Here is a 60,948-nt window from a genome sequence, read left to right on the forward strand (position 1 = left end):
GTGAAGTATCCGAGGGCTGAGGGTTGCTGGCAATCACAGAAGCTGGGAGAGAGATTTTCACTCAGGGCCCCTAGAAGGAACCCACCTCAAACCACCTTAGCTTTGGGCTTCTAAGCCTCCAGAAGTGTGAAAGAATAAGTGTCCATTGCTTTAAGCCACCCAGTTTGTGATACTTCATTATGGCGACTTCAGGAAAAGAATACAGTGGGCAAGTGTAGAGGAAGGAGGCTATTGCAAAGGTCCAGTCGAAAGAGGATGAGGGCCAGAGGAGCGGTGGTAAAGGTGCAAATGGTGAGAAGCTGTCGGATTCCGGACACATAAGGAAGATATGGCCAACAGAATTTGCTGAAGTATAGGATATGGGTGTGATAAATGTTAGCTATTATTATTATCTGCACAAATGGTTTATCCACATGTAATACATGCTTATGAGCCAGACATGGTGGCTCATGCCAATAATCCCAGCACTTTGGGAGGCTGAGGCGGGCGGATCACCTGAGGTCAGGAGCTCAAGACCACTCTGGCCAACATGGTATAACTCCGTCTCTACTAAAAATATAAAAAATTGGCCATGCATGGTGGCACGTGCTTGTAATCCCAGCTACTCGGGAGGCTGAGGCAGGAGAACCGCTTGAACCTGGGAGGCGGAGGTTGCACTGAGCTGACATCACGCCACTGCACTCCAGCCTTGGTGACAGAGTGAGACCCTGTCTCAGTATATATATATGCTTATAAATGTATATGTTTTCATTGTCCCAAATAGCCCAAGTTTGAAGCTACTAAAACTAGGATCATTTTCCAGGGCAATCAAAAGCAGCCTGTTTTGTTGCACGATCAAAGAAAAAGTCACATTACTGTCTCTGGGCCTCAGTCTCCTACGTGGTGAAATAAGAAGGCTGGGCTCCACCGTCTAACTGTATAATGCTATTAATATCATATGAAGCACTTTGTCGCCTTAGTATTCTTATATCTTCCAGAGGATAGTGTTTTCTGACTTACATATTTGAAAACCTATCTCCAAGTCTGCAGTAGCTTTGAATAACAAAACTCCCTTTCCTCATCGTTGTTGATCCTCTGCCATCTGATACCTCCCGTACAAGGAGTGACCCACCAGATTTAAAAAGATAATTACAGCAAGACCAAAGTACTCCTGGTGCCTTTTATTCATGAATATGGGGGTGGTGTGGAATTGCTTGGTGAGAGTCTGAAACTCTACCTGAAATAAAGGTTTGGAATTCTGGATCTCAAGATTTCTGACTCCATTTTCCAGAAGACACCCTGAATTATCACCGACAGCGAATATATATTTCTATTTTAGGAAAGTAATGAATGTATAAGGCAAGATAATAATAAGAATAGTGAACAATTATATAGGATTTACTCTGTGTCAGGTACCTCTGTAAGGGTCTTAAAAACATGAACTCACTTGATCCTCACAACACTCATGAGTCAAGTACAATTAGCATTCCCATTGTACAAAGGAGGAAAGTAAGGCACAGACCAATTAAGAAATATTCCTTTATTATACTAATAAGGGATCTTACCTTAAGCAAAAATGAATGGGATACTTGGAAAATCATTAAAACAAATAATAGGCCTGGTGTGGTGGCTCACGGCTGTAATCCCAGCACTTTGGGAGGCCCAGGCAGGCAGATCACTTGAGGTCAGTAATTCAACGCTGGCCTGGCCAACATGGCAAAACCCTGTCTCTACTAAAAATACAAAAATGAGCGGGGCATGGTGGTGCAGGCTTGTAATCCCAGCTATTCTGGAGGCTGCGGCAAGAGAATCACTCGAACCCAGCAGGCAGAGGTTGCAGTGAGCTGAGGTTGCACCACTGCACTCCAGCCTAGGTGACAGAGAAGTGAGACTCTGTCTCAAAAAAAAAAAAAATACATGCACATGCATAGCAATTTGGAGAGTCAACATCAAGGGAAGAAGTTTTGTCAGAGTCCCACAAACTCATTCTGAAGGAGTCAGTCAATAATAAAACACACATTGACAAGTTTTATTATATTACTGACTGATGATTTCTGCCTCCAACCCTTGTTGACTTTGGTTCTCTAAAGAGGAAAAAGGGGATTGAGAACTAGGCCTCAGGGCACCTGAATGAAGCTTTGCCAGCTCCCAGACACCTGTTACGTCCAGTTCCCAAGAAGTGTTGAAGCTTTGAAATGTATCCTGGTGTTGTTCCTAAGTCACTCCCTTGCTAGGTCTTTGGTAAATTAGATTGGCACTTTTTAAAAGTTCTTAAACCTCCTTTCACTTGAAATTCCAAAGCCAATATTTCCTTTTACCCTCACGCTTCCTAGAAAATATTAAGAATCACTCTTGCTGCTATTTCAGACACCACAGATCCACAGTTTCAGGTCTCACAGCCTTGGTCAGGTCCATCGTGGTGGTGGAAGGATTAGTACTGGGAAACCAGGCTAATCAAAATCTGAGAAGATAATTTAATGTTTATTTATTTATTTAATTATTTTGAAATGGAATCTCACTCTGTCGCCCAGGCTGGAGTGCAGTGGTGCAATCTTGGCTCAATGCAAGCTCCACCTTCCAGGTTCAAGTGATTCTCATGCCTCAGCCTCCCAAATAGCTGAGATTACAGATGTGTGCCACCAAGCCATGCTAATTTTTTTGTATTTTTATTAGAGATGAGTTTTCACCATGTTGGCCAGGCTGATCTTACACTCCTGATCTCCTCAGGTAATCTGCCCACCTCAGACTCCCACAGTGCTGGGATTATAGGCATGAGCCACTGCGCCTGGCATATTTATTTATTTTTTAAGACACAGTCTGGCTCTGTTGCCCAGGCTAGAGTGCGGTGGCACGATCTGAGCTCACGCCTCCCAGGTTCAAGCAATTCTCCTGCCTCAGCCTCCTTAGTAGCTGAGACTACAGGCATGCGCCACCATGCCAGGCTAATTTTTGCATGTTTAGTAGAGACGGGGTTTCACCATGTTGGTCGGACTGGTCTCGAACTCCTGACCTCAGGTAATCTGCCCGCCTTGGCCTCCCAAAGTGCTGGGATTACAGGCTTGAGCCACCGTGCCCGGCCCTGACCTAACGTCTTTAGAACTTTGGTCAGAAGTCAGCTCTTTGTGCTAATGCTTGAGGGTGTGCGTGGGGATGGAGGGTGGGGTGGAACTCCTGCTCAGTTAGCACCAAATCCTGGCAACCTTCCGGAGCAAACTCTCCAACATGTCATGCTAATAACAGCAGACCTAGGAATTGGCCCAATGCCATGCCCTTTTGACCCCCATGCAGTCACAGTGACCAGGTGGCTTTGTGACTCACCCAGACCCTCTGTAATAATCCCACTGCAGGTGGGGCTGCCTTGCAGTTTCTGGCCCCTTCCCACTCTGACCCAGGTCTCCTCCCAGGAGCTCTTAATTCTTGCCAGGCAGAAGCCGCCGCGGTACCCGCTCCATCCGGCAGGCATGCTCAGTCCTGGGGCCAGGTTTTGACTGCGGGACCGGCAGCACCCGGCCAGCGGTGAGCGCCACGGGTGCGGGTCCCTTTAAATCGGGCTAACCCGTTGCTAGGCGACCGTGCTGCCCGCTCTGGCGCTGCACTGCGGAGACTCAGCCCCGAGCCGGCCCGGCTGGGTCGCTGTGATCAGAGCCTAACTAGGGGCTGCCATGCGCCAGTGGTGGCTCCTTTAAGGAAGAGAATATCTGGTTCTCCAGACCGCACCCACGCTTCCAGGTTTGTCTGCGGACGGGAAAGCCCGGGCTCCCCGGGGCTCGCCCCTCTTCTTCCCGGACGCAGGGGACGAAGGGGCAGGGAGGCTTGGGCAGGTGCCCAAGTGCGCGCCCCGACCCCCAGGGCAGGTTACTTCTTTCCTTGGAGCCCCAGGCCGTGGCTGGAGAGCGTTTGGGAGGGAAAGGACCAGGGTGTGGGAGTGGCAGTGCGGAAAGAGTGGGGTCAGGTCTTCACCTTACTGCCTCCAGGCAGTGACTAAAAGCCATGCCCTGAGTTGAGAGCTACTAAGCAACAGAGGGTAGTGACAGAAGGTTACTCAACAAGGGTTGGAGATGACCTTTTCCAACCAACATTCATTCCCAGTTTACAAAGTTTTACAGGAAAGACTCTTGTGAGATGGGAAAAAAGCCTTTGGCATTCTTCCAAAACTGTTTTCCAAAACTGTTTCTACCTTCTCTGCCTGGAAGAATAATGGAATTTTGCAGGCAGATCTAAATGTATGCAAAGAGATGGTCCGTCCTTCCTTCCTTCCTTCCTTCCTTCCTTCCTTCCTTCCTTCCTTCCTTCCTTCCTTCCTTTTCTCTCTCTTTCTTTTTGATGGATTCTTGCTCTGTTACCAGGCTGGAGTGCAGTGGCATGATCTGAGCTCACGCCTCCCAGGTTCAAGCAATTCTCCTGCCTCAGCCTCCCGAGTAGCTGGGATTACAGGCACGCGCCACCGTGCCCAGTATTTTTTTGTATTTTGAGTAGAGACGGGGTTTCACCATGTTGACCAGGATTGTCTCGATCTCTTGACCTCGTGATCCACCCGTCTCGGCCTCCCAAAGTGCTGGGATTACAGGCTTGAGCCACCGCACCCGGCCCTGACCTAACGTCTTTAGAACTTTGGTCAGAAGTCAGCTCTTTGTGCCAATGCTTGAGGGTGTGCGTGGGGATGGAGGGTGCGGTGGAACTCCTGCTCAGTTAGCACCAAATCCTGGCAACCTTCCGGAGCAAATTCTCCAACATGTCATGCTAATAACAGCAGACCTAGGAATTGGCCCAATGCCATGCCCTCTTGACCCCCCATACAGTCACAGTGACCAGGTGGCTTTGTGACTCACCCAGACCCTCTGTAATAATCCCACTGCGGGTGGGGCTGCCTTGCAGTTTCTGGCCCCTTCCCACTCTGACCCAGGTCTCCTCCCAGGAGCTCTTAATTCTTGCCAGGCAGAAGCCGCCGCGGTACCCGCTCCATCCGGCAGGCATGCTCAGTCCTGGGGCCAGGTTTTGACTGCGGGACCGGCAGCACCCGGCCAGCGGTGAGCGCCACGGGTGCGGGTCCCTTTAAATCGGGCTAACCCGTTGCTAGGCGACCGTGCTGCCCGCTCTGGCGCTGCACTGCGGAGACTCAGCCCCGAGCCGGCCCGGCTGGGTCGCTGTGATCAGAGCCTAACTAGGGGCTGCCATGCGCCAGTGGTGGCTCCTTTAAGGAAGAGAATATCTGGTTCTCCAGACCGCACCCACGCTTCCAGGTTTGTCTGCGGACGGGAAAGCCCGGGCTCCCCGGGGCTCGCCCCTCTTCTTCCCGGACGCAGGGGACGAAGGGGCAGGGAGGCTTGGGCAGGTGCCCAAGTGCGCGCCCCGACCCCCAGGGCAGGTTACTTCTTTCCTTGGAGCCCCAGGCCGTGGCTGGAGAGCGTTTGGGAGGGAAAGGACCAGGGTGTGGGAGTGGCAGTGCGGAAAGAGTGGGGTCAGGTCTTCACCTTACTGCCTCCAGGCAGTGACTAAAAGCCATGCCCTGAGTTGAGAGCTACTAAGCAACAGAGGGTAGTGACAGAAGGTTACTCAACAAGGGTTGGAGATGACCTTTTCCAACCAACATTCATTCCCAGTTTACAAAGTTTTACAGGAAAGACTCTTGTGAGATGGGAAAAAAGCCTTTGGCATTCTTCCAAAACTGTTTTCCAAAACTGTTTCTACCTTCTCTGCCTGGAGGAATAATGGAATTTTGCAGGCAGATCTAAATGTATGCAAAGAGATGGTCCTGAAAATTTGAGACCAAATCCCTCCCCCCTCCCTCCCTCCCTCCTTCCTTCCTTCCTTCCTTCCTTTTCTCTCTCTTTCTTTTTGATGGATTCTTGCTCTGTTGCCAGGCTGGAGTACAGTGGCAGGATCTCAACTCACTTCAACCTCTGCCTTCCACGTTCAAGTGATTCTCCTGCCTCAGCCTCCCGAGTAGCTGGGACTACGGGTGCATACCACCACATCCAGCTAATTTTTGTATTTTTAGTAGTGATGATGTTTCACCATATTGTCCAGGATTGTCTCGATCTCTTGACCTCGTGATCCACCCGCCTTGGCCTCCCAAAGTGCTGGGATTACAGGTGTGAGCCACTGCACCTGGCCCTCTTCCTTTTTTTTTTTTTTTTTTTTTAGGAGACAGAGTGTTGCTATGTTTCCAGGGCTAGAGTACAGTGGCATTATCATAGTTCACTTCAGCCTAAACCTCCTGAGCTCAAGCAATCCTCCCACCTGAGTAGTTAGGACCAGAGGCATACACCATCACACCTATCTAATTTTGTTTTTAATTTTTGTAGACATGTGTCTCACTATGTTGCCCAGGCTGGTTTTGAACTCTTGACCTCAAGGTATCCTTCGACCTCTGCCTCCCAAAGCACTGGGATTACAGACGTGAGCCACCATACCCGTATAAATGGGATAAGGCAACAGAAAAAAAAAAACTATTTGATTTATGTCATCAAATTTCCTTAAAGCCTGTGATTTAAAATATGAATATTTTAGAAAACAATTAAATTTCACGTCCACTTTAATATGATTATAGTGTCTGGGGCCCCACCTCAAAAATGAAACTGAGATGGTTTGTGGATTTCTCCTTTCAGGGTAAACAGTAGTGTATTATTTTCCGGAGCTATTTGAGACTAGATATGCATTCCTCTAAGGTTTTTATGGAACGGGGCACCTACAGGTCCATAGTAAATTATTGTTCTTTGCTTAGCTCTCAACATTTATGTTACATCACGTTATATTATAAATTCATCTTCGGTTTGTTTTATCAGTGGTTCTCAAATTCTTTAGGTGAATACAAACCACTTTCATGGGACAAGAGATCTCTTACACCACAAAAGTGTCCTATTACTTTGCCACTGCAAAAAGAAGTCACTCGAGGAGAAATGTTGATGTTTTCAGTGAGACACTAACTAGAACAATCAGGAGTCCATTATTAATTCATGTCAGACACAAATGAATAGATGCAGTCATGTTGTAGACACATATGCCTTGACAGTGCCGTCCTAAGGATTTCTGGGGGACTGCTGTCATAGAGGACTACTGACATTATTTTTGCCATATGACTGTATTGTTTTCCTGTGTTCTGGATTATTTGCTTCTAAAGAAGCCAGTTTTTCATCCCCATTGGGCCTCCTTCCCCTACCCCTCAGACCGTCGGTATCCAGTGTAGTGTTGGGTAGGCACTTATATTAACAAATGTCCGCAGTTGACTCACTAACAGGCATGCCTACACTTTCAGTAATGGCTTCAGGTTTGGTTTGCCTTATGCTGGAATAAATTACCTAGTCAAGTTTATTGAGAACAAAATGACTGCCAGGCCAGGGTAGAGGAGTGTCATTGCCTGAGAGCATATTCCTTGTTCTTGCCAGAGAATACTAATGCCATACTCATTCTGCATTAAAAAAACAAACAGTGCAATTTGTGAAGAGAAAATGAGATGGGCAGCTTTTACTCTGAGTCTAGGCTTTGCCACATTCTGTGACTCGATTTGGGAACAAGCTCCTAAAAGATATCTTGCCAATGAAAGAGAGAGAGAAAAAAAAGAGAGCAGCTCAGAAGCCCCTTGACCCTGCCCTGTGTAAGCCATGGGAGGGAAATTCCAAAAGGCTTTTCAAACCTTTCTCTTTCTGTTCTTTGAAATGTGACATGCAGTTCTCCTTACCCTCCCCCTTCACTTTTCCTCTCTTCTTTTGTGGCCTTTTTTGTAAAGACACCTAAGCTTTGAAAATAGTGGGTTGTTTTCTTTCAATTTGGGGAATGAAACCTAGCAGATAAATAAAGAAGAATTTTAGAACAAGCGCTGACCTGGGAGACAGAGTCCTCAGTTTTACTACTATGGGCTGTGTGGCCTTGGTCAAGTCATTTAACTTCTGTGGGCCTTAGTCGTTAGTGGACTCTTCCCATTTATGCAGCTGTACAGGGTTCACTGAAAGGCATTTCCTTTCAGACGCCCAGGAAATTATACAGACGCTCAGGGAAGAAATATAGTGTAAATTAAAAATTCTGTGTGCGTGTGTGCATATGTGTATGTGTTTTACCAGGGATTTATGGGATGGCTGGATGTAGAAGTGACTTTTTCAAGGAGCAAAATTATTAACAAAAAGAGTTTTCTATTTTAACCTTTATCCATGCCTAGACCTCCATCTCAGATGTGTCATTCTTGCTATCTCCAGATATAAAGTGGCCACACTTAAATTGTCCCTGTGCTCACCTCCTTCCTAATCAATCCCACCAATGCCCTTCATCCAGAATTAAGTAAGAGGAATAGTAATCTCTCTGCCATTGCTACCTGATCAGAAGCATTTTTATCATCTACAGAATTGTCTGGTAAAAACTGGACTGCTAAAAATGTGACTAGCAATTAACATCACCCTCTTTTGTCCTCTCTCTGTTCCTTTCCTCAATGATTGCTATAATAAGGCCTACTGTTTTGCATTTATATTTCTAGAGAGGAGGGAAACCAAGATAATGGTATTTCCCTTTAAGAACAGATCAGTCAATGATGCTTCCGAATGGCGACTCATAGAATAATAAAAGTCAGAAAGGAGTATTTCAAAAGAAAGAAGATGATATTCCAATGGCCAGTACATATTGTGAATTTCAAGGCTGAGTTTATCACTATGGTCTGAATGACCTCGAGAAAGCCTGGCTTCTGGCTTTTAGACCAATCACTTTAGTACCTTCACTGAACTCCATCTTAGGAATATGCTCACTTTCCCCTTTCCTCAAAGCTAAAGTAGTTGCCAGTAGGGATGTTCCCTGGGGGATGATGAGTTCCTTCCATCTTTTGTGAGGGAAAGGGGAGAGCCATGTTCAGTACCTGTAGGTATCAAGTTTATTCCTTCATTGCTCATAGTAAGGAAAACCTGTGTTATTTAAAATAAACTACTGTTGCTAAAAAGAAAGGGCTGGAGAGATAATACATGAAAAATAGTTATCTCAGGGCCATGATACTATGAAAATTCCTTCTTTTTGTGTGCTTTTCTGTATTCTCCAAAATTGCTATAAATAATCAACGAAAATATTAATTAAGAAATAAACACAACCTTTGCCATTTCTCGTTACCAGCAGAAAATTACATTTGAGTTCATAGGTAAAAGAGATGCTGGCATACTTTGATTTTTCTCCATGATGATAGTACAAATATATTTTGGTAAACTAATATATAACCTGAATAAAGTAACCCTCTCCTTCTCATCCTTTATGGCTGACCTCAGCTGGCAGTCGGTGGCTTCAGGTTCCAGTGGCCCTCCACATGCTGCCTTGGTTCTTCTTTCTCCCTTCTCTCAAAAGTAGTCACTTATCAAATATTTCACTGCTTTGGGAAAGCTGTACTTTAAGTATTCCCTTTGGATAGGGAAGACTCTTTTGGAAACAAAATAATCATCTTCATATTTTTATAAACTTGGGAAGTTGGTTGTGATTTAGTGTGCTAAATTTTCACCTAAAAGTACACTCAGAATCAATATCTTGAGAAAAACGCATTTGGTGGCATTAATATTTTCAGTTGTTGACATTAGGTTCTCCTCATGAAATTGCTGTCAAAACGGATAGAATTCTGTATACTTGGCAGTCTTGCCTAAAAGCAAAGCCCAAGACTGGAATAGCAAGAATTTATAGGTCAAGACAGAAGGGCATTTGGCGGAGTTAGTCATAAGGAAGTCTGCATGGTATACTTTACCAAAAGCAGCTCACATTTCATTAAGCCCTGATGTTTTAGTCACTTTCACGATTCAATTAACAATAGTCCAGTCCAAAAGAACTAGAAAGGCATAAGACACATCGAAAGCACAGGTATTACCAACATTAACCTATTAATTTCAAATCACTTGTATTATTTTAAAGCAGTCTGTTTTTATGTGTACACTTGTTTTCTTATAGAATCACTTTCTCTGTGTACAGTAAGTAGCTAAATATGTCAGTTTACTAGTTCTATTTCATAGGATCAGAGACTTTTAAAGCTAGAAGCATCTGTAGAACTTAGCTCATTTAGCCATTTCCGTTTCTAAATGAGGGAACTGAGGCCCAAGTCATTCAGCGAGTTTGAGAGAGAGCCAGCCCTCAAATGTTTAGATTCTTCACCCAGCATTCTTGTTTCTTTCTACTATACTAGCTACTAGTGTAAATAATGTACCTTGGTTTTAAATTTTGTTTTTCAGATATTGGAAGGATTGCCCAATGAAAATATTAATACAAGAAAACACTGGAAAGAGAAAATATTTACTCCTTTATCTAGTGCACGGGATGTTCTAGAAGGAACTTCTCATTGCGACTCTTCCTCTGAAGAAATGACAAGAGGCAACGGAAACGGAAATGAAGAAATATATCATTTTTCCGGCAGAAACTGTCAAGAAAAAGATAAATTTACTATGAAAGGATACATTTTCCAACTAAATGAAATAGAAAAAAAACCACGTATAGGAGAGAGGAAGGTAAACATTTCAAGGAATGACAGAGTCACAAATTCATCTTCCTACGAATCATCTCAGTTCGATGTGACAACGGAAGAAAGCCATAACAGCACGGAAGATGCAGAGAGCTGCAGGAAGTATGACGTACGATTACTGCGACAATACGTTAAGAATAAGTTTATTGAAAGAATGCATCCAAAACATTGCATGTGTTTTTTGAATGAAGAACTAGAAGAACTCGAAACGAAATGTAGAAAACCAGAAAATAAATTAGAAAATGTTGAAAAAGAATGTTTGTACTCCAAAAAAGAGGTATTCAGAAAACCTGTAAACTTTGAAGAAAGACACCAGTGTGGTTCACAAAGCGACTATGAACTTCAAACTTTAAGAAATGACGGGTCTGAGAAAGCAACAAATGCAAAGAGCTTAACTAAACAGCTCCAGCGAGCCACAGAGCTCATATGTGACTTAAGTAGGGAAAATAGAGATTTGAAAGAAACCCTTAAAAAGTTAAAGCATCAAACCGAGTTTGGATATGTGCTCCTAAAAGAAGAAATGCAATTTAATCGTGAATTAGAAATGGCAAAGATCCATAGACAACTCACCGACCTCAAGTATGAACTGAGAGCTGAGAAGCGCCTACGAGCAATAAATGACAGAGCCTTGGACTTGCTTACAAAACAGCTTGCCTGGATGTCAATATCAAGTATCCATAACCACTTTACTGGGCATTTTTTTTAAAACTTAAAAAAGTCCTTTCATTAGGCAAGTCATTGAGCCAAATCGTACTTTCTTCATGTACTACTTAAAATATATGTAGTAAAATGTAATTTTCATTTTTGGTGAATCACAGTATATACATTCACTCAAAAACACATATTGATTCACCAAATCATTTATGAATACAAATCAACAGCCGTTTTGTGATCTTGTAAGCAATATGTCCTTGGCACGTGAATATTGTTCCATCTGCTCATTGACGTTAACAATAAAAATCTTGTTTATGTGTATAAGCATAACATATGCTTGTGGGTCTTGTAACTGCCTGTTCAAATTCAGTGGGGTTCCAAAAATGTATCTGCTTGCTTTAGGGGTCTAACTTTAATTAGGTAGATACAAACATCTCTGGAAAAAAATGTAGTTTTTTCCCTCCCCCTGCTGTTTTGCCCAGGCTTTCTCCTTTGACCTGGCCACAGTTCCTATAGACTAGAAGACGACTTAGAGACATAGAGCTGTGACCTTTGCTAGGCCTGCTCTTGTCAGCCGTGGCTTTTGTGTTTTCTTATGTTGACCAGTAAGGGGCGTTGTTTACACAGTTCTCCCCAAATTTCGACCAGGGGAAGGTTTGGAAGCTGCCTGCCCAGGTCACATCCCAAGCTGGCGGGGACTGCGGTGCAGTTGGATGTCATCTGGATAAACTTTTAGTGAGCTGGCTTGATTTATACGGTAATCCAGCTCTGTAAGGGGCCCAGGTGATGACAATTTATTTTACACTTACAAATGGAAAAAATGTACTGCCTCAGTCCTTTGGTGGAAGTGATGGGCCAGTTCATTCTTTACCATTTGTTTGTATCAATCATCAAGATACCCTGTAATAGGAGCTCTATTTGCTTGGTGTTTTTAAGCCTAATGAACCAAATGTAATTGCAGACTATAAGGATGGGATACAATTATAAGGATTTAGGTATCTTCCCTGTTGGGAAAATCACCAGACTGGGAGTCAGGACATTTGGCGTCTAATAACGGCTCTGCCAGTAACTAGTTAGTTCACTTTCTCCACCTAAAAGTCCTCATCTATAAAACAAGGCAGCAGATCTATCATCAAGATCCTGTTCAGTTTTAATGTTCTGGGATTTCACCTCAACGATTTTATTTGCAAGTGTAACTCTACCTATAAGGAAGTAAAACTCCTTTGGCATTGGATGCATTCAATTCTAATACTTTGGGGGACCTACTTTGCAGACCCCTTTTGAAAGAAAATATAAGCAAGATCCTTTATATAGTTTGAACATCTCCAAATACTATCAATAATAAATCAGTAGAGATTGTTTCTCTACGTTTCTCTTGTTTCCTTGGTTGGAGAAGGCACTGAATGGAGACTGACTAAGCTGACCTGGAGGCTGAACAAGTCTTGCCTTGCCTGGCAGGATTGGTGTACATTGGAAGATGCTAATCTTTGGAGCTTTCTGACTTAGTCCTGATAAATCTAACCCAGGCACTGTCGGCCTGCCTCAAAAGGGGAGATGACGTTCAGGTTTTTAGTGGTCACTGGCTTCTCACAAATGGTCTAGGTACAAAAGCAAACTAAGAACTCGTTGCCCTATTTTACTCTCTTCTTCATCACCTCCTTATAAAATAATCCCTTTGTACTTGACTCATAAAGACTCTCATTCCCTGAATGCTAATGTGCAGAGCTGCTTACATGTTTAAAAATTTCACAATGTAGCTTGGCACCGTGGTTCACACCTGTAATCCCAGCACTTTGGGAGGCTGAGGCGGGCGGATCACCTGAGGTCGGGAGTTCGAGACCACCCTGACCAACATGGAGAAACCCTGTCTCTACTAAAAATACAGAATTAGCCAGGCGTGGTCATCCATGCCTGTAATCCCAGCTTCTTGGGAGACTGAGGCAGGAGAATTGCTTGAACCCGCGAGGTAGAGGTTGCGGTGAGCTGACATGGCGCCATTGCACACCAACCTGGGCAACAAGAGTGAAACTCCATCTCAAAAAAAAAAAAAAGTTCACAATGTTTTAATTCAGCTACTAGGCTCAATCCTTTCAGTATAATTCTTTTTATGGCGGGGAGGGGGAACAGGGTCTTGCTATGGTGCCAGGCTGGACTCAAACTCCTGGGCTCAAGCAATCCTCCCCAGAAGCTTGGGCTACTGGCATATGCCACCATGTCAGGCTAGTATTATTCTGTTTTTTTCTTTTCTTTTCTTTTTTTGAGACAGAATCTTGCTCTGTCATCCAGGCTGGAGTGTAATAGCACAATCTCAGCTCACTGCAACCTCTGCTTCCTGGGTTTAAGCAATTCTAGTGCCTCAGCCTCCCAAGTAGCTGGGATTACAGGCAGCTATTTTTTTTTTTTGTATTTTTTATTAGAGACGGGGTTTTGCCATGTTGGCCAGGTTGATCTCAAACTCAAGGGATCTATTCACCTCATCTCCCAAAGTGCTGGGATTACAGGCCATGAGCCACCATGCCTGGCATATAACTCTGTTTTCAAAGAGCAACGTTTATTCCAGGAGAATTTCTATGAACTAACCATACATTTAAGGTTTTCAGTGACAATTTGGTTTATCCATGAGTGTGTATGTGTGCTTGGTGGCAGGGAAAGAGCGTGGTGGAAGGAGGTCCAGAGACATTAAATGCAGGGCTTCTACTAGGTGTAGCGCAGAGGGTGGGGTTTGTATTTCTAGGATGAAACTAGAATACAGGTTCTTGGTGAGACAGCCTGAAATACTAAGATCCAGCAAGGCCTGCCCTGTGGAAAGATCCTATGGAAAGCATAGGTCCAGACACTAACCAGGGAGGTAATATACAATCACTAACTTCAGAGGGCCAAGGAGAAAGAGGAGCCAAGATCACAGAGTCAACAGTTAGGAATTAGGAAGGGATTGCATCAAAATAAAAGCAGGGCTGGAATAAACTGGGAGAAAGCTGAGCCATTATTATTCCTCTTCATGGGCAGATGGGAACAGCAGTGGGTTGAACTGGTTTAGGGAACTATAATCAATATATCATCACTTTACTTTCCAGTGTATTAAATGGGAGATCTTGAGGTGTCTTTGTTGTTGTTGTTGTTTTAGAGGTAGGGGCTTGCCTTGTTGCCCAGGCTGGAGTGCAGTAGCTCAGATAGATCACTGCAGCCTCAAACTCCTGGGCTCAAGCAATCCTCCCACCGCAGCCTCCCAAGTAGTTGAAACTACAGGAGCTTGCCTCCATGCCTGGCTAATTTTTTATATTTTTAGAGACAGGGTCTCACTATGTTGTCCAGGCTGGCATCAAACTCCTGGCCTCAAGCAATCCTCTGTCTTAGCCTTCCAAAGGAGTGGGATTACACGCATGAGGAAGCTTGACCTTTGAAAATTTTATCTATTTACTTACTTATTATTTATGTATGTATGTATTTATTTATTTTAACAAGGATGGCACATCAGGCCACTCACTCATCCCTTTAACTAACTTATAGGGTAAAATATGTGAAATCAGCTATGCACACCATTCATCATCAACTTCTAATCCCTTACTTGTTAAGAAGCATGGGCTGTCACAGTTCTCTAGACATATCTGTTCCACCTTGGTTTAATAATTCAGTTCTATAAACATTTGGTGAGCACTTATTGCCACAGTTCATTCCTTTTCAAACACATTTTGAAAAACATTTTGACATTTCCTGAATTTGGGACTCATCTTCAAATTGATGGTATGTCACAGAATAATTGTCAGGGTTTTTTTCTTAGTAATTCATGAAATAATGGTATGTCTTACAATTGGTGGCCTTTTAGATTTGATGAAATAAGGTAAGTACTAGGCTGGGGATATGGGAATAGAAGTGTTTATGAATAAGACAACTGTGTGACCTCAAGGAGCTTACTTATGCAGCTAAATAAAACAATATGATAAGAGCTATACCAGCAATGCTGATCTAAAGTGCTGTGGGAGCATAAAAGAGGATCAATTAATTCTTCCTGTGAGGCTGGGAACGACTTCGTAAAGGAGGCGACATTTGAACTGGACCTTGAGGGATATGAAGGATTTTTTCCAGACAAAGCATGGGAGTAGGAGGCAGGAGCATTTCTGGAATGTGAATATGAAAGGTTTATTTGGCTTCAAAGAGGACTCAGCAGCAATGAATTAGAGCACTGGGATGTTACGTGTGGCTGATTTTTTGTTTGTTTGTTTTTTGAGATGGAGTCTCGTTCTGTTGCCCAGGCTGGAATGCAGTGGCACAATCCCTGCTCACTGCAACCTCCGCCTCCCACCTCCCAGGTTCAAGCGATTTTCCTGCCTCAGCCTCCGGAGTAGCTGGGATTACAGGTGCTGCCACCACGCCCAGCTAATTTTTGTATTTTTACTAGAGATGGGGTTTTGCCGTGTTGTCCAGGCTGGTCTCAAATTCCTGACCTCAGGTGATCCACCTGCCTCAGCTTCCCAAAGTGCTGGGATTACAGGCATAAACCGCCTCGCCTGGCCATCTTGCTGATTTTTAAAATCTTGTTTGAGGTTCTACCCTGAAAACTACTGTGAATTCCAACATTTTTGCTCATTTGCAGATAGACTGGATAATGGTGTCCTCACAACGTAAAGACCAAGTTCCAGATAACGAACTGCAGAAAACCGTTTCGGTTACGCTACTCTACCTTTGGCTGCTATCAGTTTTGTTCTGGAAACAAAAGACCTAAGAGATTTTGGTCATAAGCCAAATCTGCCATGAGTAGACTGGTTTCAAGGAGATGTATGAAGGGGAAACATCACAGTTGCTCCTCTCTCCAAAGAAGCATAGAGGTTGAGTGCAGACTTCGGTTATCCACTTACTAGCTGTGTGACCTTGGGCAACTTGTGTAATTCTCTGTAGCTCAGTTTCCTCATCTTGTAAGGCAGGGTTCATAAATAGTGTTTTTGAGAGGCAAGATGAGATCACATGCAGTCAATAAATGTCATCCTTGTTATCATTATTACCTGATCGACAATGGGAAATCGAACAAATCTACCTGCCACTTCCCAGCTATTACTCTCACCAAGCTTTTTACATGTAGTATGATGGAGTCTCGTTCTGTCGCCCAGGCTGGAGTGCAGTGGCACAATCCCGGCTCACTGCAACCTCTGCCTACCACCTTCTGGGTTCAAGTGATTTTCCTGCCTTGTGTAATTCTCTGGAGAGAATATGATGAACTAATTAATAGTATGTGTATCAGTGATGTGTGCATACGTTTGGGAAGGTGGAACAATTTGCAGAGAAGACATTTTGGTTTTATTAGTATATGAGGCCTTAAGGCAAAGTAACAAATCTATTATGATGGCTCTTCTGGCCTCAGGAAGGATCCTGAAGAGGGAGTTTCTTGGGTTAAAGCCTACCCAGCCTCCCTCCAATCAGGTCTGAGTTCTATTGGCCCCTGGCTCTAGCAGGCAGAGTACCAAAAGAGGGAAGAAAGAAAGCCCTGCTCTAGTACTCCAGAGGGGAAAAACTCATCTAGGAAAAGGGAATGGAGACAAGAGAGGCTATTATAGTATTTTTCATTTCCCCTTGGCACAGGGAGCTGTGCAGCTGGGACCCACTACTACAGCTGCTCAGATAAGAATAAGTCATTGTCTTGTCCTTTGTACTCATAAGACACTGAGTTATCTATGTATTGTAGGTGTACCCTCCTCTCCATACCGAGTACCAAGGTGGTGTGTCCCCTGTTTAGTGATCAGAGCTACTGTCCACAGGGACTCTCTCTCCCTTCACACCCCCCACTTCTCTCTATGAATGACACCTTTGATCACACCTAACATTGCTGTTTCACTGGGTGCACGTTGTCATTTCCCAGGAGACTGGGCTTATACCTGGCTCTGTGAGGATGCGTTCTGGGGTATCCTCAAAGCATTTCTTTTGCCTTTCAGCCCATGGCTGTTGACTCCACAACAGATGTTGTCATGTATGTTTCAGACCATGACAGGAGGCATACCTAAGATATTCTCCTTATGCCACTAGTACCCTAACCTGCATTTGGACTACTGGGTACAGCCTAATAACAAAGCTTTATCATGTTTCACATATGTGCAAATGTGTTGTCTTGCATAGTCTGAGAAAAAAATCCTTGATTGCCACTCATTTTACGGGTGAGGAAACCGAGGCTCAGAGATCTGAAATGACTTAGCCAGTATCACACAGCTAGCAAGTGGTGGCTCTGGTATTCAAACCGAGCCTGTCCAACTCCATTAGGATGTTTGTCCCATTATATCAGGCCACCTTTTTTTGCTAAAATTAATGAGCCAAAGATGAATCATCAAAGAGATTATTTAAGTTTCCCAAAGACAGACTCATTTAATATTGCAACCTGGACTCAACTTGAGTCAGTCATCTAACGAATGGCTGAGATGAGCAGTGAAGATGCAGCTTATTACTGGAAAGACTGTGAAGTGTACATGTCTTCTGATGGCAGGTTAGTAGGTCTACATGAAGGACACAACATCCTCTTCCTGTGATTATGGTATGGATGGTAACGGTAACATCCACAAGAACAATTGAAGTATGAAGCCCAACTAACAGCTCTCTAAATGAAGAAAGCTCCAGCACTCACGGAGCCAAATCACTTAACAACCGGGGCTCTTTGATGAACAGTCACTTTAGCTTTGGGGTCTGATTTTTATAATTCAAAATGATTGATCCTATTTCACCCGATACTCGTTTTTTTCCTCAGATTCTTTGCCTTCTAAAGTGTTTTCATTGAAAGCTAACTAATTTTTGAGAAAAAGAAATGCTGTGAGCCCCCCCACCCCCACACCTTGCTCCTTAGGAAGTGTGAATTATACTTGACAATTTATATGTTTTCCTCTTCTTCTTTTCTTGGCTCCCTGGGAAGTTTCTCAAAGTTATAATAAAGGAATCATATTCTGCTCACTCATAACTGAAACAATTCTTGAAAAAAATATTTCAGGATCCTTTTACTAAAATATCTTCAATAACAAGACAAAATGTTTTCTTTCAAACTGACAAATTTTTTCAAGATTGTACAAAACAACATTTCCCCTTCACATAATGAAAGAGAAAAAAATCTGGAAAACTGCTTTTGACATTCATAAATGTGGGTTTTGTCAGCAGAGAGCCTGGAGGGCATTTCTGGTTTTGAGGTAATCAATCTTTTAAAATGCATAATATACTTTTATGTGGTTTTAATGAGTATAAAAATATATTTGCATGTAGCATAAGAACTTTTCCCCCATAAAATATGAGTTATCTTGAATCTTTTCCTTTGAGTATATATTAAGGTGTGTTTATAAATAAACGGCTGAGAGCAAAGGGGCTCCAGTCTCTATGTTTGTGACGGAGAGAGTGGTGTACTAGAAAAAGCAGGAGATGTGGAGTTTCCCCACTTTGCTCCTCTGGTAGAAGATACTGAGATGGAATTTGAGGTGGTAGATGTTTATTGGGGGCCAACACCTGTGAAGGAAAAGGGGGAGGAAGCAAGACTGGGGAGAGAGAGGTTGACTCACCAGCAGGCAAGCCTGACAAAGCCTGAGCAACCCTGCAGGGACCTCTGGAGTATTGTTCATCAGAGTACCTTGAACTGGGTAGAAATACCTGGGTTTTTGTTTTGTTTTATTTTATTTGACACAGGGGCGTACACTGTCACCTAGGCTGCAGTGCAGTGATGCAATCATGGCTCACTGCAACCTCGACCTCCTGGGCTCAAGCAATCCTCCCACCTCAGCCCCCTCAAGTAGCTGGGACCACAGGCACATGCCACCATGCCCAGCTAATTTTTGTATATTTTGTAGAGATGGGGTTTTGCCATGTTGCCCAGGCTGGTCTCAAACTTTTGGGCTGAAGTGATCCACCTGCCTCGCCCCCTCCCCCCTCCCAGAATGCTAGAATTTCAGGTATGAGCCACTGCGTCAGTCCCCTGGGCTTTTATTCTCTGACTCAGTGAGTCACCAGATGCAGGCTGCCTCTGCCTGGAAGAATGTAGCCTGGGGCTGAGTGGCTCTCTGCAGATAAGGCAGGCCCTGCAGGAGCTGACAGCTGGAGACTGCCTGCCAACCTCACTCCCCACGGTTGGGCTGGGTGGCAAATCCCTTCTTGAGGTGGTGCATCTTTGTGTCTACCACAGTCCATCGCTTGCACCTCTCTTTCTCAATTCCTTCCTGCCTCTCTCAGAATGGAACCTTGGAGGAGTGATATTAGTGGGACAGACTACAGCCCCCACCACTACAGTTAGTCTTGGCGCCGCAATTGACTCTCAGTAACTGCCGCCTTCACTGCTCGTTCCAGGTCACGCTCACCCATAGCTACTGCCCTCTGGTGGCCATGATGGCTTCCTGGCTGGCCTGACCCAGACCCTAATTTCTGAGCAGCGTGGTTATTATCCCCTTCTCAGGCTGGGGCTGCTGTATCTGTCCACTTATAGTCACAATACGGCAAGGAAGCACTAAGATATGCTCAGGTAGCACACAGATTTCTCCCTCTCCCCATGTGGAACAGAAGCCCTACTTCCTCCTGATAATTAGGGTGAGTTACTGCTACCAAGTCAGTGACCCCTCTTCTGGCCTGCTGGTCTCTGGACTCACGGAGCACAAAGTGCCCAGGCAGCAGCCATACCTTATATCTCAATAAGACATTGACCCTGGAAATGAGTCTCCTTTGGAGACCAAGTCCTCTAGCCCTACAGCATGTAAGGGAAAAAATATATATACGTTTTTTTGAGATGGAGTCTCGCTCTGTTGCCCAGGCTGGAGTGCAATGGTGCGATCTTAGCTCACTGCAATCTCCGCCTCCCGGGTTCAAGTGATTCTCCTGCCTCAGCCTCCTGAGTAGCTGGGACTACAGGCACACGCCACCATGCTGGGCTAATTTTTGTATTTTTAGTAGAGACGGGGTTTCACCATGTTGGCCAGGCTGGTCTCTAACTCCTGACCTCATGATCTGCCCGCCTCGGCCTCCCAAAGTGCTGGGATTACAGGCATGAGCTACTGCGCGTGGCCGTGAGCAAATATTTCTTTCCTCACCCATTGCTAGGTTCATACCTGACACCTCTATAACAAAAGACAAATTGACAAGAGAAAAGCAGACAAATTTATTTAATACAAGTTTTAAGTGACCTGGGAACCTTCAGAAATGAAGACCCAGAGAAACCGGAAAAACTGCTTCTGCTGTTTTCTCAAATGCCAAGGTATCATAGTTGGGGGTAGCATGTCCTGAAGCCCGTCAAGAGTTTCAGAGCACAAAGTTCCTGTATTAGGATTCAAGCAGAGAAGTGGAGCCATTGAGAGATTTCGCTTTTTATTTTATTATTAGTTTTTGAGACAGGGTTCATTCTATCACCCAGGCTGGAATGCCATGGTGCTACCTAGGCTTACTACAACTTCCACCTCCTGAGTTCAAACGATTCTCCCGCCTCAGCCTCCCAAGTAGTTTGGATTACAGGTAGAGACGGGTTTTCACCATGTTGGCCAGACTGGTCTTAAACTCCTGACCTCAAGTGATATGCCCACCTTGGCCTCCCAAAGTGCTGGGATTACAGGAGTGATCCACTGCACCCAGCAAGAAATTTTAGTTTTATATCTATACCATCTACATCTATCTATCTATATCTATCTATCATTTATCTATTTATCTCTCATCTGTTATCTATCTATGTATCAATCAATCAGAGATTTGACCTTAATTGAGGGAGCAAGACTGGTTAGACAGCCTCTGCATTTCTTCACGTTTAATGCTGAAGCTTGAAGTCTGCAGGGCAATCAGGAGGGGAAGATGAATGTAAAGTGGAGGAGAACAAGGACAAACTAGAGCCCAGCAGCATGCGCTGGTACCCAGGAAGATGAACTAGGGTCTGTATCAGTCTCTTGTTATCTCCAACTTGGGTGATGTGGGTATCCTTCAGGTGAAGCCGGTGTCCTTTGCACACAGCTACACACACACCTGGCCTATATCCAGGAGTCTGAGACACTAAAGGATGGTTGGGAGGAAGGTGTAGCAGGAGCTGCAAGCCCCGTGGCTGCTGCATGACACTGAGATAAGCCAGTAGATAAGTGACAATGTACATAGCTACAACTGCACCTGGTTTCCCCGCACTGATTTTTCGATATAGAAACTATATGATTCCTACTTAAGGCCCAACAAATCCGCAAAAGATCTCAGTGACCCAATCTAATTGGAAACACAAACATAAGGGAATTCTGGGAAATGTAGTTCAGCTGGCTGTTTCAATGCTTTATCAGACCAGCAGCTTCTGGATGGTGTGGTATGTAATATGATTTGTGGGTCCCATGATTCTGGGCCCACTCCTGCACCTCCTTTGTTGGTCTTCTGATCTGTCCCAGTGTTAGGTGGAATGCCATACTAGTGAATCTATCACCAAAGTCATGAAATAGAGGTGCTGCCTGAGACCCTGAATGCTGGAAAGTTAAACTCATACTTGAAATATGCATGCATTCGTATGAGAACGAACCATTGAACCTCTCAGGATGGAAGGGGCGTAAAGTTGTGAACTTGCCACCAAATGACCAGTTGGTCTCCCCGGGGGATAATGCCATATTAGGGGCTCAGTGTTGGCAGGCTGAACAATTCTTTAGTGGCAATGGCTAGATTGGTCTTGATAAGCGGGAGTCCATGCTGTTGGACCCAGGCATAGCCTCCCTCTCTGCCTCGGTGGCCACTCTGTTCATATGCCCATTGTGCCAATACTGCGGTGGCCAAGGTTAGAGACTGGCGGATGTCAACTGCCTAGATCACTTTGTCTGCTTGGTTGTTCAATGCTTCTTCTGAGCTAGGTGATCTCTAATTGGTGTCAATATTGCTACAAACATTTTCATGCTTCGTGCCTGCTTGCACGTGTCCATCTGCATCCTTCTACCTCAGATATCATTGTTTCCAATTTTCCAGTCTTTTCCCTTCCAAACCCATTACAAGCTGACCAGGCCATTCACCAATGACCATAACTTCATAAATATTTCAACCTCAGGCCACTTCTGTTTCCACTCAACGTGGGCGATAAAGTGCATTACCCAAAGCTCTGCCCACTGGGAAGACTTCCATCTGTCACTGTCTTTCAAGCCTCCCCTACCCCTCAAGTGAGGCTATAATGCAGCTAGTGTCCATTTTTGGCTTGCACCCGCATGCTGACCCAACCTATTCATAAACCAAGGCTTTCTTTCTTTTTCAGTTGATCTGATGGAATCCCATAAAGCTGCAGGCATGAACTGAAGGAGGGCACTGGTATGACAGTGGTGCATGCCATGGTGGTCTAGGCCTACCAGAGCTTGCAGTTTACTTGTGCCCTGTAGTTCTGCTCATAAGCACTCCTTAGAGCCCCCTTTCATCTTTTGATGAATTGTTGCTGGGTCCACCTGACCTTACAGTTTAGTGGGTCTGCTAAGACCCAGCTCATGATAGACGGTTCTAGTTGCATGATCATTTGGTGTTCTGTGGTCAGGTGTTTCATATTTTTAAAATTTATTTATTTTTTTGAGAGAGGGCCCTGCTCTGTCTCCCAGGCTGAAGGGTAGTGGTGTGATCTCCGCTCACTGCAAACTCTGCCTCCTGGGTTCAAGCGATTCTCCTACCTCAGCCTCCCGAGTAGCTGGGATTACAGGCATGCACCACCACGCCCGGCTAATTTTTGAATTTTTAGTAGGGATGGGGTTTCACCATGTTGGCCAGACTGGTCTCCAACTCCTGGGCTCAAGCAATGTGCCCACCTCAGCCTTCCAAAGTGCTGGGATTACAGGCGTGAGCCACCACTCCCGGCCAGGTGTTTCATCTTGACCAGGGCCCAACAGCATACCAGAAGTTGTTTTTCATAAGGCATTATGATTCTCTCCTGCAGGCAACATGGCCTTTCTCCAGAACCCCAGGGGCCTGACCATGATTCTCCAACAGGGGTTTGCCACAGAATCCATACTACATCTTTTCCCACCACTGACACCTCCAACACCACACGATCCACTAGATTGTATGGCCCAAGTGTCAGGCAGGACTCTTGCATGACAGCCTGGGCCTGACGCAGAGCCCTTTGCTGCTGCTGGACCCCAGGCATATCTAGTAGCCTTCCTTGTCACATGTTATAGAGGAATGGAGCAGAATCCCTAGAGGCGGGATACATTGCCTCTAAAACCCAAAGAGGCCCACCGGGCTTCATGATTCCTTCTTTGTCCCAGGAGTTGCAATGTGCAAGAATTTGTCCTTTACTTTTACTTTGGAGAAAACGCCCCAGTAGGCCCTGAACCACTGGACCTCTAAAAATTGTATGGATTTGATAAACCTCTAAATCTTTGTAGGGTTTATCTCCCACCCTCAGAGTATATGTGTCTTACCAAGAGGTAGCACCCTAGTTACCTCCTGCTCATCTGGTCTGATCAATAAAGCATCATCAATGTAACAGGTTAATATGATATTCTGCAGGATGTTCGGATGTTTTTACTCTCTTCAGACTAAATTATGACAGAAGGTAGAAGAGCTAATACAGACCCAGGGCAAAACTATAAATTTCTATTTCTTCCTATTTATTTGAATATTTCTGATTCTTTTTTTCTGATTGAGATAGAAAAGAAGGAATTTTCCAAATCAATGCCTCACAACATATATTTGAGGCTATATCAATCTGCTCCCACCAAGATACCACGTCTGACACAGCGACTATGATCAGAGCTACTATTTGGTTGAGCTTGCAATAGCCTACAGTCATCTCTAAGGATCTATCTGGTTTTTGCAGTCACAAAACTGGTAAATTAAATGCAGATATGATGAAGAGCACCACCTCTGTATCTTTTAGATACTTAAGGATGACACTAATCTGCATACACCACCACTCCGAGGGGATGTGATGATTTATTATCTTGGCCGGGGGTGGTGGTGGTGGTTTAGTATCAGAGGCTTCCACTTGCCCTTCCCCATTGTAACAGTTCTTATCTTGCTGGCCAAAGACACAAAGTAGTGGCTGTGACAACTACCTGATCATACACTTGGAGACTGGGGTAATGACCACTGAGTTCTCATAACCAGTGGACTTCCTGTGAGCTGGATCTTGGCCAAGACTCAATTTCTTACCTGGTTTCCGTATGTCCCCTCCCCACTCTCACAGTGACCCATGAGGATGCTTTGGGTCTCTGGGTGTCTATGTCAACTCAGACTCTAGGTCTAAAACTCCTTGAAACATCTAAGTATTCCCTTTACCCAATGCACTGTTATCTAAATGCATGCCCAGAAGTCTCTGCAGAAGGAAAAAGAAGAATCATGGCAGTGTCCTTTCTCCTAGGGACCCAATCGCCTCTTGTATCAGTGAGTTCTGGGCTTGAAAACTGGATCAGATCTGGAAACTCTACAAGGGATCATAGCTTTTTTGAAGTGACTGCCCTCGGCCTCCCAGATTTTTCAGCTATTACAATCTGAGTAATACCCTTTTCAATAAATTTTTCCCCTAGAGATGCTCTGTTCTACTAACCATCTCCATAACTCTCCTGGGTCAGGCTTCCTGAACTATCATGCTAACTTTGTCTTATGATAACTGCAACTTCCTGGGTTCTGGAGATTAAGGACTACCACCTGGCCTCTGCTGTCTTGGGTCTACCATAGTGCTATCCATGAGCTAAGTTGATAAGGGTTTTCCCTATTGTCAGTTCTGACCTGCAGAGGAGGCCACTACTGAAATTTTGAGTGATGCTTGCTGGCGATCCTCTCGCCAGTGCATTCCCAGTGGCCTTGTTCAACAGTGTGTCCTCTGAACCTTCCCATGGAATGCAACATTCTGGTGGGTCTTGTGGCCGTGCATAGTGACATGAGTTCCAGCATGCCCACTTCCTGGAGCCTTGACTCCCTCCCTCCGCAATTTGCCACAGTATAGGCTGTATTTCTTACATCTAGGAGCCATCTTAGTAGAAAATCTGCACCATTTCCTGGGGTCTTTGACGGGATATTAAATCCTGTATCTCAGGAAATCACTCCAAAGTCAGTAAACTCTTCCAGTTGTATGATCCCACTGCCTCCATTCCCACCACCTTGATCAAGCCCCCTCAGGACCCAGCCTCATGTGTACATTCCCCTTTCTCCTGCTTCTTGCAGCTTCTTTGAAGTGTAATCCCTTTTCTCACTTGCAAACCCCAGCATATCCCCAGCGCAGCATATCCCCAGCAGCTATGCTTAAGCTGGACTCTGACCGCATGGCTAGTGCCCTGAAAGGGAGGTGGGAGCAGGCCCTAAGAGGGAGCATGTGTTGTCATGTGGGAAAAGGCCTCTGCATAGTCTTCTACCATGGGAGTAGTAGGGTACTAGCTCTTGGTAGGGATGAGGTGGGCCATTTCTACTGGTTCAGAAGGTTTAGGGCAGTGCAGGGAGTCAAAATCTTTGTGATGATTCACCTAGATGACTCCAGTGCCACAGTGTCTGATTTTCCCAACCAAGGGCCTTGTCTTGGTTGGGTATTTAACCTTAGTAAAACTCCAGCCACTCTGACTGTTAAGTCTTAGATTTAGTTCCCAGAGTACTCTGCCCTCCTCATAGGAGATGAAATCGCTTTTTTATTCTTTTTGAGACAAGGTGTCTCTCTGTCACCCAGACTGGAGCACAGTGGTGCGATATTAGCTCACTGCAGCCTCAAATTCCTGACTCAAGCGATTCCTCTGCCACCACCTCCTGAGTAGCTGGGACCACAGGCATGCGCCATCACACCTGGCTGATCTTTAAAATTTTTTTTGCAGAGGCAGGGTTTTGCTCTGTTGCTCAGGCTGGTCACAAAGCCCTGGCGTCAAGCAATCCTCCCACTTCAGCCTCCAAAAGTGCTGGTATAATAGGCATGAGTCACTGAACTAGGCAAAAGAGTTGTTTTGCCTTCACAGAGGCCTTCTTAGCTTTTGCACCTAGGTTTTTTTTTTCTTTTGAGATGGAGTCTTGCTCTGTTGCCCAGGTTGGAGTACAATAGCGTGATCTTGTCTCACTGCAACCTCTGCCTCCCAGGTTCAAGCGATTCTCCTTGGACTACAGGCACGTGCCACCACGCCTGGCTAATTTTTTGTATTTTTAGTAGAGGCAGGGTTTCACCATGTTAGCCAGGATGGTCTTGATCTCCTGACCTCGTGATCCACCCACCTTGGCCTCCCAAAGTACTGGGATTACAGATGTGAGCCACCATGCCCGGTCTGCATCTGGCTTTCAATTGCCTTTTACCCTCAGCAGTTCATTAAATATTTAATCATCCGATCTTGGCCACATAGTTAATATTCCCTCCCTATATTTCAAATGCTTTCTATATCACACCCATAATGTATTTTCAATGCACCTGACATGAAAGTTTAAATAATTGGACTGCTGCCTGGTGCCATCTGCACTCCATCTACCACTAGTGAGGGGGTTATTTTCACCTGAGAGGTGAGTGATCTGGCTCCAAAAGTCCATCCAGTTGGCTGCTTTCTCAGAACACTGTCCGTACCAACTATCAGAGGGTTCTGCAGAAGCAGACATGGAAATGAAGTTTGGGGTGCAAGATATTTATTAGGAATAGACATTTGTGCAAGGAAGGGAGAAGAAACATGTTGTGCAGAGGGAGAAGATGAACGACTGTACAGGTCCACAAAGTCTTGGCCAACCCAGTAGGAAACTCTGGAACAAATCATGCTTGTCCAAGTGCCCCATCTAAAGCCAAAACGGCATGCCTTTATAGCCCTGCCTCTCTCAGTCACCAGGTGCAGGCTGTCCCAGGAAAGGTGTGACCTTGGGGCAAGGTGACTCTCTGCAGCTGTGGAAGGAGCTGCTGGATGGATGGAGGATGTTTGCTAATCAGACTTCTCAGAGCTGGGCAGCATGTCCTTCCTTGAGGAAGGATTCAGGTGGTAGATCTCAGTTTCTGTGACAGAGTTAGAAGTCGAGGGTCTGTCTGAGTCCTGACTCTCATCACTTACTCGCTGTGTGACACTGGACAAAGTGCTCCACATTGTGGAATCTTTGTTTTCATATTTTAAAATGGAAAAACCATGGATGGAACTGGAGATCATTATATTAAGTGAAATAAGCCAGGCACAGGAAAACAAACATCTCATGTTCTCACTTATTTGTAAGGTTGAAAAATCAAAGCAATTGAACTCATGGACACAGAAAGTAGAAGAATGGTTACCAGAACCTGGGAATGGTAGTAGGGAGCTGGTGGGAGAAGTGAGTATGGTTAATGGGTACAAAAAATAGAAAAACTGAGTAAGATCTACTACATGATAGCACAACAGGGTGACTATAGTCAATAACAACTTAACTGTACATTTTAAAATAAGGAGCGTAGCTGGATTGTTTGCAATTCAATGGGTAAATGATTGAGGGGATGGATACCCCACTCTTCATGATTCTCTTTGCATGCCTGTGTCAGAACACCTCATGTACCCCATAAACATATATATCTACTATGTACCCACAAAAATTTTTTTTAATTTAAAATAAATGAATAGAAAAAATAAAAACAAAATAAAATAAATTATTGGTCTATAAAAAAAGGAAATACCACATGGGGCAGTTATGAGAAGATTAAATAAAGCAATGCACACACGGCAGCGTTTTGTAAACTCTAAGGTGTGTTATAAACACGAGTTTTTATTGCAGGAAAAGGGCACATTTACTGGTATTCATAGAGGTCCTTTTTTTTTTCCTTTTCTCTTCTCTGGCTGATTTCCAATTCTTTCAGCCACTTAAATTAAAACAAGTAACACACCAGATAAACTTTATTCATTTTTTTCTCTATTGGAGTAAATATCTATTCATGTGAGGATCTATGTGTGCCTTATATTTAGATACTGAACAGTGGTTAATACAGAGCTTTGCACCCCTTCACATGGGGCCTCCAAAGCCAGAGACAACAGGCATTTGCTTCCTTGTAACAGGAACGTCCTGTTAGCAAGATTTAACTGGTGGCTGTACTATATCAGTTTCATTCAACTAAGCTCTTGTGTGGCTAGACAATATTTCTTGATACCGCATGAGAATCAGATGTGACCATATACATAAGAAGCATTGCAATGGACTGTGTACATGCTTTCATTTCCATTCATATCATTTTCTGCCCAATCATTTCCTTCTCGAAAGGTATTTTCAAGCCTCTGTAAAGAAGTCCTGTCCTTAAGAACCTTACTCAAAAACATCACTCTCTTCCTGAAGGTTGAACTTGAAGGAATTTCCCCTTCTTCCTTACAAAACAATAAGCTCCTTGATTATCATAGTACAGATATTCAATAATATTTGTTGAATGATTTAGTGACTGAATGAAATATTTTTAAAATGCAGTAAAAGAGAGGCTTTTCTTGCTCAATGGAAGGCCTCCTTTGTCCGTACTCTATTGAATGTGCTGGTTTTGAGAAGAATTGAGTTACTTTAATTTTCACTCTAGGTTTTCCCCACGTTCGGTGAAACTTTCCTTAGGAACTTTTTTTTGTTATAGTATCATCTTCTGTTTTATTTATGCTACTAGCCATATATACGTGTGACTTATATTTAGATATTAATATTGCTGAATACAGAGCTTGGCACTCAATAAATAAATATTTTTTCAGTGAATGAATGAACAGGAAGGATTGTACCCACTTTAGTAGGAGAAAAACAATGTTGTCAGAAGTGAAGAATTATCTGCAAAATTATATTAAATAATAAATCCAGAATGTTTTATTTTCATAATATAGCTACATATATTATGTATATGCATACAATATAGCTATATATACACATATATACATGTATAGTGTCTATGTATAGTCAATATATTTGTGACTTTTTCTATTTAAATTTATATCTGAGATGTAGATTAAAATGACAAGTGATACACTTAGAATGGCATGTGGTCTATCTGATGTGTGCTACCATATACTAAGAGGTAATTTCTCTTTTTGTCACTCCATTTCTCCAACTATTACGCCACTAAGTCTTCCTTCCCCAAGTCATACAGAAATAATTAGGGGCCAAGACGGTGGCTCATGCCTGTAATCCCAGCACTTTGGGAGGCTGAGGTGAGCAGATCACGAGGTCAAGAGATCAAGACCAGCCTGGCCAACATGGTGAAACCCCGTCTCTACTAAAAATACAAAAAATTAGTCAGGTATGGTGGCAGGTGCCTGTAATCCCAGCTACTTGGGAGGCTGAGGCAAGAGAATCACTCTAGCCTGGGAGGCAGAGGTTGCAGTGAGCTGAGATCGCACCACTGCACTTTGCTCTGTTACCCAGGCTTGAATGCAGTGGTGCAATCTCAGTTCACTGCAACCTCCGCCCCCCAGGCTAGAGTGATTCTCTTGCCTCAGCCTCCCCAGTAGCTGAGATTACAGGCATGCACCATCACACCCGGTTAATTTTTGTATTTGTAGTAGAGATGGGGTTTCACCATGTTGGCCAGGCTGGTATTGAACTCCTGACCTTAGGTGATCCGCCCGCCTCGGCCACCCAAAGTGCTGGGATTACAGGCCTGAGCCACCATGCCTGGCTGCTGAACTATTTTAAAGCAAATCCCAGATAGCTTATCATTTCACCTATAAATACTTCACCTTATAAAAACCTTTGAAAGAAGTAGTCCCCATGTCTTACTGTTTCCTAGTGTGTGTAACAATATTAGTCCCCTTGGGGAAGACATAAAATCAAATATTCTGAACAAAGCAGTATTGGTATTTAGTCCTGCGTTTTTTAAAAAGCAGCTTAATAGAACACACGTATGTATTATCTCATGCTTTAGAAGTCCAGGCATAGCTTAGCTGCAGCCTCTTCTTCAGGGTCTCTCAGAAGGCTGCAATCAAGTGTTGGCTGGTGCTGGGGTCTCATTTGAGACTCAATTGGTAAAGAATCCACCTCCAAGATCTCATGGTTGCTGTCAGGGCTCAGTTCCTTGTGGTCTATTAGCCAGAGTCTCACCTCATTTCCTTACTACATAGGCCTCCCTGATGGCTGCTTGTTTCATCAAAGCATGTACAGAGAGAGAGAGAGAGAGAGAGAGAGAGAGAGAGAGAGAGAGAGTCTGCCACCAAGATGGAAGTTGCAATCCTATGTAATATAATCATGGAAGTGACATACCACCACCCCTGTCACATTCTATTGGTTAGAAGCAAGTCACAGGTCTTGACCACATGTGGGGAGAGGACATTACACAAGGTGTGAATTCCAGGAGACTAGGATCACTGGGGACATCTAAAAGCCAACTCATCACACCATACTTGAAGCTGATTGATAAGATCTAGGTTCCAAATAGCTTTCCAGGGCAAGGTGTAGTCACTTAAAAGCAGGGTTCTACTAAGAATGAGTGTGGCAGAGAGGTGAGCTGGGTCCAATTAGAGGTCTCTTGGTCAAACTCTATTAACCCAATCAATCAGGTGGACTAGGATGATGGAAAGGTTCTCTGAGGCCATCACTGAGTACTTCTGTCTCCTCCATTTAGGTTGTATGCCTTCTTCAAGTCAGCTGAGTTTGTCCTCAAAACTGACAACTCCAGTTATTATAATTACATTATTGTGTAACTAAATATTACATACATTGACTAGATATGGCTATGAAAAAAGTGTTTTTGTAAAAATTGAGTTTAACATTATAGAAATTAGTATTAAATGACTCACGTTGCTAAAAACATCACTGTCAACTTAACCATGGTTGAAATATTGGTAAGGATGAGGGAGAAGAGAAAAATCTAGAAGGAGTCTCTTCTCAGATTTCTTTGCCCATGTTTCCTAAGTTCTTTATTCACTTAAAATAAACAGGAACTGGTAATCAGATGAAGCATAAATGTGCTGTTTGTACAAGAAGGACGAGGAGAAATGTTTATCAGCATGTTCATACTTGAAGAAAAGTCTTTAGCCTTAAATCAGATTAGTAAGTGTACAAATAGAGGTTTAAGGTAGAATAAAATTTTTACATATAATTTTTCAGTTTTGGAATAACTGTGTAGTTAAGTCAGGCCTAGATATTGATAATCTTCATTCTTATTTCATGGGCATCTCAGGTGAGGGATTGCTTTCCACTTACCTTTTGTCTTGCTCTTTTCTCAAGTGGTACCATCCCTACTTGACCCAGTGACTTTCATTCCCTGCTGGATAGGTGAGTTCATCCACTCATGGGCTTAGGTGGCTGGAGATCCAGCTGGTTGACATGTCAACTGAGCATCCTTCTTCTCCCAGCTCAAGATGTTTCCCTATGCCTGTGACAGGCTGAAACCACTAGAGTTGTTTAAGTACTTGGCCAACTGGACCTGTGGATCCTTCAAAACTCCAGTGGTCAGAGAATAGAGGCTTTTTAATCCAGCTGTGCTCACAGGCTCAGCATTAGATCTGGTTGTCTGTAGGAAAGCCCCAGCTGTCAGGTCTCCCAGGGACATACGATCATATGCAACCTGCTCTCCTTCCCTGACCTGTCCTCATTGTTTTTTTCCTTTTTGGTAACAGTTTTATTGAGCTACAATTTATATACTATACAGTTCACTCATTTAATGTGTATAAGTCAATGGGTTTTAGTATATGCACAGGCTTGTGCAACCATTGCCACTCTCTAATTTTAGAACATCTTCATCACCACAACAGGAAAGCCCATATCCAATTAAGCACTTGCTTCCCCCTTTCCCCCACCCCTGGCAACTGCCAGTCTGCTTTCTGTCTCTATGGAGTTGCCTTCGGAACATTTCATGTAAATGGAATCTTATGTGATCTTTTGTGTCTGGTTTCTTTCAGTTAGCATACTGTTTTAAAGGTACATCCATATTGTAGCACATATCACTAGTTTATTCCTTTTTATGACTGAATAATATTTCCATTGTATGGATATACTACTTTCTGTTTATCCATTCATCTGTTGGTAGACATCTGGCTGGTTTCCACTTTGAGGTTATTACGAATAATGCTGCTGGTTTCCACTTTGAGGTTATTACGAATAATGCTGCTATGGCATTCATGTGTAAGCTTTTGCATGGACTGAAGTTTTCATTTCTCTAGGAGTGGAATTGCTGGGTCATATGATAACTATGTTTAACCTTTTGAGGAACTCTGTGTGTGTTTTTAACAGAAATTCACTTCTTCATTCTTAGCATGTCAATTTTCTACTTCATGGACTATTCATCATCCAGTTTGATCTCACACTTGCATTCCTGTTACTCATGTATGCCATAATCATTGGGTGTCTTCTCCAAGAACAAAACCAAATTTAATTTTTAACCTTATCATAAATAGAATTAGAAAACTGAAAATAACAAAACTAAACAAAGGAATATACATGCATTTTGGATAAATTAGGAACTGACCATTACTGTTTCATTTATACACTGTCTTCCTTGTGTTTCATTAGGTCAGGCATTCTTACTCTGACCAATTTGAAAAACTGAGTATGCTACTTCTCTCTCCCTGGTTCTGTTTCTGCTGTGATTTTATAAGATAGTCAAAGAAAGTAGTTGGTCGTTAACATTTTTAAAAATTTTCTCTTTTGTTGCAGTCTAGACCATCAGCCTCTTTAACTTCCTGTACTGCTGCTTGAGTAACCCCCTTTCCTGAGTTGGCCTCTCAAAGATGTGCTTGGGTTGCTTGCTCAAGATGGTATTTTAAGTAGGAATATAAAAGGAACTGGCTGGATTAGTCAACAACTGATCTTGTCTATTCTCTTCCCAACTTTACCCAAACTTGAACACTGTATTAGTTCATTCTTGCTTTGCTTAAGAAATACCCGAGGCTGGGCATGATGGCTCACGCCTGTAATCTCAGCACTTTGAGAGGCTGAGGTGGGCAAATCACCTGAGGTCAGGAGTTCGAGACCAGCTTGGCCAACATGGCAAAACCCTGTCTCTACTAAAAATACAAAAATTAGCTGGGCGTGGTGGCGGGTGCCTGTAATCCCAGCTACCTGGGAGGGTGAGGCCGGAGAATCGCTTGAACATGGGAGGCAGAGGTTGCAGTGAGCTGAGATCATGCCATTGCACTCCAGCCGGGGTGACAGAGCAAGACTCCGTAAAAAAGAAAGGAAGGAAGGAAGGAAGGAAAGAAGGAAGGAAGGAAGGAAGGAAGGAAGGAAGGAAGGAAGGAAGGAAGGAAGGAAGGAAGACCAAGACCGTTTAATGCATAGACAAGAGGTTTGATTGGCTCACAGTTCTACAGGCTATGCAAGAAACATGGTGCTGGCATCTACTTGGCTTCTGAAGAGCATCAGAGAGCTCACAACCATGAGGCAAAGGCGGACAGGCACATCACATGGTGAAAGGGATGTTGCACTCTTAAACAACCAGATCTTTCGAGAATTCACTCACTATCAGAAAGACAGCACCAAGGAGTTGCTGCTAAACCGTTCATGAGAAAAATCCTCCCACGTGATCCAATCACCTCCCTCCAGGCCCCACCTCCAACGTTGGGAATGACATTTCAACATGAGATTTGAGTGGGAACAAATACCCAAACCATATCAAACACCAACCTTTATCCTCACCCCAATTCTAAACTCCACTTTTCACCCACAATGGTATCACCGGTGGAAAAAGGACAAGGGGACGTGGAAGGGAATACATGAAACAGCCATTCTGTGGTGGATTGACACAATAGGAGAATCTTGAATAGCTTCCTGCCTCAACTTTCCAGCACCTAGCTCCAACCTTTCAGTAAGACTATTTAGGTTCTACCCATTTCCTGTTGCAGAGAGAAATTAATCTTTGGGGATCTGTAATTTCACTAACGTTTTATCTTAGATGTTTCTTTAAACTTTGTCTACACAGGCAAAACACAGATGTGAGAGCTTCACTGATTAGCCTGGTAATTCAAGCAAAACACCCCGTTCTTGGGTAAAAGAATTTTTTGTGTTCTTTTTTTCTAATTCTCTGTACTACCTAAATACAAGAGATTGTAATGATACCACAGTCCTTAGGATTCATATTAGAGGCATTATAATTTGAGCCTTCGGTTCTTTCAGTAACTAGAACCCTGCTGATAAAATCAACTTTTACCAAATCCCCCTTGATGTTAAGTAAAACATTTACAAACAGAACAGATAATTGTTCTACTTTGCATTTTACTTCATTTTAGAGTTACAGTTCTGAGAATTCTATTAAAACAAAGTGAACCTTTACAAATAATGTCTCCAAATCATGTCTTTTTTTTGAGACAGAGTTTTGCTCTGTCACACAGGCTGGAGTACAGTGGCATACTAGCTCACTGCAGCCTCGACCTTCTGGGTTCAAGAGATTCTCCTGCCTTAGCATTCTAAGGAGCTGGGCCCACAGGCACAAGCCACCATGCTCGGTGAATTTTTTATTTTTTTGTAGAGATGGGATCTCACTATGTTGCCCAGACTGGTTTTGAACTCCTGAGCTCAAGTGATCCCGCCGCTTCAGCTTTCCAAAGTGTTTGGATTACAAACTTGAGCCACTATATCTGGCCAAAATTCTATTAAAATGAAGTTTTAATATTCAAAAAGAAAGCAGCTTTCTCCCAGACATATGTCTTTGTGTGACTGAGATGGCAGTGACACTTTCTAGTTTACAATGAACCAGTCATGACAAGTCCCTATGATCTATTTCAAGCCAGGCCTTCTCCCTTTGATTCTGAAAGGTTAACAATTTGTATCGTACAGACTACAAAGTAGTAAGAAAACAAGACCTTCACCTTACAGTTAATTCTTTTAGCTTTCTTTTTTCTGATTATAAAAGCTATACATATTCTTTGTGGAAAATCTAGAAAATAGAATGTGCTCTTGGATCCACTAATTCCATTTCTAGGAATCTCTTATTGCACATAAGCACAATGATTAATATGTTCAGTGTGGCATTGTTTGTTACAACGGAAATGTCCACTAAAAGGGACACAGTTTAATTACAGTGTCTGTACACTGTGGAATTCATGCAGCAGCTTTTAGAAATGATGTTAATCTATATAAACTGATATGGAATGGCTTCCAACACACATTTTTTAAAAGATTAATTGTATCTTTATCACAACCAGACATTGCTTTTCCTGCTGAAGAGGCTGCGTCTTGGTTGCTTTACTTAAATACTTTGTCTTAGCCCAGAACTAAGGAGACAGTTTTCACTAGGAAAGTTTACAGACCAAACACGGTCCCTCCTTGTGACTAGTAGATTAGATACTTTCTCTTTATCCATTTAAGCTTCCACTTTCTGCCTTCTTTTTGCTGGGGTGGGGCAGTGGGATGTTCTATTTAAAATTTTACCCTAGTAACACAGGCGTAAGATTAAAAATAAGCAATAGTACAGGTTTGTAATGAAATGCAATATCCGCCTGCCTCACTCCTCTCCATTTTCAGACATACTTCCTAGAAGTAACTACTTTTAACTGCTGCTCTTTTTAATTCTTCTACTGGTAATCCACTGAATGCCAAATAATCTGCACATCATTTGAAAACTCAGATTGTGCCAAAAATGCTTATAATGCCAAACATCAGTCTCCTGACACATTCCATCTATTTCTGCCCCTCCAAAGGTGACCATTTACTTGTCCTTTCTCCCGTTTTGTTTAGTAAGGTAATATATTCACATTGTTCAAAAATCAGAACGACAGAAAAAGATGTACATTGACAAGTCGCATTCCCTCTCCCCTTTCATCCCATTTTACCTGCTTTTTTGCATGTTCTTCCAGTGTTTATGCAAATATATATCCTCCTCTCCTTTGTTATACAAAAGTAGAACGCTCTAAACACTGTACTACACGTTGCTTTTTAGCCTTTAACAAGATAGATTTTATATCCGTACATAGAGAGCTTCCTAATTGTTAATAGCTGCATAATAATCCACATAACATTCCATTGGGTAGATACATCATAATTCATTTAACCAGGCCCTGACTGATGGACACTTAGACTGCTTTTAGTCTTTTCATTGATAGAGAATGTTTCGGAAATAAAATCATTGATCTGGCAATTTTTAAGATATGACTTTGGCCATTTAGTTTAAAAATGCTTACAGAAAGAGAAAAGGGGAGCAAGAAACTTCCAGGCAGAAGTAATTAATTGATTCTCTTTCACACCTGAGCACAATCTAAGTTTATTCCATAAGCCTTTTCAGGAGTAGTTTGAGCATCCATAAGAAAGGCAAGCCCTTGCACTCACAAGTAAACAAAATTTAAAAGACTGACTGACAATCTAGGGAGGGCACGATGGCTTATGTCTGTAATCCCAGCACTTTCGGAGGCCAAGATGGGCAGATCACAAGGTCAGGAGTTCAGGACCAGCTTGACCAACAAGGTGAAACCCGTCTCGACTAAAAATACAAAAATTAGCTGCGCATGCTGGCACGTGCCTGTAATCCCAGCTCCTCAGAAGGCTAAGGCAGAAGAATCGCTTGAACCTGGGAGGCAGAGGTTGCAGTGAGCCGAGATCGGGCCATTGCACTCCAGCCTGGGTGAGAGAGTGAGACTTCACCTCAAAAAAAAAAAAAAAAAAAAAACCTGACAATATATATTTGAAAAGCATTTTGAAAGCAGGAGGAGTAATAGAAACCAATGGAAAGCAGGTAAAATATATGATTAACAAAAGACTTTAAAATATATTTCAAAAACAAGAGGAGTCTTAGCATTTCTTCAGAAGAATCATGGACAGGGAGCATGACAGTGAATATCTGTAAAGGTTGATAGAATTTGTTTGAGATAAGGATTCTTTTGTTTGTTGGGGTTTTTTTTTTTTTTTTTTTAGAATTAAACATGTAATTACGCAGGCTGTTTCCTTTTCTTTTCTTTTTTTGAGACAGAGTCTCTGTGGCCCTGGCTGAAGGGCAGTGGTGCGATCTCGGCTCACTGCAACCTCTGTCTCCCAGATTCAAAAAATTCCCCTGCCCCAGCCTCCCGAGTAGCTGGAATTACATGTGTAAGCCACCACTCCTGGCTACTTTTTTTGTTACTTTCAGTAGAAACGGGGTTTTATCATGTTGACCAGGCTGGTCTCAAACTCCTGACCGTAAGTGATCCGCCCGCCTCAGCCTCCTGAAGTTCTAGGATTACAGGCATCAGCCACGGTGCCCGGCCAGTGGCCAGCTGTTTCTTTTTCAAAAGATAACCACTTTCGAAGGATTTGAAGTCTTCTTGTATGTATCTATTTTGTCTCTAAAAAATAACATGGGGATATTGTTATTTCTTGATTTGTCCATTGGAGATGTTATATATGCACTTTTTATTACAGTAGTTGAGGACATAACTCTCTTATATGATTCCTGCCTGGATTTCCTCATCCCCCTGTGTTCCTATCCCATTTTTTGGCCGAATCAATATTCAGTATTTATATTAATATAACCATTATGGTTATATTAATGGTTCACTGCTCCATTCTGGATTCATTTCTCACTAAGTGCTCATAGTTATGATCTTGAGGCTTCTTTCCCCTGTTGTTATGGAAACCCCCTTGTCTCTATTCTGGGTTAAATTATCCTGGTTTCCATGTCTTCCTCTCTTGTTCACTCCTTAATTGTAAAAAAAGCAAATCTTCCTATTAGAGAAAGAATGCAAAGGAAATGTTTTTTTGAAGTTTGCAGATGTAAATTTTTTTTTTGTTTTGAGACAGAGTTTTGCTCTTGTTGCCCAGGCTGGAGTGCAATGGTGCAATCTTGGCTCACTGCAACCTCCGCGTCCCCGGTTCAAGCAATTCTCCTGCCTCAGCATCCTGAGTAGCTGAGATTATGGGTGTCTGCCACCACATCTGGCTAAGTTTTGTATTTTTAGTAGAGACAGAGTTTCTCCATGTTGGTCAGGCTGGTCTTGAACTCCCAACCTCAGGTGATCCACCCGCTCTGGCCTCCCAAAGTGTTGGGATTACAGGCGTGAGCCACCACACTAGCCAAAAAATGTGTTCTTTATATTTGCTTGTGGTTATTTTGCTGAGTTTGGGATTCTCCTTAGGAAATAATTTTCTTCCTTTTTTTTCTGTTTTTGTTTTTGTTTTGAGATAGGGTCTTGCTCTATTGCCCAGACTGGTGCACAGTGATATATCATAGTTCGCTGCAGCCTTGAACTCCTGGGCTCAACCAGTCCTCCTGCCTCAGCCTCCTGAGTATCTGGGACTGCAGGTGCATGCCACCACACCTACCTAATTTTTAAATTTTAATTTTTTTGTAGAGATAGGATCTCGCCATGTTGCCCAGGCTGGTCTCAAACTCCTGACCTCATGCGAGCCTCCTGCCTTGGCTCTCAAAATGTTGGAATTACAGGCATGAGGCTCCAACCCACCATTGTTTTAAATAAAATTTTAACCATTTTAATGCCTACAGTGGCTGTAATTTGAATGTTCCTGATAACTAATGATGTTGAACACTGTTTCCCTTGCTTATTGGCCATTGATATTCATTTTCTCTATGCAATATCTGTCAGAGTCTTTTGCCCATTTTCTAATTGGGTCATTTGTCTTTTTATCATTGAGTTGTAGGAATTTGTTATGAACCCTGCACATAAGTCCTTTGTTAGATATACAGTTTGCAAATATTTTCTCCCTGTCTGTGGCTTGCCTATTCCGTGGATCTCCTAATCGTATCTTCTCACATACACATATTTCACTTTATTTTATTTTATGTTATGTTTTTGAGACAGAGTCTCACTCTGTTGCCAGGCTGGAGTGCAGTGGCCCGATCTTGTCTCATCGCAACCTGTTCCTCCCAGGTTCAAGCGATTGTTTTGCCTAAGCCTCCTGAGTAGCTGGGACTACAGGCATGCACAACCACACCTACCTAATTTTTGTATTTTTAGTAGAGACAGGGTTTCACCAAGTTGCCCAGGATCGTCTCGATCTCTTCACCTCGTGATCCACCTGCCTTGGCCTCCCAAAGTGTTGGGATTACAGGCGTGAGCCACCGTGCCCAGCCTATTTTTCATTTATTAATAGTAACTTATTATTATTACACAATTAATACATATTCATTTTAAAAAGGGAGCAAAGCTTGCACCCTCCCCAGCTGAGGTGCTCCCTCGTGTTCCCCATGCAGCCAGTGCTCAGCACTTCTCCCTGGCTGCCTGCAACGTGGATGGATTCGACCTGGACGATATTCTGTGTTGCTACAACCTGCCCAAGAGTGCCCCGCTCATTTATAACAGCTTTGGCCCATTCCTAGTTAAGGAAAAAGGGTATGATAAGGAATTGCTCAATGTGACCCCAGAGTATTGGGATTTCTGTTGCAGGAGTTTGGCATTGGATCTAGAAGATGGGAACTTCCTTAAACTTGCTGATAATGGCACTGTTCTCAAGGCAAGCCATGACACCAAGATGATGACTCCAGAGGTGCTGGCAGAGGCATATGGCAAGAAAGAGTGGAAGCACTTCTTGTTGGACACTGGATGACTTGACACTCAGGAAAATATTATTTTTACGACAACTACTTTGACCTGCCAGGAGCTCTTCTATGTGCCAGGGTGGACGACTATTTAACAACAAACAATGGTCAAAAAATATTTGGTTTTTGGAAGGATATAGTTGCAGCTGTACAACACAATTATAAAATGTCAGCTTCCAAGGAAAACTGTGGAATATATTTTCCAGAAATAAAAAGAGATCCAGGCAGATAGTTACACAGTTGTCCTGAATCTGTGAAAAAATCTTCGACAGCTAAAGAATGCTGGGAAAATTCTTCTGTTAATTACCAGTTCTCACAGTGACTACTGTAGACTATTCTGCAAGTATATCCTTGGGAATGATTTTGCAGACCTTTTTTACATTGTGATTACAAATGCATTGAAACCTGGTTTCTTCTCGCACTTACCAAATCAGAGACCTTTCCGGACGCTCGAGAATCATGAGCAGGAGGCACTGCCATCTCTGGATAAACATGGCTGGTGCTCCCAAGGGAACGCTGTCCACCTCTATGAACTTCTGAAGAAAATGACTGGCAAACCTGAACCCAAGATTCTTTATTTTGGTGACAGTATGCATTCAGATATTTTCCCGGCTCGTCACTATAGTAATTGGGAGACAGTCCTTATCCTGGAAGAACGCAGAGGGTAGGAGGGCGCGACGAGTCAGAGGCCTGAGAAGTCAGAGCTTCCAGAGAAGAAAATATGAGGAACCAAAGACAAAGCCTCTAGATACTTCATCTAAAAAATGAGGCTTCTTCGGGGGCCAAAGTGGCTCCCGCCAGAGGTCGTGGTGCTTGCGAAGGCGAGGTCATGAGTTCAAGGCTAACCTGAGCAACCTCATAAACTCAAACTGATTGGCAAAAAAAAAATAAAAATAAAAAAAAAAGAGGCTTTTTGGGCGCGGTGGCTCACGCCTGTAATCCCAGCACTTTGGGAAGCTGTGGTGGGCAGATCACCTGAGGTTGGGAGTTCAAGACCAGCCTGACCAACATGGAGAAACCCCATCTCTATTAAAAAAAAAATGAGGCTCATTTATTGATTCAGATTTGGGACTGGAAAATACAGAAGGGTCCTTGATTTATACATGGTCGTGTAAGAGAATCAGTACTTGCAGCACTATTGCAATTCCAAATATTGAAGCAATAGCAGAATTACTTCTGGACTGCAAATTTACAAGATTCTCTTCAAGCAATTCAAAAACAGCTGGCTACTGTCCATACCCTCCATTGGTCTTATCAAATGATGAGACACTGTTACCAAATAAGTTGTCTTTGCTGAAAAATGAGGACCTGTATATGTAGTTTAAAAAAAGTGAATTGTCAAAAATTCTGTAAAAGCCTTTAAGGAACAAGTTTTTAACGAAAATTGACGAAGAGGTTGAACAAAAGTGAGAAAATACACATAAACAAAAAGACTAAACTAAAAAATAGGCATGATAGAACCTAGAAATATTGTTAACCAAGATATTGATACCTTTCAGATACTTTGCTATATATATTTATAAATTTTTGTTTGCTACAAAGAACATTAGTGGGAAAACTCATGAAATTTTAACAAAGTCTATAGATTAAATAATAGTATTACATTAATGTTAATAATAAGACTGACAATTCAACTACAGTTATATAAGAGAATGTTGTTTAGGAATAAAGAGACATGGATAAAACTTACATTTGAAATATTAAAAATGATATAACGATTTCTATCAAGAGAATGAAAAAGCAAATGCAGTGAAACTGTTAACATTTGGGGAATCTGGATGAAGAGTACACAGGAACCCATTGTACAACTATATTGCAATTTTTGTCTAAGTCAGCTATTATTTCAACATAAAAGTTCAAAAAATGAATGACTTTTGATGAAAGAATATTTAATTTTGAGAAAGGCTAAATTATCTTTTTTTATGGTTACTGCTTTCTGTATCCTATCTGAGGAATCTTGTCTACCCTCACATCCTGAAGGCATTGTCTTGTGCTTTCTTCTGAAAGCTTTATAGTTTAATGCCTATGTTTAGGACTCTGATCCATCTCAAATTAAATTTTGTATATGGTGAGAGTGGGAGTTGAGATTAAATTTTTCTTCATAGATTATTTTTCCTGTTATTTCACCACATTTATTGAAAAGATCTTTTTCCCCTATTGTTTTGCTTTGCTGATTTTATTGAAAATCAGCTGACTGTCTAAGTATGGGTGAATTTATGGACTCCTATTACAGTTCATTTATTTAGTGGATTATCATTAGACCAATGCCACCCTATTTTGATTACTTTAAGTTTTGCAAACTTGAAGGTGAAGAGTGTAAGCTCTGCAAGTTTGTTCTTCTTCAAGACTGGACTAATCTAAGTCACTTACATTTTCACATACATTTTATAACTGGCTTGGGAATTTCTACAAAAACGCCTGCTAGGAGTTTAGGATTGCATAAAGTCTAAAGGTCAATTTGGGGAAGAATTTACTTTTTTACAGTATTGAGTAATCTTCCAATCCGTGAACATGGCCTCCGTGAACATGGCCTCTCTGTCTCTCTCACTCTCTTTCTCTGTCTTCTTTTTATTTGAGACAGGGTCACTCCACCACCTGGGCTGAAGTGCAATTGCACAATCATAGCTCACTGCAGCCTTGAATTCCTGGGCTCAAGCAATCCTCCTGCCTCAGCCTCCCAAGTTGTTGGGACTACAGGTTTGCACCACCATGCCTGGCTAATTTTTTAAAATGTTTTATGGAGAAAAGGGTCTCACTGAGTTACCTAAACTGATTTTCTTTTGTGTATGTGATTTAGGTTCTGGGGTACATGTGCAGATCATGCAGGATTGTTGCATAGGTGCATCCATGGCAAGGGGGTTTGCTGCCTTCATTCCCCCATCACCTATATCTGGTATTTCTCCCTTCATTATCCCTCCTCACTCTCCCCACCTCCACTGACCCTCCCCTAGTCCGCTCTGCTGACCACAGTGTGTGATGCTCCCTTCCCTATGTCCATGTGTTCTAATTGTTCAACACCAGCCTATGAGTGATATCATACGGTGTTTGGTTTTCTGCTCTTATGTCAGTTTGCTGAGAATGATGGTTTCCAGATTCATCCATGTCCCTACAAAGGACATGAACGTATCATTTTTTATGGCTGTGTAGTATTCCATGGTGTATATGTGCCACATTTTCTTTATCCAGTCTATCGATGATGGACATTTGGGTTGGTTCCAGGTCTTTGCTATTGTAAACAGTGCCGCGATGAACATATGTGCATGAGTCTTTATAATAAAACAATTTATAATCCTCTGGGTATATACCCAGCAATTCCATTGCTGGGACAAATGGTATTTCTATTTCTAGGTCCTTGAGGAATCATCACACTGTCTTCCACAATGGTTGAACTAATTTACACTCCCACCAACAGTGTAAAAGTGTTCCTATTTCTGCACATCCTCTCCAGCATCTGTTGTCTCCCGATTTTTTAATGATCACCATTCTAACTGGTGTGAGATGGTATCTCAACATGGTTTTGATTTGCATCTCTCTAATGACCGGTGACAATGAGCATTTTTTCATGTTTGTTGGCATCATTGATGACTTCTTTTGTAAAGTGTTCATATCCTTCACCCACTTTTGAATGGGTTTGTTTGTTTTTTTTCTTGTAAATTTGTTTTCGTTCTTTGTGGATTCTGGATATTAGCCCTTTGTCAGATGGGTAGATTGCAAAAATTTTCTCCCATTCTGTTGGTTGCCAGTTCACTCTAATGATTGTTTCCTTTGCTGTACAGAAGCTCTGGAGTTTAATTAGATCTTTTGCTCTTGGCCTCAAGTGATCCTCTCCACCTCAGCATTCCAAAGTGCTGTGGTTACAGCACTGCACCTGGCTTTCCAATTGTTAAGTCTTCTTTAAACACGCTTATCATTTTTCCATACTTTTCAATGTCCATGCATTAGACGTCTTTTGGTAGATTTATTCCTAAGTATTTTATGTCTTATAACACTGTTATAAACTGATTTTTGAAATTTTATTTTTCTGTTTTTGCTAGTAGGATCTAAAAATAAATTGATTTCCGTATTTATCTTGCACCTTGAGATGTTGATAAACTCATTTATTAGTTCTAGTAGTTGTTTTATAAATTCTCTGTAAAAATGATGTCATATGTAAATGACAGTTTTATTTCTTCTTATCGAATTGGCATGCCATTTATTTCCTTTTCTTGACTTATTGTAATAAGTAGGATCACCAGTACAATGTTGAATAGAAATGATTGGAGTAGATATCCTTGCTTTTTTTCCCGATCTTAAGGTGGAGAAAAACCTAATGATGAAATTCACGATTTCATTACTAAATATGATGTTAGATGTAAGTTTTGGGAGATGCCTTTCATCAGATTAAGGAAGTTCCCTTCTATACCTACTTGAGAGTTTAAATTGATTTGTGTTTTCCAAAATTTTGTTGTGAAAAATTATTTTCAAATGTATGGCCAAGGTGAAAGAATTTTTTGGCGAACCATATACCCACCAACTACATCATACCATTAATCTTTTATTGTACTTGCTTTATCATATATTTATTTCTCTATTCATCTCTTTACTTATCCATCTTACATTTTTAATTTATTTCAAAGTAAATACTTTGGTATGAATTGACTACAGTGCATTGACCTGTTTTTGAATGTTAAATTAACTTTGTACCTGAATTCCTTAGGTAACCTCATTTGGTCAGGGTGCATTTTTTAAATGTATTGTTAGTTTTGATCTCCAACTAATTCTTAAAGGAGTTATATGTCTGCGTTTGTGAGTGATATTGGCCTATAATTTTCTTTTCTTGGTTTTGGTAAAATGATTACGGTGGCCATATAAAATGAGTTGAGAAGTGTCTCCTTCTCTATTTTCTTAAAGAGGTTGTGTAAAATTGATAACATATCTTCTCCACAAGTTTGATGGAATTAACCAGTGAAGATATGTGGCTTGGAACTGTCTTTGTGTGAAGATTTTCTAAAACAAATTCAATTTTTTAATAGATATAGGGCTATTTAGACTTACTATGTCATCTTGTGTTAATTTTAGTACTATTTTTAAGTCATTTGGCTCTTTCATCCAAACTGTTGAATTTATTGGCATAAAGTTTATCTTAACATTCTCTTATTTCCTGTGGGATAGCCATAGGATCTGTCGTGATAATCCCTCTATCATTTTTGGTATTGGCTATTTGTGTTTTAACTCCTTTTTTTGGGATCAGTCTTGTTAGGTGTTTGTGAACTGTATTAGTCAATTCGAAGACTCATCTATTGGCTTTGCTAATTCTCTCTATTGTTTGTCTGTTTTCCACCACATTGACTATTGCTGTTTATTTTTCCCTACTTCCCCTTTCATTAGGGTTAATGTGCTCTTCTTTTTCTAGTTTCTTAGAAAAAGAAGATGAACTTAGATCATGGTTTTGATTATTACTTCCTTTCTATACACATTTCAAGCTATTAATTTTCCTCTAAGCCTTGCTTTAAGTACACCCCACCAATTTTAATTCTTATCACTTTGGAAAATATTCTAATTTTCATTATGACTTCTTCTTTGATCCATGAGTTACTCAAAGGATATTGTTTAATTTTCAAATATCTTGAGGCTTTTCTAGATATCTTATTGCTTTTAAGTCTGCTGTTGTTGCCATAGAACATATTTTGAGATTTTAATCTTTTGGAATTGATCGTTGTTTTATGGCCTAGTGTTTGGTTTATTTTTGATTAATATTCTGTATACATTTGAAAAAATGTATAGTCTCATTTCTTGGGTGTAGAATTTCATAAGTAGTTATGTCAATGTGGTTGATAATGTCATTCATATTTCCTATGTTTTTGCTGTTTTCTATCTCATCTATTATTTACTGAGTGAGGTATGTTAAAATCTCCAACTGTGGTTTTGGTCTTGTCCATTTCTTTTGACCTGACAGTTTTTGCTTCATGTATTTTGAAGCTGTGTGGTTATGTCTGTTCACAACGACACTTTTCTGATATATTGACCCCCTTTTGCTAGGAAATATTCTTCTTTCTCTCTAATAATACTCAATGTCTTACAGTCTATTTTGTCTTGTAATATTGTCACTCTGGCATTTCTAGGTTTACTGTTTGCAAGGTTTTTTTTTTCCCCACTAGTTTACTTTGAAACTATATCTTTGCATTTAAGCATACACTGGCTAGGCACAGTGGTTCACATCTGTAGTCCCAGCACATTGGGAGGAAAAAGTGGGAGGTTTTCTTGAGGCTAGGAGTTCAAGGCCAGGCGAGGCAACATAGCAAGACCCTGTCTCTGCAAAAAATTTAAAAATGCAGTGGGTGTGGTGGCACATAGCTGTAGTTCCAGCTACTCAGGGGACTGAGGTGGGAGGACCACATAAAAGGCTGTAAGGGGCTATGATTGTGTGATTGCACTCCAGCCTGGGCAACAGAGTGAGACCCTGTCTCTTAAATAAGTAAATAAAACACATCTTTTGTAGATCACAAGTAGTTGGGTCTTGCTTTTTTATCCAATTGGACAATCTCTGGCTTTTAATTAGGGTGTTTGGTTCATTTACATATAATGTAATTATTACTATTATCTAATTATACCCTTTTTCTTTTTTCTAATTGTGTCATCCGGTTTCAGTTCTACTCATGCTCCTTTCATGCTTTCTTTTGATTAAAGAAATATTTTGATATTTCATTTTATTTCTTCTATTAGTTTTTAACCTATGCCTCTTTGATTTTTATAGTGGTTCTGAGGTTTATAATGTGAATCTACTTATCACAAACTAATGGATGTGTAGTAGAATCTTACATTCTAATTTACATTTCCCTAATGGCTAGTAATGTTGAATGTCTTTTCTTGTGTTCATTTGCTATTTTATGTCTCCTTTGGTGAAGTGTCTGCTCAAGTGTTTTGGCCATTTTTTAAATTGGGTTTTTGTTTACTTGCTGGTGAATTCTCAGGGTTCTTTATATTGTAGATAAAGTCTTTGTCAGATATGTGCTTTGCAATTATTTTCTCTCAAATTATACCTTGCCTTTTTGTTCTCTTAGTAGTGCCTTTCTAAGGGTAAAAGTTTAAATTTTGATAAAGTTTAATTTCTTGATTTTTTTTTCTGTGGATCATGCTTTTGATGTCATATTTAAGAACTCCTGGCCTAATTGTGGTCAAAAATATTTTCTCCTATGTTTTTTTTTCTTTCTTTCTTTTTATTTATTTATTTTTTGAGACAGTTTTACTCTTGTCACCCAAGCTAGGATTCAAGCAATTCTCCGGCCTCAGCCTCCCAAGTAGCTGGGATTACAGGCACGTGCCACCATGCCCAGCTAATTTTTAGACTTTTAGTAGAGAAGGGCTTTCACCGTGTTGGCCATGCTGGTCTCGAACTCCTGACCTCAGGTGATCCGCCCACCTTGGCCTCCCAAAGTGCTGGGATTACAGGTGTGAGCCAACATGCCCAGCTTCTCCTATGTTTTTCTATAGACGTTTAGTACATTCACATTTGACCTTGAGATGTATGATCTATTTTGAGTTAATTTTTGTATAATGAGGGGAGTTTGGGTCAAGGTTCTTTCTTTTTTGTTTTTTTATTGTTGTTGTTGTTGGAAATGCTATAATTTCTCAATTGAATTTTCTTTGGCCTTTATCAAAAAATCAGTTGGCCAAATGTCTCTGGATCTGTTTCTGGACTTCATTATTTGTTCCATTGATTTGTACGTCTAATTTTTCACCAATACTACCCTATCTTGATCACTATAGCTTTATGGTAAGCCTTAAAATCAAGCAATGTGAGATCTTTCACTTAATTATTCTTTTTCAAAATTGTTTTGGACATTATACTTTCTTTGACTTTTCACGTAACTTTTAAAATCAGCTTCCCTATCTCTACAATTTGTAAAATCTATAAATCAGGTTGGGGAGAACTGATATTGTCTCTCTTTCTTTCTCCATATAGAGAGATACCAGTTGATCAAATTTCTCTGGGACAGAAAGGGAGAGAGAGAGAGAGAGAGAGATAGAGAGAGAGAGAGAGAGAGAGAGAGAGAAGGAGAGAGAGAGAGAGAATATCAGTTCTTTCCAACCTAATTTATAGATTTTACACAATTTCAATCAAAATCCCACTATACATATATATATATTTCCATCAAAAATATGTAAAGAGAAACTAATACACACACACACACACACACACACACACACGACTCATGATTTAATTATGAGTCTTCCAACACATGAGCACAGTATTTCTCTCCATTTATTTGGGTCTTCTTTTATTTCTTTCATCAGATTTTATACTTTTCAGTATATAGACCCATGCATATTTTGTTAGATTTATATACTAACATATTTCACTTTTGAGGTAGCTATTGTAAATGTTATTGTCTAAAATTTTCAGTTTCTATTTGTGAATTATTCATGTATAGAAATGCAATTTATTTCTGTGGTTTGACCTTCTATACTGCAACCTTGCTAAAATCACTTATTAATTCTAGGTGTTTTTTGAGTAGATTACTTGGAATTTTCTATGTAGACAATCATCTGCAATCTATGAAGAAGGATATTTTGTATTTCTCCGTTTTCAATCTGTATGTTTTTTTTTTGTTTTTCTTTTTCTTTCTTTCTTTCTTTCTTTCTTTCTTTCTTTTTTTTTTTTTTGTTCTTAGGGCTTGATGTTCACATTTTATTTTTAATTTTTTATATTGATTTTATGTCCCAGGATGCAGGTTTGTTACATAGGTAAGCATGTGCCATGGTGGTTTGCTGTACCTATCAAACCATACCTAGGTATTAAGCCCTGCATGCATTAGCTATTTATCCTGATGCTCTCCCACCAGACAGGTCCCGGTGTGTGTTGTTCCCCTCACTGTGTCATGTGTTCTAGTTGTTCAGCTCCCATATACTAGCTGGATGTGAGACATGGAGTCAAAGGAGATTATTACAGAGCTTTAAAATTTAATTACTACCTCATTGTATTTCAGACTTGCATGGGGTCTGTAGCCCCTTTGTTCTGGCCAATTTCTCCCATTTAAAATGGGTGTATTTATCCAATGCCTGTACCTCCATTGTATCTAGGAAGTAACTAACTTGCTTTTGATTTTACAGTGTCACAGGCAGAAGGGACTTGCTTTGTCTCAGATGAGACTATAGATGTGGACATTTAGGTCAAAGCTGAAATAAATTAAGACTTTGGGGAACTGTTAGGAAGGCATAATTGTGTTTCAAAATGTGAGAAAGATGAGATTTGGGAGGGGCCAGGGGCGGGGTGATATGGTCTGGCTTCATGTCCCCACCCTAATCTCATCTTGGATTGTAAACTAAATTGTAATTCCCATGTTTTGCGGGGTTGTAATCCGAATTGTAATCCCCATGTATTAGGGGAGGGATCTTGTGGGGGTGATTAGATTAAGGGGCACAGTCCCCCCATGCTCTTCTCATGATAGTGAGTTCTCCCAAGATCTGTTGGTTTTATAAGGGGCTTTCCCCCCTTTGCTCAGCACTTCTCTCTCCTGCCACCTAGTGAAGAAGGATGTGTTTGCTTCCCCTTCCACCATGATTGTAAATTTCCTGCAGCCTCTCCAGCCATGAAGAACTGTAAGTCAATTAATCCTCTTTTCTTTACAAATTACCCAGTCTCAGGTATTTCTTCCTAGCAGCATGAGAATACACTAATACAGCATCCAAATTGGAAAAGAAGAAGTAAAATTATCTCTGCTCACAGATTACATGACCACTTAAGTAGAAAACCCTAAAGACTTCACATCACACTTCCTGATGTCAAAATATATTACAAAGCTACAGTAGTTGAAACAATATGGTCCAGGCATAAAGACAGGACTACAGAACAGAATAGAGAGCCAGAAATAAACCAAGCATATACTGTCAACTGATCTTTGACAAAGTTGGCAGGAATAGACAATGGGTTAACAATAATGTCTTCAACAAATGGTGTTGGGAAAGCTGGATAGCCCCATGCAGAAGAGCAAAATTAGACCCTTATCTTAGACTATACACAAAAATCAAGTCAAAATGGGTTAAAGACTTAAACTTAAGACCTGAAATAGTATAACTCTTTGAGGAAAACAAGGAAAAAGCTCCATGACATTGATCTTAGCAATGATTTCTTAGCTATGACCCCAAAAGCACAGACAACAATTATAAAAATAAATAAGTGGAACTACATCAAACTAAAAACTTTCTACACAGCAAATGAAACAACAGAGTTAAGAGGTGAAAAGGCAACTTTCAGAATGAGGAAAGATGTTCACGAATCATATATAACCTGATTTGAAATGCACAAAAGACGTGAATAAATACTTTCCCAAAGAAGACAAGTGGCCAACAGCTACATGGAAAGGTACTCATTGTCACTAATTATCAAGGAAATGCAAATCAAAACCACACTGAGATATTACCTCACACCTATTATGAGGGTCATCATTAAAAAATAAAATACAACAGTTACTGGTGAAGATGTAGAAAAATGGAAACTTTTGTTGATAGAAATGTAAAATGGTGCTGCTGCTACAGAGAACAGTATGCAGGTTCCTCCAAAATTAAAAACAGAAATGCCATAAGGTCCAGCCATCACACTTTGCATCTTTATCCAAAAGAACTGAAATCCGGATATCCAAAAGGTATTTGCACTCCCAAGTTCATGGCAGCATTTTTTTCACAACAATCATGATGTGGAAACAACTAAATGTCTATCTATGGATGTATGTATAAAGCAAATGTAGTATACAATGGAATATTAATCAGCATTAAAAAGGAAGGATACTCTGACATTTTGTAACAATATGGATGAACCTGGTGGGTATTATGCTAAGTGAAATAAGCCTGTCACAAAAGACAAATTCTGCATCATCTTACACATGGAATCAAAAATAGTCAAACGCATACAAGCAGAGGACAGAATGATGATTATCAGGAGCAGGATGAGGGGAAAATGGGGAGATGTTGGCTAAAGGGTAGAAAGTTTCCATTGTGCAAGATGAGTAAGTTCCAGAGCTCTGATGTAAAACATTGTACATTGCAGTCAACAATACTGTACTGCAGGGATCCCCAACCTCTGGGCCAAAGGCAGGTACTAGTCTGTGGCCTGTTAGGAACAAGGTTGCACAGCAGGAGGTGAGCAGCAGACAAGTGAGTGAAGCTTCCTCTGTATTTACAGCTGCTCCCCATCACACGAATTACTGCCGGAGTTCTGCTTCCTGTCAGATCAGCAGCAGCATTAGATTATCATAGGAACACAAGCCCTATTGTGAACTGCAGATGTGAGGGATCTAGATTGCATACTCCTTATGAGAATCTAATGTCTGATGATCTGTCACTGTCTCCCATCGCCCCCTGATGGAACCATCTATTGCAGGAAAACATGTTCAGGGCTTCTACCTATTCTACATCATGGGGATTATATAATTATTTAAGTATGCATTACAATGTGATAATAATAGAAATAAAGTGCACAATAACTGTAATGCACTTGAATCATCCTGAAACCACCCACCACTCACCCACCAATCCATGGAAAAATTGTCTTCCACAAAACTGGTCCCTGGTGCCAAAAAGGTTGGGGACCACTGCTGTACTGTATACTTGAAATTTTGTTAAGAGGGTATATATCATGTTATGCGTTCTTGCCACAAGTTTTTAAATCCACATAAATAAATCGTATGGTATGTCAATTATTTCTCAGCCTTTTAATAAATCTTTAGAGTCAGAAAATAGATTAGCTATTGTCTGGGACTAGGATGGGAACAAAGATGAACTTTAAACAATCACAAGGGATTTTACTGGGGTGACCAAAACTGGATTGTAGCAATGATTGCCCAACTCAGTTTACTAAAAATCATTTAATTATACACTTAAAAGTAGGTTCATTTTATGGGATGTAAATTCTACATCAATGAAGTTGTTTTTTTAAAAAACAATGGGGAGTGTGAGGACACACTGCGATTCGTGAGGTCAAGCTGGATCTCCCTAGGCCATACTAGAACTTGTGTCTGTCTCTCACCTCTTCTAACCTTATTCATGCAGGTAACATTCTAAAGAACTTGGTGCTCTTTGCCATGGAGCTGCAACATACCTGTCCCAAGACTTGGAGAAGCTAAAGGAGCACATCTTGCTAGAGGTAAGGGACCTGCCAACCCATGTGCTTCCCCTTCACGACAGAGTGAGCTAGCAGATTACTGACAAATGTGCCTGAGCCATGACATCCTTGCCAGCATTTATTTCCTAAAAAAGCCATTTTAACTAGGGTGAGATGATAACTCTATGTAGTTTTGATTTGCATTTCTCTGATGATCAATGATATTGAGCACCTTTACATATATATACCTGTTTGCCATTTGTATGTCTTCTTTTGAGAAATACCTACTCAAATCTTGTGCACATTTTTTTTGTGTAGCTGAGAAATATTTAATTAAAATTAAGTGTCTAAAATGTATACAGGATTGGTCACACTTTCCATTTCTTGTTCTATTAGTTTTGCAAAGTTTTGTTCCATGGACTCTGACCATTTAATCTATATTGTAAAACTATTTAGCATACAATTATATATAATCTGTCTTTATTATCTTTATAATATCTGTAGAAAGGTCCCTTCTTTTACTTCTGATACTGCCAAAGTGCTGGGATCACAGGCATGAGCCACCGCGCCTGACCCTGTGCATTTTTAAATCAGATTATTAGATTTTTTTTTCCTATAAAATTGTTTGAGCTCTTTATGTGTTCTGGTTATTAATCCCTTGTTAGATGAATAGTTTGTAGATATTTTCTCCCATTCTGTGGGTTCATTTCCTTTGCTGTGCAGAAGGTTTTTAACTTGATGTACCTATTTGTCCATTTTTGCTTTGATTGCCTGTGCCTATGAGATATTGCCCAAGAAATCTTTGCTCGGACCAATGTCCTGAAGTGTTTCCCCCAATGTTTTCTCTAGAGTTAATGTTTTATATGGTTATGATGTTTAATTTCATTCCAATTTGAATGGGCCAAGGGATGTGCAGATATCTATCTGGTTAAACATTATTTCTGGGTGCCTGTGAGGGTGCTTCCAGGAAGAAATTAGCATTTCAATTAGTGAAATGAATAAAGCAGATGGCCCTCTTCAAAGTAGTTAGGCATCCTTCAATCTGTTGAGGGTTTCAATGTAACAACGATGTAGAGAAAGATTAAATTCACTCTCTCCTGAACTACTTGAGCTTTAACATAAATCCTCTCCTGCCCTCAGTGCTCTCAATCCTCAGGAGGCTTTCGGACTAAGACTGGAATCTGTACCATCAGTTCTCCGGCTCTCAGGCATTTGAATTACACCACAGGTTTTCCTGAATCTCCAGCTTACAGATGATAGATCATGGGACTTCTCAGCCTTCATAATCACATATCACATGAGCTAACACACACATGCACACATGCATACATGTATGCACACACACATATCTATCTATCTAGATAGATAGATAGATAGATAGATAGATAGATAGATAGATAGATATTCATTCCCCTGGTTTTGTTTCTCTGGAGAGCCCTAATACAATGGTGTGTGAGAGTTCTACTTCATTCTTTTGTATGTGGATATCCAATTTTCCCTACAAAATTTGTTGCGAAGGCAATCCTTGGCACCCTGTCAAAAATCATTTAACCATATAGGAAGGATTTATTTCTGGGCTTTCTATTCTGCTGCAAAGATGCCAGCTGCAGTGGGGGGTGCATGGCTGGGCTGTGTACTCCATAAAGCTAGTGAGAGCCAGGAACAGGTGGGAGCTCTGCCCCCTTCTGAATTGGTGAGATTGGAGCCCCATGCTCCCAGGAGCAACTGCAGCTGCCCAACCACAATTGCAGACCTGTGCATCCCTGTGCTCTCAGGTACCCAGGAAGCTCTCCTGCCCCCACAGGCTCAGAAGTGCCTGCTTCCACTGCGTGGCCTCCTACTCCTACTCCCAGCACTCACACCAAGTTTGGAACAAAGTTATGGCTGAGCCTGGGCATTGTCACAACCTGGCCAGGTGTGCACATGCTTGGGGCAGTACTGACACACCAGCCCCCTGCCACCTCAGCCCCCTCTGGACTTTGGGTGCCAACAAGCATGGGAGGGAGGCAGAGGAAGGCTGAAGGGGGCTTGGCACAGGCCTGCAGGCGCCCCTTGGCACACACAGCCTGGGCACCATGAACAGCAGCAGGATGCAGATAGGCTCCTGGGCAGAAAGCGGCAGGTCTCTGGTGAAACCCCACCTTCAGGCCACAGATGGCCTGAAGCCTGTGGGCTGGGCTACCAGTTCCACGGGCCAGAGTGAGAATTTATTATGCATTTTCTGGTCCGTCCCATGGCCACTTAAGGACCAATCAGCACATACTTCCTCCCCTCTGAACCCCATAAAAACTCCAAACTCAGCCAGACTCAGGAAGGCAATGGGACAACCTGCCTGCAGATAGGAGCTACCCACTCCAGTTCTCCTCTGCTGAGAGCTGCACTCATCAGAAGGACCTGCCTGCAGAAAAGAGCTCTTCACTTTAGGTCTCCTGAGAGCTGTGCTGTTGTTCAATAAAGCACCTCTTCACCTCGTTCACCCTCCAGTGGTCCACATACCTCATTCTTCCTGGAACTCAAAAACTCAAGACCTGCCAAATGGTGGGAGTAAAACAGCTGTAATACAAACAGGGTTGAAATACTCCCCTCATCCATCGTGTTGCAGGTGATGAGAAGGAGAGAAAGAACAGGAGAGAAGAGGTACGGCCCTTCAGGGAGCCCAGACTTAAAAGCTCCCCAAGCCAAAGCTATGACACCCTCTTTGGGGCTCTGTGATTCCTAGTGTCTCCAAGCTTCTGGACGCCACTGTGTTTCCCAGTCTCCAGAGTGGAAGCTGTTTGTGGTACACCTAATCCAACTGCAGCAAGGAGCAAACACCTATGCCAGTGTCTGGAGCTGCCCACCCCACCACAGTGGCCAGCATGCCTGACTGTACACGGTTACCAGACCCCATGCTCACTCACTCACACAACCCTCACCACTCCATGCCTTGCTCACCCTTGGCAGGCATGGGATCTGGGCTGGTAACATGAACTGAGCACAGCCTGCCAAGCTGAGTGGGCAGAATGAGCCCAGTGGGCCTGAGCAAAACTCAGGCAAAGATGTACCAGCCACAGAGGCTTCTGGCTGGAAAAGTGACACCCCAAGGATCCCATGACCATTTCCTTTTATTCCTAGTTTGCTGAGGTTTTTTTTTTTATCAGGAAAAGGTGTTAAATATTGTTAAATGCTTTTTCTGCATCTATTGAGGTGATTATGTTATTTTTATCCTTCATTCTAGTAATGTGGTGTATTGCATTTATTGATTTCCATATATTGACCCACTCATGCATTCCAGGGATAAATCCCACTCGGTCATGGTGTATAATCCTTTTAATGTGCTGTGGAATAATGTCTTATAGCATTTTGTTGCAGATTCTTGCATCAATATTCATCGTGCATATTTGTCTGTGGTTTTTCTTTTCTTTTCCTATCATTCTCTGGCTTTGGTATTAGGGTAATGATAGCCTCACAGAATGAGTTTGAAAATGTTCCCTCCTCAATTTTGGGGAACAGTTTGAGAAAGACTTGTGTTAATGCTTCTTCAAATATTTGGTAGAGTTCACCAGTAAAGCCAATTCGTCCTCGGTTTTTCTTTTTGTGGTGGTGTTGTGGGGGGGCGGGTGGTTGATTACTGATTCTCCTTACTAGTTATAGGTATATTAAGATTTTCTATTTTTTTATAATTCAGCCTTTGTGACTGTGTTAGCCCAATTGTGTTACTATAAAGGAATACCTGAGACTGGGTAATTTATAAAGAAAAGATGTTTGTTCTTCTGACTCATGGTTCTTCAAGCTGTACAAACATGGCACCAGCATCTGCTTGGCTTCAGGTGAGGGCCTCAGGAAGCTTACAATCATAGTAGAAGGCAAAGAAAAAGCAGGAACATCACACAGTGAGAGAGCAAGATAGAGAGGGGAGTTTCCGGGCTCTTTTTAAACAACCAGCTTTCATGTAAACTAGTAGAGTGTGAACTCACTCTTTACTATGGGGAGAGCACCAAGCCATTCATGAGGAATTCAGCCTTATGACCCAAAGCTCTCCTACCAGGCACCACTTCCAACATTGTGGAACATATTTCAACATGAGATTTGGAGGGGGCAAGTATTCAAACTATATCAGTGGGACGTGTGTTTCTAGAAATTTTTTGATTTTATGTAGGTTATCCAATTTGTGAATGTGCAAATGCTCTGAGTACACTCTTATAATCCTTTTTATTATTATAAAGTCAATAGTAATGTCCACTTTTTCATCTCTGATTTTAGTTATTTGAGTCTCTCTTCTTCTCAGTCAATGTAGCTAAAGATTTTTCAATTTTGTTGATCTTTCAAAAAACAAACTCTTAATTTTGTTGAGTTTTCTATTATTTTTCTGTTCTGTATTTAATTTATCTTTTCTTTAATCACTATTATTTGCTCACTTTTATTACATCTGAGTTTAGTTTATTCTTTTTCTAGTTCCTTAAGTTTTCAAGTTAGGTTGTTGATTTGAGATTCCTTCTTCTTTTTCTTTTTCTCTTTTTCTTTCTTTTCTTTTTTTGAGACGGAGTTTCGCTGTTGTTACCCAGGCCGGAGTGCAATGGCATGATCTCAGCTCACCACAACCTCCACCTCCCGGGTTCAAGCAATTCTCCTGCCTCAGCCTCCCGAGTAGCTGGGATTACAGGCATGCACCACCATGCCCAGCTAATTTTTGTATTTTTAGTAGAGACGGGGTTTCACCTTGTTGACCAGGATGGTCTCGATCTCTTGACCTCGTGATCCACCCGCCTCGGCCTCCCAAAGTGCTGGGATTATAGGCGTGAGCCACCACGCCCAGCCCTCTTTTCCTTTTTTTTAGACTGAGTCTCACTCTGTCACCCAGGCTGGAATGCAGTGGCACTATCTCAGCTCACTTCAACCCCCACCTTCTGAGTTTAAGCAATTCTCCTGCCTCAGCCTCCTGGGTAGCTGGGATTACAGGCACCCTCCACCACATCAGGCTAGTTTTTTTGTATTTTTAGTAGAGATGGAGTTTTCTTGTTTTTCAATGTAAGCATTTACAGCTATCAATTTCTATCTTTGAACTGAGTTGTCTGCATTTCATTAATTATGGCATGTTGTGTTTTCATTTCTACTAGTCTCAAAACATTTTCCAATTTCCCTTATCATTTATTTTTTGATCCATTGGCTGTTTATGAGTGTGCTGTTTAAATTCTTACATTTGTGAAGTTTACAGTTTTAATTTTGCCTAATAATGTCCAATTTCATTTCATTGTGATCAGAAAAGACATTTTGTATAATTTCACTCTTTTGAAATTTATTAAGATTTGTTTTGTGGCCTAACATATGCTCCATCCTGGAGAATATTCATGTGCACTTGAGAAAAAATGTGCAACCTGCAGTTGTTGGATAGAGTGTTCTATGCATGTCTGTTAGGTACAATTGGTCTATAGTTTTGTTCAAGTTTTCTGTTTCCTTATCAACCATCTGCATGATAGTTCCTTATCCAATTTTTAAATTGAGTTATTTGTCTTTATTTTATAAATATGTAATAATTCTGTATCTATTCTAGATACAAGTCACATATCAGATTTATGGTTTGACATTTTTCTGCTGCTCAGTGGGCTGTCTCTTCACTTCATTGTAGATATTCTTTGATATGTTTTTGTTTCCTATGCTCTTGCCATCATATCTAAGAAACTATTGCCTAATCCAATGTCATAAAGATATTGGCCTATATTATCTTCTAATATTTTTATAGTTATAGATCTTACATTTAGCTTTTTGATGTATTTTGACACATTTTGTGGATCATGTTAGGTAGGATACAGATTCTTTTTTTTTTTGGCATGTGAACATTCAGTTGTCTAAGCACAGTTATAGAAATTATATTCTTTTACCATGGATTTGTCCCTGCACCATTGTCAAACTAGGCAGTTTCTGGCCAGGAGGACCAAAATGGTCATCACAGAAATTAAGAATGTGTCAGGGATATCATGGAGTAGAAAGTGCTTGAAAAAGAGACCAGTATTTATTTATGAATTTCTAGGCATAACCTTGACCTGCACGTCCATGGATCTGGTAGAGTTAACATAACAGGAGATTTGGAGAACTTCTGCTGATATTGGTATTTTTTATTCTTCTTTTTTATGCTTTCTTGAGGTATAAAATTTGGTTGTCTGAGATCTTACTTTGTTCTTGATAAAGATATTTATTACTATGTATTTTCCTCTTAGTACTGTTTTTGCTGCATCCTATAAGCTTTGGTATTTTTTTCATGTTTGTTTCTCTCAAAATTTTTTCTAACCTCCCCTTTGATTTTTTTTTTGATCCACTGCTTGTTCAGGAACTTGTTTAATTTCCATGTGTTCATGAATTTTCCAGTTTTCCTCCTATTACTGATTTGTAGTTTTAAATCATTATGGTTAGAAAGGATACCTGATATGATTTTAATCTTCTTGAATTTATTAAGACTTTTTTTTTTTTCTTTTGAGATGGAGTCTTGCTCTGTCTTCCAGGTTGCCATCTCAGCTCACTGCAGTCTCTGCTTCCCAGGTTCAAGCAATTCTCTCACCTCAGCCTCCCAAGTAGCTGAGATTACAGGTATGCACCACCATGCCCAGCTAATTTTTGTATTTTTAGTAGAGACAGGGTTGCACCATGTTGGTGAGGCTGATCTCAAACTCTTGATCTCAGGTGTTCTGCCTGTCTTGGCCTCCCAAAGCACTGTGATTACAGGTGTGAGCCACCACGCCCAGCCCCACATGCACTTTTTTTTTTTTCCTTATTTTTTTATTGCATTTTAGGTTTTGGGGTACATGTGCAGAGCATGCAATACAGTTGCATAGGTACACACATGGCAGTGTGTTCTGTTTGCTTTCACCCCTTCACCCACATTTGGCGTTTCTCCCCAGGCTATCCCTCCCCACCTCCCCCTCCCACTGGCCCTCCCTTTTTCCCCCCAATAGACCCCAGTGTTTAGTACTCCCCTTTCTGTGTCCATGTGTTCTCATTTTTCATCACCCGCCTATGAGTGAGAATATGCGGTGTTTCATTTTCTGTTCTTGTGTCAGTTTGCTGAGAATGATGTTCTCCAGATTCATCCATGTCCCTACAAACAACACGAACTCATCATTTCTGATTGCTGCATAATATTCCATGGTGTATATGTGTCACATTTTCCCAATCCAGTCTATCATCAATGGGCATTTGGGTTGATTCCAGGTCTTTGCTATTGTAAACAGTGCTGCAATGGACATTCGTGTGCATGTGTCCTTATAGTAGAATGATTTATAGTCCTTTGGGTATATACCCAGTAATGGGATTGCTGGGTCAAATGGAATTTCTATTTCTAAGGCCTTGAGGAATCGCCACACTGTCTTCCACAATGGTTGGACTAATTTACACTCCCACCAGCAGTGTAAAAGTGTTCCTTTTTCTCCACATCCTCTCCAGCATCTGTTGTCTCCAGATTTTTTAATGATTGCCATTCTAACTGGCGTGAGATGGTATCTCAGTGTGGTTTTGATTTGCATCTCTCTGATGACCAGTGACGATTAGCATTTTTCATATGATTGTTGGCCTCATATATGTCTTCTTTCGTAAAGTATCTGTTCATATCCTTTGCCCACTTTTGAATGGGCTTGTTTGTTTTTTTCCTGTAAATCTGTTTGAGTTCTTTGTAAATTCTGGATATCAGCCCTTTGTCAGATGGGTAAACTGCAAAAATTTTTTCCCATTCTGTTGGTTGCTGATTCACCCTACTCACTGTTTCTTTTGCCATGCAGAAGCTGTGGAGTTTGATTAGGTCCCATTTGTCTATTTTGGCTTTTGTTGCCAATGCTTTTGGTGTTTTGGTCATGAAGTCCTTGCCTACTCCTATGTCCTGGATAGTTTTGCCTAGATTTCCTTCTAGGGTTTTTATCGTGCCAGGTCTTATGTTTAAGTCTTTAATCCATCTGGAGTTAATTTTAGTGTAAGGTGTCAGGAAGGGGTCCAGTTTCTGCTTTCTGCACATGACTAGCCAATTTTCCCAACACCATTTGTTAAATAGGGAATCCTTTCCCCATTGCTTTTTGTCAGGTTTATCAAAGATTGTATAGTTGTAGATATGTTGTGTTGCCTCCGGTGCCTCTGTTTTGTTCCATTGGTCTATATCTCTGTTTTGGTACCAGTACCATGCTGTTTTGATTACTGTAGCCTTGTAGTATAGTTTGAAATCCAGTAGTGTGATGCTCCCCGCTGTGTTCTTTTTGCTTAGAATTGATTTGGCTATGCGGGCTCTCTTTTGGTCCCATATGAAGTTCATGGTGGTTTTTTCCAGTTCTGTGAAGAAAGTCAATGGTAGCTTGATGGGGATAGCATTGATTCTGTAAATTACTTTGGGCAGTATAGCCATTTTCACGATATTAATTCTTCCTAACCATGAACATGGAATGTTTCTCCATCTGTTTGTGTCCTCTCTGATTTCGTTGAGCAGTGGCTTGTAGTTCTCCTTGAAGAGGTCCCTTATGTTCCTTGTGAGTTGTATTCCAAGGTATTTTATTCTTTTTGTAGCAATTGTGAATGGCAGTTCGTTCTTGATTTGGCTTTCTTTAAGTCTGTTATTGGTGTAGACGAATGCTTGTGATTTTTGCACATTGATTTTATATCCTGAGACTTTGCTGAAGTTGCTTATCAGTTTCAGGAGTTTTTGGGCTGAGGCGATGGGGTCTTCTAGGTATACTATCATGTTGTCTGCAAATAGAGACAATTTGGCTTCCACCTTTCCTATTTGAATACCCTTTATTTCTTTTTCTTGCCTGATTGCTCTGGCTAGAACTTCCAGTACTATATTGAATAGGAGTGGTGAGAGAGGGCATCCTTGTCTAGTGCCGGATTTCAAAGGGAATGCTTCCAGTTTTTGCCCATTCAGTATGATATTGGCTGTTGGTTTGTCATAAATAGCTTTTATTACTTTGAGATACGTTCCATTGATACCGAGTTTATTGAGGGTTTTTAGCATAAAGGGCTGTTGTATTTTGTCAAATGCCTTCTCTGCGTCAACTGAGATAATCATGTGGTTTTTGTTTTTGGTTCTGTTTATGTGGTGAATTACGTTGATAGACTTGCGTATGTTGAACCAGCCTTGCATCCCCGGGATGAATCCTACTTGATCGTGATGAATAAGTTTTTTGATTTGCTGTTGCAATTGGCTTGCCAATATTTTATTGAAGATTTTTGCATCTATGTTCATCATGGATATTGGCTGGAAGTTTTCTTTTCTTGTTGGGTCTCTGCCGGGTTTTGGTATCAGGATGATGTTGGTCTCATAAAATGATTTGGGAAGGATTCCCTCTTTTTGGATTATTTGGAATAGTTTTAGAAGGAATGGTACCAGCTCCTCTTTGTGTGTCTGGTAGAATTTGGCTGTGAACCCGTCTGGACCTGGGCTTTTTTTGTGTGGTAGGCTCTTAATTGCTGCCTCGACTTCTGACCTTGTTATTGGTCTATTCATAGTTTCAGCTTCCTCCTGGTTTAGGCTTGGGAGGACACAGGAGTCCAGGAATTTATCCATTTCTTCCAGGTTTACTAGTTTATGTG

General features: G+C 41.6%; 1 non-coding gene and 1 pseudogene across 1 annotated transcript; both read left to right on the forward strand.

Annotated features, from left to right (window-relative positions):
• The first annotated feature begins 5,062 nt into the window (after positions 1 to 5,062).
• On the forward strand, positions 5,063 to 10,676 carry LOC100406095 (uncharacterized). Its single transcript, XR_013531761.1, has 2 exons — positions 5,063 to 5,219; positions 10,155 to 10,676. It is a non-coding gene; the product is annotated as an uncharacterized LOC100406095 (transcript).
• Positions 10,677 to 17,484: 6,808 nt separating this feature from the next.
• LOC100406463 (5'-nucleotidase domain-containing protein 1-like) lies at positions 17,485 to 40,652 on the forward strand (annotated as a pseudogene).
• The last annotated feature ends 20,296 nt before the right edge of the window (positions 40,653 to 60,948 follow it).

Source organism: Callithrix jacchus, chromosome X (assembly GCF_049354715.1).
Source record: "Callithrix jacchus isolate 240 chromosome X, calJac240_pri, whole genome shotgun sequence".
Taxonomy (NCBI): Eukaryota; Metazoa; Chordata; class Mammalia; order Primates; family Cebidae; genus Callithrix; species Callithrix jacchus.